Source organism: Lathamus discolor, chromosome 5 (assembly GCF_037157495.1).
Source record: "Lathamus discolor isolate bLatDis1 chromosome 5, bLatDis1.hap1, whole genome shotgun sequence".
Classification (NCBI taxonomy): domain Eukaryota; kingdom Metazoa; phylum Chordata; class Aves; order Psittaciformes; family Psittacidae; genus Lathamus; species Lathamus discolor.
Genome location: NC_088888.1, coordinates 66,114,929 through 66,181,281, shown reverse-complemented (window position 1 = coordinate 66,181,281; position 66,353 = coordinate 66,114,929). Strand labels below are relative to the sequence as shown.

Sequence of the window (66,353 nt, the reverse complement as noted above, 5' to 3'; positions counted from 1 at the left end):
CTCTAGATTTGCTTTGCTTGCTTATCAGTCTGAAGAGTTAGTACTATGCAAAGTTAAAATCTGTTGAGCACAAGGGCATTTGACCCTGACCACAACCTGCTGTTCCTTTAACAAACAATTAAGACATTCCACTTGTGACTAAATTTGAAAGCAAAGCCCAGAATTAATCTGCTTGTTTTACATAGGGATATAAATAAGAACCAGCCCAGCCATTGCCCAAGAGATAAGCCAAAACTTTGTGGTTCAATAAAAGTTCAGTCACTTCCGTAGTTTCTTAGGCAGGATTTGTTGGGTCTTTATTTAGGGAATAGGGTATTAATTTATGGAAAAGGTCTTTATTTAGGGTTTTTAGGGAACACAATGTCCCCCTGAAGCTTGGAGTGTGTGTCTCATTTCTGTCTGAGGAAAGGTTTCCTCTGGGTGTGAATGATACTAAAAGAAAACAGCATATCCAAATCCATTCTTGCCTAGCACAATATTTCTGTGGGATTTCTAGTTCAGGTGTGCAGTAGCAACAAATAAAGTAGTTATAAAGGCACCTGCATATTCTGCACTATATGTATCTATCCCATGTTTTGCGAGAAGATAATGCAGTAAAAAAATCTCAGCATTTGAATTGGGCCAGTATAAAACAGCTTAGCTTTTAAAAAACATAACAAGAAAAAAAAGTGTACCAAATTTTCAAGTAAGTGGCAACTTGCTTGTTGAATTTTGTTAAAATGGTAAGGATCTTATATAAGATGGTATCTTAGATCCTTCAATAAACTAAGGAAAATATATCTTCTAGATGTTCATATATTTCTATGTTACAGTTTTGGATCATGTAATCTAGAAAAGTATAAAAGAGTTTCAGTGCTCTATCTAGGTAAAACTGTTGTAACAAAACTACATATATCAGAACTATTAAAGTAGCTTTTTAGCATGAAAAGTGTGGCGGAGAAGTAAATGGAAGGAGAATTTTGGCTCAGCTTAATACTGTGAAGTTAACAAAATCAGTGATAAAGCTATGAGATCATGGAAAGTGACTATACCCATACATTTTTTGAGGAGGTATGGAGTGCAGAGAGTTCATTTTTCAGTGTTTGTAGATTGAAGATTACATATTAACCACTAACCTAACTGATAAGTCTATGGACAGAGTCCACTTTTCTATGTAATATGGCCTCACTTGTCCCATGCATAATGTTTTATGAGAGCTCTAAAATTTATGCTCACAGTGGGTTTTTTTCAATTTATTTTCCCTGTAGGTCAATAGGGCCTTTCCTAAAGGATTCAGCAAAATATCTGAGGATTTTCATGTAGATAAAATGAAACATTTTGTGAAAACTGCTTTAAAGAGGAGTTTTACTTCAAAATAGCAAAGTGATCGAGTATTCCCATTACTGTTGCAAAATGAGCTTGGAGGAGCACGGCTCTGCCTAAGAGCTGCACACTGCAGCCTATCACTGCACCATAAAGCCAAAATACTTCGAAGTGTTTAAGTACCTAACAAGTATGATTTCAAAAAGACTAGTTGCATGAGTGTTCTCTACGTAAAATCAAGAGCAGTAGCAAGGTCAAGGGAATTTCATGATGTTTCTGGCACTTCTTTTTGAGAGGTACTTCCTCAGAGTAGCAGAGAGATTGTTAATTTCTCTGGAGTTGCTTGTTAGTATTCTATTTTATTAGCAGAAGAAGGTAAACACATTTTTACAGCGATTCTTACAATGGTAAGATTTTTGGAAACGAAGGAAGCTTTCATACAACATATTAAAGCTATGTTTCATGGCAGTATCAGGAATGTCCAATGAAAGTCAGAAGATGCATTTATTCTGTTATAACAGGAAAAAATATAAGTATACAATAGTATGATTTTCTTTCAAGTTAAAATACTTTGTGTCTCATGCTACAAGTGAATGAAAATTGTTTAGCCATTATGGTATTTCTCAAATGAACATAGCAGTATCGATATTGAATTCTATTGCCCTGTAAATCCATTGTGATAGGTTTTTTTGCAACCTTATGTAAATCAAGTAAACACATTCTCTTAATTAACAAGTGTGTAATTTTATTTTTGCATTTGTAGCATTAACAAAACATTAATTTTTCAGCTTCATTTTTTTATGTTTCTTTGTCCACAGACATGCTATGAAAATGTTTCAAACACCATGATGTTGAGATTTGGCATATTTTGATGTTGGCATATTTTATTAACCATACATTTCAAATTTATATGTGCCGACTGTTTCAAACCTATTTCATAACTAATACCATGATATTTCAGCAGTCTTTCCAAAACAAATCAGCTGACTGATTGCTCCCCCCAAATTTCTGGTTTCCCAAGAAATTTCAAATTGACACTTTTTCTACAATGAAAACAAAATATCAAAATGTAAAAATATTTGCCAAAAAAAAAAGTTTTATTTTGCAACTAGAAACAGTAATTTTGTTTTGGAGTAATTTTAAAAATGCATTTCTTTTCTGTAAGACGTGAGGAATATGTTATGTTTTCACTCAACTGAGGCAACAGTTGCCTTTTTGAAGAACTTCAAAACCTTTAGAAGGTTTTAATTAATGTCAGAGAAATCGTATCTTTTTGATTTCCTGAAACTCACTTTAAAAGGCAGATACTATCTTATTTAATTTTTGACTGTTTTGAGGAGGTTCCTAAAGATCAGAAAGTTTAGAGGTCAGCAAAATTATCTGACCCTTAGCAAGTGAACCCCTAATTATTCCAAACGACTGAGGCACCAGGGATCTGGGGTCTTCATTATTCTCTGAAACACTGTGTTCCCACTGAGCTCTGTTGAGAGATCCCTTTCCTCAATCAGCTCTTTGCCTGCCCGTCAATTCTATACTTTATATCCTAGTCTTACAGATAACACAAAATCTGTCAAATGAAATATAAACTTGATATTTGTTATCATATTGTTTTACCACAAATGTCACAGTGCATGTTATACAATTGTAAAATAGCACAAGAAAATATTATAGTCCCCTTCCAAAAACGAGGCTGCCTGAAGCCCTCAGACACTGGCAATGTCTTTTCAAAACCTTCAGGAGCATGATCCAAAGCCATCTCAAGCTAATAAGATGTTTTCCACTGACTTAAAAATGTAATTCATCATAGTACAATACATGTTGCATGTTAGAAAGCAATAGGTGCATTTTACTTTCAGACCTTTTATGGAGTTGTGGTTTTGTTTGGTTTTTTTTTTTTGTTTTGTTTAAACAAGAAGTTTAAAGGCTAGTTCCAAAGTCCACAGGTCTCAGAAGGCTGAATCAAGCTGTAAGTTCTGTTCTGTGCGTATTAAATATTTTACCAAGGTAAAATTAAGCTCAGAAATCCTCCCATTACTTACCTAGCTGACTAGTTTCTCCCTCATCTGCCCTTGCCCCTCTGTTGAATGTAGGATGAATGGTTGCAAAGAAAGATCTTTGTACTGAGATGTGTTGTTTATAGTTAGATTTAGGGACTGTGATCTGTGCTCCTAAACTGTAATGAATAATGTTACAATAATGCAAAAGTTTCAGGCTCTGTCCAGGAGCTCTGCTTGAGTTAAACATGACATTATTCTACTTCTGCAGTGCTGTACACCTCAGTGAAATGGTTTAGCCTTAGTATAAAGAAACAGCTAGGTTTTTGTCTTTCACCCATTTTTATTGCAGGTTCCTGTCTTTTAACTTCAATTTGTATGGCTGTGCTGTCTGCTGTGTGGCAGTATCCCCACAGGACCCTTTGTTTCCTACCTTTGAAAACATTCAAAACAAACAAGACCCTTTCTCTTCCTATAGACAGCATATGTAATATTAATGGCTATCTACCTGCGATAAGCAGACCAGTATCATTTTACATGACTTGAAAGGGTTATCCATATCGTCAAGCACAATTAACTTGTCTTACTCTCACAAAATGGGCTGGGGGAGGTAACTAAGAGGCCATACTTCTTCACATACCTCAGAAAACAGTTCCAGGACAAGGGGATAGCGAAAAGGTACAAAAAGCTTTGAAACAACAAGCACAACAGGCTTTTTATTGAGATCGCAAGAAGCTGTACTGCACCTTCTGCGGTGCCTCTGTATTTATTCAATGGAAATGGTCAATGACATACAAGTTTGAACAAGTCTAGCTGCCAGATTTAACTTGCTATTTATCCCACTTTTAAAGAAAGCAGACTCTCTAAAAATTTTCTGGAAAACAGGGTGAAAGTTGTTTTGAGGATATATTCAGTCTATAATCAAATGTGTCCTGAAATCCCACAGAACTTGCACTGTTTATTTTTTGTTTTGCAGCCTACCTAGATCAGAAGAGCAAACAAAGAATGAATGGTAACTCCAGTTCTCTGAAGGAGGCTTTCTCATTTTATGTACTAGGTCTTCCTCAGTTCTCAAAACTAGTGAGTTTAACAAGGATCATGCTTTGAGGAGAAAATCTCCAGGTAACAGACTGTGTAGAGAAGGATGTTTGTAATTTAGCATGTTAACATGTTAGATGTTTGAGTCAGCACTGAATCAATGTTCCAGCTGATGTTTAGGGTAGTGCTACACTGCTGAAGATGCTGTGATTCAGATGAAATTATGTTGACCAATTGAGCTGTGGAGAATTGCATAACACTTGTGACAATAACACAGCTATTAAATGTGTGACGTGATCAAATGTCGTATCAAAGTATTGGTTTAGCCACATACATTATTTCTGCAATTACATGGAATATATTTCACTTCCTGTCTTAAATAACTGGGTACTATCACTCCCAACAAGGTGCTGAGTTTCAACAAAAGAATGACTGACTGCCAATGGTACACCACTGTATCTTTTAGCGTTTTTTCCAAAAATGCTTTAGGATCCTCGATTAATCCTTAATTTTAGGTATTAATAACATGGCAAGTTTGAATATGCTTAATCTTTTTATGACTGATGTAATAAACTTTATAATGCCAATTATTTTGTTTCTTTTCCCAGTTTAATATAGATATATATGGAGAGATGGCTAGAAGGAAGTTAGTCTTTCTTACTCAGATATAATTTGAAATACAAAAATAATTGAGGAATGCCTTTTTTCCCATATTTCTACAAAACAAAAACTGTAAAATTTCTAGACTTATTCATTAGAAGAAAGGTGGTTTGAAAAGGAAGAGAAAGTTTTCCCGCATAATTTCTGTCCCTTTTAAATTATTTCCTTATGATGGAATCATTTCTATGTGTATTTTCCCCTTGATAAGAAAAGTTGGAAATGGTTCAGACTTCCACTTTGATTTCTATCACAATGATTAAAGATAAACTGGCATATTTTGGTGAAGAAATTGAAATGTCCTTTCCTCTTGCTGTCCTGTGGTGTCAAATTTTTGCCAGCTCCATGCTGCGTGAACACAGCCTGCTTGAATAATGGGGAGGTTCACAGGGGCTTAAAATAGGAAGCTGTGGAAAGCGAATATTGTCCATAAGGAGAGAGGAGTTGCAGTGAGGGCTGTCTCAGAGTCCTGCTGAAGATGGACCAGCTCTGTCGGTGCTTGCAGCCAACGGCTGCTGTAACATGAAGCTCATGAAAGGTCAGCGGCCGCACTCTGTAGTCTGCTCTCTGCCTATCTGTGCCATCTCTTGAAATAACAGTGACTTCCAAGACTCCTCCACCTTCTTCCCTCTCTGGCCCCAGTATCCCCTCCCTCCCTGATCCTTCTCTGGCACACATCCTTCAGCGACACTCTCTCTTCTTCCTTGAGCTTTTCCTGTTGTCATCACAAAGACCTCTATGTCCTTTATTGTATTGTGTTCTCTCCTTGCAAGGCTCAAAGGCTATCTCTGGCTCCGGAGATAAAGTCACCACTAAGAGAAGGATGGAGATTCAATTTAGAAAAAAACAAAAAACAACCCAACAAGGGTTAAGGAAAAGGAATACACTGGTGCCCTGTTTAGGGGACAAGTCCACTGCTGCTGGAACTTAGGTAAATTCAAAATTTGCCTTTAATCATCTACTTTCTCGTTATTGTACCCAAACTTTGTGGATTTCCTGAACAATCTATTTATGACCTGTTCCCTTGAAACTTGGAAGCAGTTCATTTGAGAGAAGCTTCCATATTACTCTGCCAAGAGAATTACCAAAATAGACCTGCGGCATTGTTATTTTTGAGGATTCATTAGTTTGTTTATTTTAGAGGGATTTTTCTGTTTGAAGCCATTTCATCTTGGTGACAATGAAAGCTGAAGGAGGTGTTTTAAGTAATAAAAAGTAACTGTTTCTGTTTGCAGCACAAATTTCAGAAGATATTATTACAACTGCATAGCTGATAGAATGAGAGTTCGCACTGCTGCTATAATATGCTATTATGTGGTATATCAGGTATTAAAAAATTATGTACTGTACTAAGAAATTTCACTAGCCTGGAATTTGGGGAAGAAAAGTAATCTGGTACATGCTCTTAGGACATAAAGTCCTGCTTAAATTCCCTTCTGAAATGAGGAAACTGGCCTGGCAGCAAGAGCTCTACCTGGGGTTGCAGGGCATGCATGGTTCCTTTTCCCAGGGGTTTTCTTACAGATGTGCCAGCAATGGGGTTTTTGCTGCTGAGAGTTTTTGCCACTAGTGAGGCCTCCTTGACCGCCACTCAGGTGGGGCCACAACCCGGTAACTGGCAGATGTGGGGGGGCACCAGCTTTGCTGATCACAGATACCAGTCCTGAGTCCCGTGCAAATTAAACAAATATCTGCAGAGAGACGCACGTGTTGGGGCAAGAAGCCGAGTTCCTTGTCTCGACTGCTTTTAGGAGTGAGAGTGCCATGTGCACTGTCAGACCACCACACTGATGTCATTGAGGTGTAATAACCTCTTCTCTCCCTTGTTTTGCTAAATCCTTTTGCTGCAATATAGCTTAAACACGGAAAAATCTGCAGCACCCAGATCATGTGCTTACCCAAGGAGTATTTTGCATTTGGAAAAAAGCAAGCAAGCAAGCAAACCAGGTAAAGTTTATTAACATAATAGAAATATGATGAGCAGCACACAGAAATTTACAGACTTTATCATTAACTGTTCCCATTGCCTGCTGAAATATTTGGCCAGGATCTCAAAGGGAAGTCAGTTATGATTAGTTAAATAAAGAAGGCAGTAGGGCCTATTTATAAGGAAGGTATTTGTAGTAACATAGATGGAAAATGTTTCTAGGACTGACAGATTATTTCTAAAAACTTCCATGCAATGTGCCACAATGCTGCCAGTGGATCCAAAAAGACATGTCAGCTTAAACAGACAGATCAATTACAGTAAACTCTCAAAAATCTATGCTGAAGCTACGTTACAATTCAGAAGCACCCTTGTATCCACTCTACTGAAGACACCAAGCCTTTCTTCCTCAACCCTGGAGTACCTGCAGCCTACTTTAGGACTAAGCATCTAAGGAGTGCTCTGAACACATACTAAGCACCTTTGTAAAAAATACTGTACATATACAGGTTGCCTTCTCAAACAACCTGGTACCTATTAATCAGCATCTCATTTGCATTGCTTGTTCTTTAGTTTACTTTTGAAGCTCCTAACACCCAAGGCAAATCTCAGCTCAAGACTTAGAGAGGTGATGTGTTCTTCCTCACTTGTGAAAGAAAGTTCCACTGGGGGACCTCCGAAGTGAAATTGCCACAATTTCATTAGGAAAACATGTATTCCTTACTCTTAACAAATGCATAGACATGTGACTATGCTGTAGTCAAACACCATTAGACAAACACACCTCTTGTAAATCTGGAGGAGTTATATGTCATTTACAAGCTCATCTTCTTGAAAATAATACTTTAGATCCAGGACAAGTTACTTTTTCAATAGTAATTTCTCAAAATTGTGGATTATTCCACGATTCCAATGAATAGATGTGCTTATAGGAATATGCAGGCATTTCTATCTCCTAGACCCTTGTTTAGCATTTAAATCTCCACTGACAGAAGTAGTAGGATTTCAGGTAAATTAATTAAACTGATATCTCACTTGAGGAAGTCCTAATTTTTATATCTCTTTCACCTTTCTTTTACACTATTACTACCAGAATAGCCCATTTATTGGACAGGTCAAATTATGAATAAAGAGTGATTGATTTGAAATAAAGCCATGATAGAAATAGTGTGATTGGATGGTGTTGAAGTCACAGTGAATAATTTTCTTGGCTTTAATAGATTGATTTGGTCCTGCTCATCCTAAATGACAACACAGCCACTTTTCTGTCGTCTCTGGCCACTGAAGAGTTTCCATCTAATCACAGTAGATGATGAATTGGCTTTGCTTATTTACATCCTATGGTGTCTGAGAAATATCATAAATTCCACCAACTTTCCTTGCAGGGGCCTGGCACATTGAGGCCCCTTTCTTGGACCTTGCCTGCTCTACAGTATTCACTTATATTTAGAACAGAACTGAGAAAACATTTTTCAGCCATTGAAACAGTGGGTTCTGAAATAGCCTTCCTATAGAATTCTGGAAGAAATAATCCAAAATTACTTCTAAGATAAATTTATGGATAGGATTGTATGGCAAGATACAATGAACCCAGTATACAGATTAATGTTTGAGACATCGGTCTTTGTCTGTTTCATATTTGGACCTGCTGATCAGTAATGAAAGTACATGTGATCTCTGTTGTTCATGAGATGAGTTGTGTCACATTAACATAAGGCTTCATGTTTCTGCTGACCACCTGCAGAGACCAAAGACTTTTTCTCTCTTCTTTGATATTAAACTAGGCTCCCAATCTGTTTTTAAAATAATTTCATCTTGTTCCTTCTGCAGCAATAAAAGTAATCTACAGCAAGACCAAGGATATCATGCAGATGTGCTGGGGCTCCAACCTGCTATCTTAGGTGCATAAAGTATTCACCAGATTTGGGATCAGGAACACATTTTGCCTCATGCCAAACTGGTGAGGCCCACAGCTGTCTGAGAGGCAGTGGGGGCTTCTTTACAGAGGAGCAAATAAATAATTTCCTGTGACCCTGTGAGCAAGCCACACAGCAAACATAAACAGGACGTCGTCAGTGACTGTGATTTCTTTTGCTCCCTTCTTGTGGCACTACATAGTCCCGCAAGAATCTTCACAAATCTTTTTCTTTGGCATGCCGGGAAATATATGGGTTGTGGCAGATGGAGACATATGGAATACATGTGCTCAGCATCCTTTTAGGCCTGTTCTTCGTATCCCGGTCTGTGGGATAGTCTTAGATTCCACATAGCAATGTGTATATTAAAAAAAAACAAATGGAAGGCAAAAAAAGTCCAGAACTATGTACCAAAACCAAACAATTCACAGCATGCCCCTCCTCTTGGGAAGAAGATGAGAAAGCAAACAGCATTTGATAGACACTAACCGTGCTACTTACTGTACTAATGACAATTACTTGTAAACTTCTGATGATTGAGCTCTAAGACTAGAGCACAGACTGGAATAAAGTAAGCCAAAGTGATACGGGCAAGTAGAGATTTCATTGTGTAACACCATAAATACTTCTAGCACGGTAAGCATAAATTTCTTTCAGTTATACAGATAGGGAAACTCAAAGGTAAATGTCATGGTTAATATTCACAGTGTGTGTAGCTAAAATGTGTGATTTATTGAACATTTATACTATGAACAAGTGTACTTAAAGACACTTAGTGTAAAGTGCTACTGTCTGCTAAAGATCACTTAATGTTTGTAGAGTCCTGAGTGGTTTGCAAGTCAATTAAACACTGATGGAACAGAGATAAACACTTCCTATTGAGAAATGTCACATCAGCCTTTCTGCTTCATTTCATTGTGTCATTTAATGTACTGAAAGGCATTCAAGTGACACAGCAGTAGTTATAATATCGTGGCACAGGCTATATAACATGCTGAGCCACGTGCAGATGGGTAAACAGTATTATAGTCATACAAACTGGCACAGAGAGCAGAGAGAAGCTGTCATGTATTTACTTTTAGGGCACAGTAACATGCAACCAGAGTCTTGATAAATGGGTTTTCTCTCATGCATTATTCTCTAAGCAGCAGCATACGAGCATATGCAATTTAACACCCAGTAGCTATCTCTTCCTTGAAAATTAAGAAGTCTGGCAACAGCATTATCAGGATCCTTTTAGGATTAGGTTTCCTCTTGCTTTCTGCAAATGGGAATGTTAGCAAACACTGTCACTGTGCTTTGCATGATACATCACTCACATTGTTCAGGATAATAGATAAAGCACTGGAGTTTCAGGAGTGCTTAAAGTGTTGCACTTCAATTAATGCTTGCAATTTTTCAAACAGCTGAAATATCTACCTATTATCAATTGTCTTTGTGAAGAGCTCAAGAAGCTTTGTTTTCTTAATAGCTATGTAGGTATAATGAAGGTAAAAAGCATGCCTGGCAAGCAGAGAAACTGTATGTCCCTATTTTAATATGAGGCCTCATGAATTTAGTTTCAAAATACTTGAAAAAGCTTCAAGATTTTTATGTCATTGTTGGGATGTTCTGCTATTGTTGCTAGCATTTTACTTGATAACAGCAAAATCTATGTTAGAGATTACTTAGAATTCATTGCTACAGTGAGTACTATGTTTCATTCAAGTATAAATACTGAAGAAGTATACAGTAACATTTAGAAGTACTTTGTGAGATAAACACGGAAAAAGGATACTATAGCTCAATGCATTTGATTTTGTCTTGTACTTTAAGTAGTTGCTGGTATCATATGATTCATACCTTATGATAAATTAATGCAGCACCCTGAAATAGAAATAACTGAGTCTCCAGTTCTCAGAAATGTGCATGCACTACCACTGAATCAGAACTTGGCAATGATATCACTAGCACACATGAAAGAAGTGCCCTTTTGTCTTCCACGGACATATTTTTGGAATTGTGTTTTTGAAATACGGTACAGCTTGTAGCTGTAGCAAACCAAAGAGTGCTAGGTTTTGCTAGATTTTTGGTTTCATTCATGATATAGCCATGAATGAAACCTGATGCATTTCTTAATCAAAGCAGTGACACAGTGTTTCTTCTGTTCCCATTGCCATCTAATGGTGCGAAGCCTCCTTCCTACTGTGACTGAACCACACTTCCTGCATAGGAGCATCAGACAGAAGAGAGACATGGGTCCCTCTTTTCCATCCGTGCCTTTACTCACAGACAGCACCTCAATTAGACCTTGATTATTTTTATACATTTCTGGCCCTTTTTTGTGCTGCTTTTAAAATGGAAAAAATAGAAATTAAACTGCAGTCAGGGAAATGCAGTTGAAAAGAATTGGAGAATTCAGTTCAGTTTATGGCTTTGCGAAAGCAACAAGACATGAAAAGATAAAAAGACAAATATGTACAGAAAACCAAAGGCAGGGGTTTGCGTGTATTTCTTGTCACCCTACTGTAAACAAGCGAAAGTCATTAAGGTTACGAGTCATGACAGTTCTTCTTGATGATAAAATTGCTTTGTCAACAAAAGGGCTGAGTATATAAATGTATCATATATCATCTCCTGCTTTTTCTGTCTATATATTATATGCTTGCTTGTTTAAGTATAATAAACCCCTAAAATTTACAGCTTCTTCCAGGATTTTTATGTAAAGTTAACTTAAAACAGATTTTACTTGGAAAAAGAAAACAAAACCCACTATAGTGTTTGCAACCAAAATGCTTCTGCTTTGGAGTCAAATCTCTGAACAGAGAAGGAAGGTTCTCCATGAAGTGCTGCTGCTGGGACTCTCTGCTGTGAAGCCTATACCCAAGGCTCTTTGGCAGACGTGAAAACCCCATCTCCCCTGCTGCATGTCTTCCTCAGGAGAGCACAGCATCAGGTGTTTTCTTATTTACTCTTTGGCTTACCTGTCATAGTTCACCCTGACTCATCTGCAGCAGGAAGGGTGGAGGTTTATCTGTCCCAGAAGAACCGATCTGCTGGTTACAGGGCTCTTCTGGGATGTGGGAATTCTGGAATCAAGCCCTCTGAGGCTGAGGGTACAAGCCAGATTTCCTGCTTCCTGGATGACGTGACTGCGGCGTCAAGGCACAAGGTGAGCACGGGTACTTTCTTCATCCAGTCTTAGGAATTATGGGTATAACGTTGCTTCCCTGAGCACATTGAGGCTCTGAAGTACAGTTTCACAAGGGTGCCAAATTCAAGCAAGAGAAAAATATTCCTGACTCTCCTGGGGTTTTTTTCAGTGCTTATTATAAGTCTGATTTGAAAGTCCTGTCATACTGAGTAGAGAATTCTTATTCATTCTTGGATGCTCAGCTCTCTCCCTTCAGCCTCCTAGGTACCCCACCCAGCACTGTGAAGTCCCTCTCCACAGCTAGGTGCTTCAGCCTGTGTGTAGGTTGTTGCAAGGCTGAAATTCCTTCTGGCACCTTGGCCTTAACACTGTTCTCCCAGAATAACAGACACTTAGTATTGGTATGAGTCACATGCTTCAATACATTCTTGTTCTGTCATGGACAATAAACGCCATCAAGTGCTGAAGGTCACCAGGAGGTCACCTAGGAAGGCATTTGGGTATGGATGAATCCAGGTATGGATCAACATGGCCACAGAGCTATCTGTGAGACTCTCAGATTTTAGTAACCAGGATCCAATCCAAAGCTTATAGGATTCAAACCAGAAACTGCTGTCTTCCATATGAAGGAGCTACTCCATTAGGTGCATGAGAAAAAATGAGCTCCTCTTTCCAGCACAGGCCAGGCATTATAAAGGAACATTAAGCCAGTACACTGTTAAAACTTTATGACATGCTAACATGAACATTGTTGAGAAATCAGCTGAAAATCCTTTAAAATGGCTTGGGGTGGAGATGCTTCACTACACTAAACATAGAGATAAGATCACATATTAAGGGAAATTACCAGAGAGCTTAGATCATAATATTAAGCACTGAAACATCTTGAAATAGGCAGCATCTCCCAAAAATTTCACCAAGAGCCTGAATTTTGTCTGAAGAAAATGGAAGTGTGAAGTAAAACCAGAGTAAACTAATGCACCTGTAATATATTGCTGCAACAAGCCAGTCCTTGGGTAGCATCTCTGCAGCTAGTGAGGCCAGACTCATTGACTTGCAGAGTGCATGATACATGTGAACAACGCTTGAGATGAGCTGGTATGTCATGCCTTAAATCCTGCCCAGCTTAACCTTCTAAATTATATATATATATATATATAAAATATATATAAATATAAATATATATATAAAATATAAATATAAATACAGTGGTAGTACCACAGCTTAAAATATATTTTTCCCGGTTCCTTGTGTGTGCTGCCCTGAGAGTTATTCTTGAGGCTAATGGAAGGCAGGAAGTTAGGTGCTGTTATTTTTTAACATGTATATGTAAAGTTTAATAGACTAAACTAGCAGGGTCAACAATAGGCAAAAGTAAAACAGTTCTAAAAATGAACTAGACAAGAGGAAACAATTACAGGGCTGCTATTTGGAGGAAACAAGCACTGGGTGGTTCAGTTGCTAACACAATGAAAGAGACAGCACATGATAGTGCTTCTAAACCCTTCCTAGTCTGGTTTTCCCAAACTGTCCAGTGTTGTTTACTTGCCTGGAACGATGCCACAGACATATCCTGATAGGTTAGGAGCGATCCTCAGCGATTGCTGTGAGAAATAGGAAGTGGGCAGAGAGGGCAGCAGCAAGCAGCGACTGCCTCTCCTCTGCTGCTTTGTTTTGAGGAGCAGAGCAGCGAGTACTTTCTTCTCCCTGGGTTGTCTGAGGCAACACCTTTGGTCAAAAAATAACTCAGATTTATCATGGGCTGCAGAAAGCATCATCAGATAACCTTCATGATTTCTCAGGTCTGCTCTTAGGATGTCAAACTGTTCGGTAGTACTCCTGCTGCCATACCCACAGATGACTAAAGCAATAGTAACTGGTGGTGGGGAAAAAAAACCCCATGATCTTAAGCCAGACACACTGACCAGGGACTTAGGGGACCTGTCCTGGTTTTTGTGCTGACACAGACCTACACTGCATCCTTGGATGTCAGCTTCCCGCCTGTGACTAGCACATTGCGTTCTTGCTCCTCATCTTTTGAATGCCAATACATTTCAGCTGCATGGGGTTTGAGGCAGGCAATGTCTCACAAGGGTCTAGATACTGCACATGTAAAAACAATGCCAGGTTTCATGCTGCTATAGCAATAATAAAGACTCCTGAGTTCATCTTACTGCTAGTTAATGAACTTATCAGTCAAACTATAGATCTGTACAATAATCATGGCTCATTTCTAATGTCAGACATTAGTCAGATCTCTGATTTCTAACTAAAGATAATGATTAAAAAAGAAAAAGGCATTTTCCTTTGTTGAAAGCGCAGAGATGTCTGAAATGGAAAGCACAGCGAGCCCAAGAAATACATTATGCAAATATCCATTAATCAAGCAGGACAAAGAAAAGGAAGAATAAGATTTTCTCTGCAGTGTCATTTTTTTCTGCCCTCCCTAAAAGTTTCTAGTAAGTGAAGGTAATTTAAAAACTTTCATTCCAAAGGGTAAATAAAACCTAATGTGTTTTCAAACCTCTGCTCTGAAAAATTGGTGAAAAGCATCGTGTGTAGATACTCTTGTCTGTCAGGTTTGTTTTATCATGTGAGGTGAGAGTGCTGGCTTGTTTGAATCCCGAAAACAATGCAGACCACAAGCATGTCATCAGAAACTTACCACATAATTATTCTTTTTTTTTCTTTGCAAACATTTTAATTGCAGCTGCAAGAGACTGAAAAAATCCTGCCTGATAAGCATGCTTTTCTGCTTTAAAAATACAATTGAAAGCATTCTGCTAGCAAGCCTGCACAAAAGCTCATTAAATGAAATGCTAGGGATTATCTCTGAAGGTAAGTCAATATAGAAAGCAGGTGGAGATAATGAAAGTAGGATATTATTCCATTAGCATTTGTTCTATTACTGCACCCACTTTGCTGTCATTTCTCATTAGCATCCTACCAGAAAGCTACAGACTAGCTGCTGACTATCACACTAGAAGGGTAGCCTGACACTCCTGCGGAGCAAAGGAGGGTGCTGATGGCTCGATTTCAGTCAGGGTAGTCATACATGGAGGAAAAGTGCAAGCTATGGGTATGGCTGCAGAGAGCAACAACGTGCCTGATCCGCCCTTCTCAGCAAAGCCAAATGCTGTCGGTGATGCAAGAGCTGTGCTCAGTGCCTGCCAAAAAAGTGTACACTCTTTCAATGTTTCATTACCTCACACCACCCATTCAGCTGCTAATGGCACTCCTTCTATTGAAAAGTGATCTAGCATGATGCACGTGTCCCACAGCACACACAACACCTCCAACCCCTTCCTTAATAGCTGGGAACTCAATGTACGGGGTGGCGCAGGGCTACGCTGGCCCTGGGGCAGCTCAGGGAAGGGAGGCACGAGAGGTGAAGATCCTCTCGCAGCTCCTGGGCTACAGGAAGGAGCAGAAGGTGACCTGATGGGGTCTGCAGCTATGTCCCTGTGCTCCCGCTGCACCAGGCTTCCCTAGCAGGAATGTCAAAGGGGAAGATGAGAGTAGTGCAGGCTACAGGAAAAAGCCGTGTCACTGCTTTCTAAGGGGTCCCTGCTCCCTGGGGAATCCAGGTCGTGGTGAACAGAGAACAGGAGCTGTTGTGAGCTCCTGTTCAGTGCTTGTTCAGGAGACTGGGTTAGGGCTTTCAATTTTGAGAACTTGAAACCACATTTTTGCAAGCACAAATTGACCTTGTGTGTTTATCTGGTTAAGCACAAGCTTTTGCCACTCCTGTAGAAGATGGGGGTCTAGAGGAAAAAAGCTGCCACAGAAGAGTCCTTATGATGCCCTCAAGCTGGTAATATGTCTTACACGAGAGCAGAATTTGCAGGAGAAATGAGGACACTGTAATGACTGGCTGGCTGTTCACCACAGCTTCTTGCAGCCAGTACCTTCGCTATTTTTACCCCCTTTCCCCCTCTTCTTTCCCTTTCCATTGGAGTTTTTCCTGCAATTCCTCTCCCTTCCTTGTCTTTCCATGTAACTAATCTCTTCCTAATTAAATCCCATTCCAAGGACCAAACTCCCAACTCAATTAATCACTACTCTCCCTGCTCTTATGTTTTTATTTTCCCTTAACCCATCTCTAGTTTGTTTACATACACTAAACCAAAAATATCTGTTGAGGTGGGGAAAGCCCATTATTCCATGTTTCTATAAAATCTTCTTCCCCTTATTGCTTTCCCTCCCTCACCCCCTAAATGCCCCTAAGGCCTGAGACTAATAAACATAAATACAATTGCATTTGGCTTTGAAGCACCCCAGCCCCATGCAAGAAGATGCCCTACAGAGGATACCTATAGTCTATGTTTAATTTTTTTAACTGTTTTCCTTCCTCCTCTTTGCTCCTGTTTTCATTGTCTCACTGTTTTTGTTTGTCTCCTCTGCCCCATTTTTCATCCAGGACCTCTCTCTGCTTCACCCCACCCTTGCAGCCTCACCTTGGAGGAATGCAAACCAAATAACCATTCAAGGCTGATGAACTTTAAAACCCATGACATTCAAGTGGGTTGGAAATTAGACAAAACAATTTCACCCATCCCTTGTTTAGGGCCCTGATGAACAGCTTGCTGCAGCTCCTGGGTTAGTGTGCGGGAGGATGTGCTGCTGCATGTCTCCCTTTCATAAGGGAAACACTGGAATGTGGCTGTGTACCAAAAAAGCCTGTCGTAACATGGTTTGTTAGAAGGACACCCTAGATCCCCCACATGCATTCTCATACACAGGGCTTTTCAGCTCACCTTCTTTGATAGTGAGCACATGGAAATGGCAGGATGAGTCTTGTTGATTGCTTAAGTGGAGTAATTTTTTAGGGTAGTGAATAGACTAGTTGGCAAATCTGCTTGGCCCACGATGATAATCTGTCTCAAACAACCAAACAGAGCTTTGTTTGCTTAAGCAACAAAACAAGATCAAAAGGAGTCCCCAGTTTTCGTTTTCTTGCTTTTTATAAACCATTTCTTAAGGCTGCCTAAGAAAGGCACATGCAATCCGTTTACTTTCTTCAAAAATCACTTCCAAGCTGGGTCAAAAATCTATTTACTTAGCAAGTAATTTTAAGAAGTCAACTAAAGTGCAAGAAAGCACAGAGCTGGGGAACTGGGGTCTGAAACATACAGAGGAGGCACTTTCTCCTGTGCCTGCTGAGTGGCAGGGCTGTAGGCTGCAGTGAGAGACGCTCCATGCTGGGGCTCCCCGGCAGTGGGGAGCAGCAGTGGGTCCTGGGGATAGAAGGGTCCCCTACCTATGGCACAGCAAGCACCCCACAGGGAGGGAGAACACAGGGGGGTCACATGCAGGGAGCCAGAACGACTAGTGCTTTGCCACTGCATGCAAAAGCAGCAAAAGCCGATCTGTGTTATTGTTTACTCAGCTCTCACCCTCTCTCTTCTCACATGCAAAACCAAGCTTGCAATTATCACAATAACAAAGCTGGAACTGAATTTCTTTTCTGGAAAACCATGAATATCAGGTCTGCCACTTGGCTCTTAGAGGATGAAGCTATTCTTTTTACAGGAAGGGGTGGAGTTTATTTCTTGAAAATGAGCTAACAAAATGAAAATGAAATATTTTAAACTACAAAGGGAAGAAAGTGGTTGAATTCAGATTTCATCACATCTCTAGGGGCATAAATCTCATTTTCCATGCAATTAGTTTCAAATTATGATAAGTGACAGATGCTTTCATTTATTCGGCTGAATTGTGACAACATTCTTCTTTTTATTTTTTTCTGTAGCCCTCCAAGCCTTATGCAAAATCTAGTAGAGGCAGTGGAAAGACTCCCACTGTCTTCAAATGGGCTTTGGATCAAGCCCTAATTAGCCCTGGGCAAACCAATAAACTCAAATACTTAAATTGTTGTATGTTGAGTCTCAAACCATACTTTATTTTCATTCTAAGTTTACTAGAAATGCTATGAATAGCTTACATTTCTTCATTTAGGAAAATGTAACTAAATTAGTCTGTATAACCCACCCCCAACAAGTTAAAAACCTACCCTGGAACACTACACCTATATCCTGTTAAGAAAGAATGGGAAAAGTGTGCAATCCTTCCATAAACACAATGCACATATCCAACATTGTGAAAAGCATAAGCAGAAAGCTTCCTCTAGCAAAGTCTTTGTATTCATTAATGGCAGTCTGCTGTATATCTACATATATCACAGCAGCTGATATATACATATGATATCTAAAAGTGTCTGTGCACACAAGGATGCATATTAAATATAGCTATAAGCAAACTATAATTTTTATTGATGTAAATAAACTACACTAACTGAAGGATATTTTTGCTGATATAATTATATCTACATCAGAGGTTTTTTGGCCATGTGACTGTGTGCTTCAGGTGAATTTTTCACACTTCATAGCAAGGCTGGCAAGACTTTTAAGAATTATTAAGTCGTAGGCTGGATAACATTTTAGTTGCCAAGGCATAAGCTTGTTGACTTGCTATGCACTAATGTGATACAGTAGAAGTTACCTAATGAGTGCACTGAAGAAGGCACTTGATTCCAATGCTTAAGTTAAAATCCTGAATTCAGAACAGATCCAGTGCCAATCACAAGTTTTTATAAAGACTAAACAATGCAGAAAAAGGTGCACAAACAAGTGCAGGCGGTTGCATTTTCACTCTTTATAATTACAGCAGGCTGTACCCTACTCCCTTCCAGAAGTCAGGTAGCCACTTTATTATTGCCACATACTCCTCCAGCAATACGGTTTATTAGTCTGGGCTTGCTGCCATGGTAGCACAGCTACATGACTTTCAGAGTCCTGGTATATGTCTGGTTAGCTCTGAATGGAACCATGCAGGAATCTGCTGTGTTGCTATACTGGGTGGGACTTCTGGTCAGAAATTGGATGTCTACATGTAGGCATCTATGTCTGCGTCAGTTCTCAAGGCTCTTTTTAGAAGCATTGAAGAGAAACAGGCAGGTGAAGAGAAACATCTCAGGTTCTGTATATCTCATTCAGAGGTATGTGTCTAAAATAGGCCAGAGGTATTATATGTACAGGTGTGTAAACTTAGGAGGGGTGATTTCCAGCCACCTTCATAAATGGCTGCAACTTGGGTTTGATAACACATGGAAGCTGTGCTGGTTTAAGTAAAAGTGAGATACTACAGCATGTGAATGAAGTGAGTGCCACATGGAGCCACAGCCATGGTATGAAGTGGAGATGTGTGCCTATGGATAGTAAAGCCTAGTATTTTCAAGGACGTTACTACAAAATCTTCTTTTGGAGGCAGATCAAATAATTTATGTTGTCTACTATTTGCTGTATGCCTTTCCTGCATTAATGTATTGGGGGCTGCTGGAAGAACAACCAGAAAGGTAATGCAGCACTGTCCCAGGTAAGAGTATCATCTCCAAACAAACTTGAAAAACAATGAGGGAGATTTAAGTAGGGTAAGTGGTCATTAAATGACTCTGTGAAGCTGGAGAGGTAGATGGATTTTCGTTTTAGAGAAGGGACCATGAGACAGACCAGTAAGCACGCAGATAGTTGTCTTATTTTGAGATAGGCTTGGAGGTTTCTTTCCTATATTGTCTTTGTTCTAAGTAAATCCTTAACTTTATTTTTGTGCTGCTGCCCTTGTGATGAGTGGCAACAGATGAGTCTGTATAGCAGTAGCTGGGTTAGTAAGGGTTTAGGCCTGGTTTGCTGGCTGATTTCAGAGGGTGAAACTACACTACAATCCTGTGTCAAGCCACAGACTCTCAAGGTATGTGCCAGCAAACAGGAACCTCTGCAGGCAGTACAGTGCCATTCTTGCCTCTTAGTGGCACTGGATGAGCCCAGCTGCTGTGCCCTGAGCAAAGCTCTCTACTCCTGGGGAGGTTTCATGTATCACCAACTCAGCAATCACTACCCTGGGGCTGTAAATACAGCTCCGAAGAACTGCAGGGGCTAGGACAGTTACCCAAATGCAGTGGCCTAAGCATTTATTTGCCGTATGTTTATATGGTAAAAGTGGACAGACTAAACCAGCATACACTGATAAGGTATTGAACAAGCCAACAGTGCTCAATTCCTCCTAAATTGCAAAAGCAAAGTATCTCCCTAGTGATGAAGAGGTCCTAGACACTGATGTCTCCTCCTCTCTTGGAGCTCCAGTGAAATGGAGGGTGGCTGTGTCAGTGTCCAAGATGTCTTACTTAATCAGACCATTTTGCCTGCAAACAGCCAGCCCAGCCTTAGGTTAGAAAACTGTTGCAGGCTTTCAGCAGCCACCCAGGATGAGGCTTAAATCTTCCAAATGAATAAACTGATTGTGGTGCGTCAGACACTTCTCACCGAGTCTGAAAGTAAAACATTCAAAAAACCTGTTCACACAGCACAGTTCCATATGTCTGATCTGGTAATTAGCACAACTCTCCTGTGAAACACTCTGCTAACGCATTTGATCTGCAACGGTTTTCCCCAATGATTCAGACAAGTTAACCCGGTGCATTTTTAACAACTAAATCTGCTGAAAGAGGGATTTATTTTATTTTGAAGGAATACTTTTAACAGATCACAGAAATGAACAAATAGGTGGGTTTAGAAGGTGCCGGCAACAGCCACCCAGCTTTCGGTGTGTATTGGATTTTTAGATAAATCTTTACGTTGTCAAGGAACCTCCGATCTCCCTTTACACGGAAAATGGAGCTTTTGTGTTGAATCCTTCATTCTCGCTGGTGACCAGATAATCCTGATATCCAGCATATTTCAAAGTTGCTTTGATTTTCTTTGTCAGTGTTAAAGTCTACTTAACAAATCTCTCTCATTACAAATACATAGAGATCAAATAAAGTTATTCAAATACATTTGAATGAGGTGTATTATTCTACAGTCTCTCATGTCTTCTTTAGCTTCCTGGATTATCACCACCAAGAGTGAGTATGTGCACATAAAAGTAACTGAATCCAAACCAGCAGCCTGCCTCCACCTGTGATTTATCTCATTCACCTGCGGAAGGACTTTTCAAAACTCTCACAAGTTCAGCCTTTCAATGGCAATGACAGATTGTTTTCCTGCTGAAGAGGGATAACATTATTAAACACCCCAGGCTTTTCAGACTGGCAATGCATAGTATGAAGGACTCTGAGCACTAGATGCAACATCTACACCTTCACCAAAGGCTATTTGTCAGACACTATTTCCTCTTGTGTATAGAAGAAGTTTTTTCCCTTGATTGATTCCCCTTCCTAAGGCTACTTTAGGTATGTCTCTGGACATACTACACTTTTTCAATCTGAGCTATATGTCTTGTGGGTTCTGAACAGCTTTTCAGCAAGTCAGGGGGATCACTGAAGATAGGGATATGTAAGTCAAAGGGTGCAATTTGACGTCACTTAAGATGGTGTAACCCTCCACCTGTTCTTTTTCAGACTGTCCAGAACCTCTCAGTTTGGGTCCATATGGGCAATTTCTAGCCTTCACCCTGCTTTGAAAGAACAGTTAACAACATAGTCCTGGGAGCTGAGCTAACAAATCGTTGACCCAGCTACATACAAATAAGCTGGTGTTTACTCTTTTTTGGCAGGTTGGCAACAAATTTCACCCTGATTTCCCCAAATACTTCAGAAAAGGTTGAATTTATTTTGACGCCCATTGTTTAGCCAGGAATAGTATGTCCTGGCAGATCAAACCAAAGTTTAAATGCATGCTGTAAGGTGAGATGCAGGTCAGGGGATGATTAAAGGCTGTATGTCTGGCCCTGGATGCCAAGGTGTGGGTGTCACGCAACCCTTGTTGTTCTCAGGGCAGCTCAGCATCCAGGCGCCCTGCCTTCCCCAGAGGATCTGGTTGCCTATGACATGGGCCTTTTCAGCAAGGATCATGCACCGACTGGCTTGCCCAAGCAGGGCTGTTGGATAGTGCTGTAAGGCACTCTGGGGGTGCTGATGGCAACCCATGCTGAGCCTGCTTGGCTTTGCTTGTGCTGCAACTGCAGTAACTGCGAGTGGGGCACGTGGGGCACAGCCTCCTCTGTTTCCCAGTGCTGGTTCACTCAGGGCTCTCAAGGGAACCCCCTGTTGTCATCAAAATGCTTGGGCACCAAAGTGGACTCAGACTCCTGTACAAAAGGTCTCATAAGGACTCAAATCAGGGTAAGGTCAACACGAAGCATTACCAGCCATTTTTTTTTCATTGTTTTAGCCTTATTTTTTTTGTCCAGAATGCTGGAAATGGTTTGCTCTCCCTTTGGTCAAAGACCAGACTGGTCTCAGTGTTGCCAAGAGGGGTAGGGGGGAGCTCTGGTGAATGCACAGTAGCTTTTCTGACCTCAGTGTATCCACATGAAAATGAAACAGCGCTGCCATTCTTGGATCTAAGGTTTTCTGAACCTGACCTCAGTGAGCAATTAGTCACTGGAGAATGAGATAAATACTTGCCTAGAAAAGGGATCTTGTGAGATGAGTCAGTTGTCCGACTCTGCTCTCTCCCCCAACAGGCAAATCCTTACTCAAATGCTAGTCACCAGAGCAATTAGAGTATTCTATTAGCTGGCAATCCAGGCAGAAATACTGTAATGGTGTGAAGTAAGAAAAAGGGATATTCCTAAATGCTTTACTAATCCACTCATCCCTAGCATGAAGAATTAAATTCCATCCCTTCAATAGATATATGCCAAAGTTCACTTCATTTTATGTTTTTGTTCATCAGTTGTATTCATAAATTAAACTTATAGCACATTTCTGATTAGAATTTAACAGACTGAATGAACTAATTTTGTTCCTCCATTGAAACTTCTTGGCACAAGTTCTTGGGTAGTTTCAAACACGATTTTTGAAATACTTTTTCTAAAAAGCAGAAAGTCAATGCATATTTTTTTGGCCTTAGCTATAGACAGATTTTCAGCCTTTGGCTGAAAACAAAGGAACTACTCCCTTGAGTGAAAGATTTATTTGTTGTGAATTCATGGCCAAGACACTACTGAGCTCGTGCTCACCACTGGTTATTTTAATCTGTACAGACCTTGCCCCTGTTGTTGTGTTACAGGGTCCCTGTCAGCACCCCAGGAACCACTGTCACCCACACACCCCCGTTTACTTCTTGCATGCCCAGTCTCATCCCAAAGGCAATCCGTGTTTAGGGACAGGGCTCTCTTCACACCACTGCCATTCAGTGGGACCTACACAGCTACAAAGCCCACTCCCCTCCCAGACCCTGGTTTGCAAAGACACGCTGCCACCCTTCTGCACTGGTTCCAGGCTTTCCATGTTTGATGAGAAACTGGCCACATCAAGATGACTCCTCACAGAGTGCCTGTGCATTGGTGCAGCTCCACTAGCATGGCCTGCTCAGGCACCATCCTTGATCCCCTGCTCACATGCCTGCTGTTTGGAGTGGACAGAAGCACTGCCCAGAGCCACCATGCACAAACAGGCAGGCAGCAGGAAGCATAAATAGGAGTGGTCTTTCTTCAGGTGCAAAATACTCCCCATGGGGCACAGATTCCAGGACATGCGGTGTTCTGATTTGCTGGTTGCCTTCCCTTCCTCGCACCCCCAGAGAGGCAGCAAGACAGTATGGAGGGGGGTGAGACAATGTGTGGCCACACACACACACTCCAGCCTGACTGTCTGGCTCCTGGGAGGCAACCATTTGTCACAAACACATGCCAGAGCAGCCTGACCTGGCACCATCACTCATTGCCAGACAGCGTGGAACCTTTGTACTCAAGGTCCCACCAAACACTCTTAGGAAACAGTTCCCCCTTCCTGCCTTCTGTGTCCATGAGCCAGCCAAGCTCTGCAGTCTTAGTTCAGAGTCCACTGCTTAGGAAAAAGCAGGCTGCAAAGCTGTCTGCCTTGTGCTGCAGAGAGACAGAGAGCTGGCCAGGAGAACAGCTTCTAGGAAGCAGTGCTGTAGATGGCTCCCTGGCTTGCACTGCTCGCACATGGGTAGGCATAGTGCGTCAGGGTGGGGAGGGTCTAAAACCACTGAGAAATAGGCTCCAGAACTGCTGTGACCTTTGTAGGCAGTTGGTCTGGACCCATTTCTTGCTCCCTCACAGGGCTCACCTCTCTCCTGACTTCTTCCACTTCTTCAAGTTACAGACAAAACACTCCCTAGATGCCTTTTACCAATACCTTCACCTGAACTGCCCTGTCCCCAGGGCCTCTCAGCTCAGCACTGTTCAGGATGCTGTGTTGGCAAGAGAAGGATAGACTCCTCTGTGCTCTCCTGGTTTCTAACAAACACCTCTTGAGAGACACCCTGCCTTGGGAAGTTGTCTTAGAGAGGGAGAGCCTGGGCCCGGGGAATAGCCTGGGAGTTGCATCCCTTCTGCTGCTGCTTCTTCTGTTTGCAACAAGTGTCTCTCAGGGAGTCCTGTGAATAATTTAAATGATTACTGGTTTTGTCCTGGGAATAATTTAAATGATTACTTATTTTGTTCTGCAGCGTGTCTTAGATGTTCCCAGAGCTGCCTCAAACCATCTGCACAGTGAGTTTCTTTGCAAACCAGTTCTTTGATGGGTTAGGAGCTTAAGCTTGTCAGGAGAGCAGGTCTGACAACACAGGCCATAGAGAGGGCAAAGGGACGGTATTGTTTTCAGAGGTTTTCCTATCCAAAGATCCATCACCTAATGATTTTTTCCGGGTCTGTTGGCTAACTTGCCAGCCTGATTGGAAGGCTGGCCTGAGAGGAAAGAGTGAGAGTTCATGCTTGACTAAATGCTATTAATGCAGTTTGTGTGCAATTAATGCACAATGCAGTGTGCCAGAACAGTTTCCCTTACAAATGCCTGTCCTCCGTGGGGCAGGTTGTGGAAGCTGAAGGCAGTTTCCCCATTTCTGGGTATTTTTGTTAGTCTTTAAGGGACAGGCTACAAAGCCAGCTCACCACAGCCCACATGACTGGGAAGAACATGCGTGTCTTATCCCAGGCAGTATTAACAGGCTTTACTTCTGGGTTGTGAGGCTATGCCACATTACTGATTTGTGCCCGACTTGCTCAAGGCGGAAAGGATGAGCCCCAGGTCCTCTCACACCAACATGTGTGCAGTCCCAGGGAGGGCTGCCATGACCACTTGGTGATGACAAGAGAGCTCAAGCTCATTCACTGTGTGTGCTCTGGGTCCTGTCTCCAAAATCCTGGAGGGAAGTTTGGGAGAAGGTTTCTCAGCACATGTAGGCAACCAGATGGGCCAGCTGTGTGTAGGTGGAGTCTGGCTGCTGTGTCCTCCATGGGCTGCTGGGCAGAGGTGCAGACAGCCCTGGGGAAACGGCAGAAGGCGGCTGGCTAAGAGCTTGTCTGGCTTGTGTTTTTCCTTCTCCACTGCTTTTGCTAGAAGATACTGGTGGATAACGTGAGTCAGGCAGTTCTTACTGGTCTGCTGCATGTCTCCCGGGGACCTTAGGTGTTTTGATTTTGTGGTTTGGGACTTTTCTTTTTTCTTTCTTTCTTTTTTTTTTTTTTTTTAATGTTTCCCCACTTTCTAAATAATTGAAATGAAAGGTCAGGAGGAATGGCCAGAAAGAAGCGGAGTAGAAATACTTACAAAGTGAACTAAGCCTCTGGCTGGGAATCTTGGCTAACATCTATGTTTTGCACAAAATGGTCTGTTAGCTTTTACTCTCTGGGAGATGGTCAGGGCAGTGCAAGCTCCAGCAGAAGATCTGCTTCTGACCCTACACTAGACCATGATGTAGATGCAGACAGGAGGGAAGAATGACATAAGAAAAATCTACAATATCCCCAGGTACTCCTTAGAGTTGTCTGTCTCCTGTGACTGACAACTCAAACACCAAAACCAAGGCAGGGCTGAACTATGTTCATTTGCCACATTGAGAGCTGGGATCTGGAGACTATAACGGGAATTGGCAATCTCAACAGGTGTTTTAGTAGATACGTAATCCAAATCTATGCATTGAATTCAGCATACCCAGTGAATAGCTTCTTTGTATTTCAGTTGCATAGTTAAGGCTTAATTGAAATGGTACAAATCTCTCACTAACTGCGGTGGAATCACTGTCCCTGGAAATGTTCAAAAACCATGTAGATGAAGCCCTCAGTGACATGGTTTAGTGGTGGATTTAGCAGTCCTGGGGTAACAGTTGGACTTTATGATCTTAAAGGTCTTTTCCAACCTGGTTGATTCTAAGGTTATATAAAGAAGGTCTCTATAGAAGGCAGTGTCAACCTTAGCCTGTTTCATAAGGAAGGCCAGCATCAGTTCTACCCGCTTTCTATCAGCTTCTTCTCCATCAGCTTTCTAGCACCCTGATAACTCATCTGTCATCTCTCTCGCCAGTCTGATCAGGAAGCAGCCATTTCCAGGTAGTATTAAGAAAACTTTTTGTACTTACAAATTAGCTCTTCTATTCCCTACTTACTTTACGATGTGTACTGTGGATGCATTTTGAGTAATTTGAAACAGGGCAAGGTGAATGTCAGGAAGGTCTGAGAGGAGAGGGCTGCAGAAACTAGGGAGAAAAGTAGCTTGGACTTGTGAAAGGTTTTCTTAGTAAGCATGGAGAATAATAAACTAGTTTTAAAGATCTGGTGTAATAATTACTTCCATGGAGAAAAGGAAGATTCTAGTATAGCTTCTGAACTGAGTCCCTCTGAGTTAGAAGGGGGCAACAACACTATGAATAAATAATTCAACAAGCTTTCTTCCCTTTCTAGCCTTTTTTCTTTTTCAGTTCTCTGGAAAAAAGTCATGAGATGGAAAAGAGAAGAGTTGACAGAAAAAAAATCCTGAACTGAGTCTTTTCTAAAATTCAACCAGCAGAAGGTCCGAAATTAGTCACTGTGTCTTCTCCAAAATGACCATGAAACATCATTACCATTTTTGGCCAGCTTTTATGAACAAAATATTAAACATGATTTTGCAAGAATAGGGTCACAAGAGAGGACCAACACAATATTTGGCTATAGGGCACAACAGATGTCATGGAAATAGCTCCTTTTGCTGATAATAAAAAATGCATCCTGTAGTTGGCTAAAACTATATGAAATATTATGTGGAGTCAGAAAGGATGAATTTATAACAGCAGATTTAGATCAAAGGTATTAAACATATTTTTAAAAGGGGGATCATTTCTAATAATTGAGAACTTTAGGTAGTGCAGATATGTATGTCAAAAACAAAAAACAAACAACAAAAAGGAGTAAACAGCAGGAAAATCTCTTTACAGTAAGGTCCATAATTCCCTGTGGAATTGTTTCCACAGCAGCTGGTGAAAAAACGCAGTCATTTTTGTTAGATCTGACCAAACACCAGACCCCAGGGCAAGCCTGTGTTTTCGTGATATTGACCATCATGATCAACCTGGTTTTTCTCTTTCATGAAATCTCCTCTCTTTAAGAGCTCGTGTTGCTTTCAAACTGAAACAAGGGAACCAGCACTGCAAATCTGACACAGACAGATTAGAAACAGGCGAAAACAAAGGTGTGGGGGGGGTCCTATCAGGGTCTTTCCTAAACTGCTGGTGTAGCAGCCTGACAGGTAGGGTCACCAGTTCAGACACCTCTGCAGGAATTACTGCACTTCATTATGCGAGAGCAGAAAATACTCCGATAACCTGGTTCCTTTTCACTCATCTGCTGCATAGAGGTTAGGCTGCATTGAGCCACCCGATTTTATCAAAGAGTAAAAAGAAATTAGTATGTCTGTGAACAGCAGAGCCAATGGAGCCTGGTCTGCGAGGAATTGTCTTGTGGTTGGGTTCTCTGGCGTCTAATAAGGTGTGAGTTTTGCTTGAAGCTTTACACACAAGAGGAGCATTCATTCACTATTGCTGTCTCCCATGTGAACTCTGATGCTTCATGAGGGTTGAACTCTTAGAATCACAGAACTTATGCCACATTGATTTCTTGTAACTGGTGCAAATAGGGTTTCTTTTCTTTAATCTCTCCTCCATATCCTTTGAGATCTCTCCAGACCTAACAAATTTGGTTTAGGTTGGTTTGGCACATAACCCAATCATTCCTTTCCCCCCCATACTCTCCACTACCTGGAGGCTTTCATGGGACCAGAGCAGAGAACTGAGCTGCCCAGAAAAAAAGGACTAAAAAACCTCTAAAGGGATCTCAGTGGCTTTCTCCAGCAGGAAGGCTGCCTTCTGGCAGCCGGCAGGGAGCCTGCGGTATAAAAAACATGCCTGGAAGAGTTGAACAGTAATCGCCAAACAAAATTCACTGGCTGAATCCAGGTAGTGTGTGTTCACACGTATTCACAGGCAAGCCTGTGGCTACCCATTAGGTATGAGGATTGGGCTGAGGCAGGAGTTATTTCCCTGATAGAAAGCATGTCCTTGCTAGAGCTGGTACACAAGAAGCACAGAGGACTTTTCTTAACGGACACATAAGGCTTTGCTTTCTTCTCAGATAAAGGCACCTTTAACCAAGTGGAAATCTAAATGGCAAGAGTTGCAAAAAGGAGAGTAAGTGTTGAAAGAGATCTGTCAGGTTTTTCACCAGCTGCTGCTCCCACTCCCCATTCAGTTCCATATACTTTGTCCCAAGGGCAGGCTGTAAAGCCCAGCAGTTGCAGCAAACTGGTGGGAACTGGGAGAGTTTCAGGCCATAATCCCACCTAAACTGGTGACTCACTGTGCAATTGCCTAAGTTGCCAGACCTCTTTGTGCTCCAGATCTGGGCAAGACACAAAGGTGAAAAAGAAACAGATGCTGATATATGCCTGTGAGACAGATATAGGTAGCTGGTGGTGAGCATTTCTTTCATGCATTAAAGTTTACTCAGTACGATGCTCTGGTCAGAAATTATACGGCCACCACAGAGAAACTATAAACACAGTAAAATTCTGGCAAGCTAAGGAACCCATAGTAAACCATCTATTTAGAGGAGTATCATTCATATACATAGCAGATGGTTTAGTTCACATGGCTTCTGGTAAACTCAAATACAGTTTTATAGTAAATCCCATTGCTTTTAAACATCGTATTTCCACTGCTGCTTCCTATAGATTTCTCATCAGGCATCAATTTATTTGATTCTCTGATACTGCCCTGGTAGGGCAACTGCATTCGTTTTAACTGCTTTGTGTTTTGATGCCCCGTTTTAAAGCTCCTCCACTCCTCTTCCTTTGCTGTAGTAGATATGTCAAGCATGCCCTGACTGATTTAGCTTTGTCTGCCTGTCTAGTCAGAGAGGACTGGAAAATTTACTCTCATGCAGAAACACTGAGTTAATAATGATGAGGTGCTAAAAAAGTTTTGGGTCACATCCAAGTCTATATTTCCGAAAATGAGACCCAAGGCAAGACCTACAGACTCAGAAAAATACAAAATTCAGATTCACTTTTTAACCTCACAAGCATTTTTGTCTTCATTTCAAAGGAAACTCGGTTCAGTTACACACATGGAACTTCAACAATTTGAGGATGTAATCCTGTAATTCTTTGTCAGGCAAATCTCCCATTGACTCAGTGATTTCAAAGGCACTGGTGCCTGTGTATGAATGGCAGGATATGCTGCAAATTTATGACCTTGGAGAGCTCTGCTGTGTCCTACTTTCACATTTATTTTATTTTTTTTTTTAATTCACATTATGGGAACATCATGGGAAAAAGATCCTGGCCTCGAGTCATACAACTGGAGCTCTGCCACCCATTTCCGTGGAGCTGGGCTTCCACCCATTCTGCTTTTCACTAGACAAACAAGCAGTGGTACCTCTGGAGCCTCGAAACAGCACCCAAATATCACCAGACAGCAGGTGATTGATTTTAAACAAATACACAAAACTGTTTTTCAGAAGGTGGTGAATCATAATGGCACCATGACAAGAAATTTCACTGCAGAAAAGATCTCGCAGCGCAGTGACTAGCTTTTGACTAACAGATTGCTTATGGCTCATGTGCTAACTTCCTTATCCTCCCAGCTTCCTTCTTAATATGAACTGTCTTGATAGAAGGTGAAGGATAAGATGGATTAATAGAATAGAATTTTCTCTACACTTAAATCATGTACAAAGTATGATCTATGGCTCAGTTGGTGTCATAAAATAGTGATGTGATATCATTGCCTTGACATTATCTCTCTTGCTACCCTTGAACTCTAGAGACTTAATGGCCTGCAAATAAATGGTATTTAAACAAACCATTTTTCAAATGATCTTGTGGAACCTATTTAATCATTACCAGGAATAAATGGTCATTCCTAAGAGCTGGATTTTCCTGACTGCACAAGCGATAGTCAGTGTACTCAATCCCTAGAGATCAGAACTTGGTTTAACAACTTTTTTGAGTGCAACTCATCATTTAACCTATTTGAAAAATGATGTTTCAGATTTACCAGCCTCTAATCACAGCTTTATTATCAGGAGCATTCTGCAAACTGCTGAGCTTAAAATCTGAGCTTCTACCAGTTAAATGTACATCTTCTCATATTTTTCTTTTCTTTCTCTCTCTATACATAATATATGGATATATATCTCCATAGCCTTAAATTTCATAATTTATATATAAGGGCCAACAAGAGCATAACTTAATCCAGGATTGGGACTGATTTCAGTGATGGATAATTCACGACACTTCATGTGCTGGCAATAAGATTCCCCATTCTTTATCCAAATATGCAATTAGTCATTGTGGTTACTGTAAAAACAGAGTGACTCTGAGAACATGCATCTGCTTAGACAGAAAGAAAAAAAGTCCCAAGAAACTGAAAATACTTCCTTTCTCGTGTAATTTCACTGGTGTAGCAACACCAAAGTTCTCTGAGCATGAGTTTCTGCCTTTAACTATGTCCATGGAGTGCAGCAGTGAGTGCCACATGTCAGCCCTCTGACGAGTATAACAATAGTTCCCACCTATTCTCATTTTTCCACTTTATGTTTAAGCCTATTTCAGCTTTATGCCTTACGCCATCATTCATCTGAATGGGTATTTGTGGACCTTAAACACTGGCATTGAAGTGTGAGATGTAGCAAACTGGGAAGTTAGATAGATCACTGCAGACAGAAAGAAAAAAAGCTGTTATCTAACAAAATCCAGGGCTCCATATGTTGTCTTGCAGGTGTCCTTTTATGTTCTCAAGCTGAGTACTTAATGGCTCTACTTTCTGCATAAGCACTGTCAGATTTTCTTTGCCTGTTTTTATCGTCATGTCCACCATTCCACAAAAGTATTTTCTGCCAGTGAAGTGCTCCTCATGCCAGTCGGAAGTGAGATTTTGGGCTTGTTCAGCCTGGAGAAGAGAAGGCTCCAGGGAGACCCCAGAGCAGCTTCCAGTGCCTAAAGCAGGCCTACAAGAAATCTGCAGATAGACTTTTACAAGGGCATGTAAGGACAAGGGGGAATGGCTTTAAACTGAAAGATGGGAGATTTAGATTAGATGTAAGGAAGAAGTTCTTCCCTGCGAGGGTGGTGAGACACTGGCACAGGGTGCCCAGAGAAGTTGTGGCTTTCCCATCCCTGATAGTGTTCGAGGCCAGGACGAGGCTTTGAGCAACCTGGTCTAGTGGAAGGTGTCCCTGCCCGTGGCAGGCGGTTGAAACTGGATGAGCTTTAAGGTCCCTTCCAACCCAAACCATTCTGTGATCCTATGATTCTGATTATATGATTCCTCCATCCTGAAACATTTTCCAACAGGCAGAGAGACAAGATACTCATCTTCCTTGGCATCTAGACCCAATGTCACTGCCATTTTAAGGCCAGCGGAACAGCCCCAGTTCAAGCGGTCTGGGTGAGTTTCTTCCCCGCCGAACACGACCTCTCCTGAAGTCAGCAGTGTTCGCTTCAGCCTTCGGCGCTGCTGCAGTTCCGCTGGGCTGTCGCTAGTTGGGGCTCGGGGCAAAGGGACGAGCCCGGCCCCGGTAGCCGGTCCCGAGGAGCCGGAGCCCGGTCGTCGCGCCAGAGAGCAGCCCGTGGCCGGTGCTGCTGCCCCGGCCACGGCCGAGGAAAGGGGCTGCCGCTTCCGGAAAGGCTCCGTGGTCCTCCCGCTAAAACAAAAGCAAACACAGGAGCCATCACCATCCCGGTTTTGCAGGTAAGAAGTAAAATGTCCCTGAATGAAGCATCTTTCACAAGGGCTAGATAGATCATCTGCTCATCCTTTGTTTTAGTACCTACCATCTTTAGAGAGATCCTAAATTCTGCGCGTGATTTCAAGGATGTGTGTGATGTCGTTGGCTTCACTAGGACAGCTCGCATTACAGCACCTCCTAAAATGTGCTGCCCTTGACTTGGTTTTCTGAATGTAGCGGTTGTTTCACATTCAAGGAGATGGCTTTGCCAGCCCTGAAGAGGAAACCTAAAATAGAATAAACTGCAGTATCTAAGGTTCTGGGCAAAGTTTCAGTTTTAATCCTAAATAGCCCTAAATCCATTCTTAGTAAGATGTGAATCATCATGTTTATAGTCAGAGCTACAGAGATAAAACTCGGCACAGTCTGTAAAAACAATTCTGTATTAAAATGTGAAACTGCAGTTCCTCTTTAAGTCCTAAAACCTGATACCTGATACTAAAGCCCTCTTAACACAAGTGCCAACTGTCTGTTCAGACAGGAAAACCTGCCACAGGGCTGGTCTCCCTTTTCCAGACTCTGAAAAAGAAAATAATAGAAGACTTTCCATGGTCAGAAGCATTCAAGCTACAGAACAGATTTTCTTTCCTATTAGTGGTTTGGGGTTTTTGTTGGTTTGCTGGGTTATTTTTTTTCCAGGTTTGTTTGTTCTGTCCCCTCCTCACAGCCCACGTTCCTCTGGTACAACTGATAAACAATGTCTTTTATTGCTATAGGCAGCCAGTCCTGCCTAATACAATAGCAGGCAAGGCTTGGCGGGACTGGAGAGTGCAGGTGTTTGGTGTATTGTGGTCATCCAAACCAGATGCTGAGGAGATGGAGCACCTGTTTCCCTTCTTTTCCGCACTGGAGAATACAGCACTATGCAGGCTACAGAAACAGCCTGAAATTAATAGCGCTGCTGCTGCAGTTTTCCCTTGACAGGGTAACAGAGATGTACCATCTACGGCTTTTGCAAGCACTCCTCTGAGTGCTCAGACACATGTGCTTGATTTTGGGTTTTGTTCCAGACCAACAGAAGGCAGTCAGAGATGGGGCTCTAACTGCATTTCTCCCCAGGTTATTTTATTCATCACTGATTGTGCCCTGGCTTAAAAAAAAAAAAAAAAAAAAAAAAAAGAAAAGAAAAGAAAAAAGAAAAAAATTTAAAAATTAAAAAATTTGTTTTTTAAAGGCTCGACAGCAAAGTTAGACCAGAAAAGTAATGTGTATGTAATATCTTCGGTTTTTTTACAGGTCCTACAAATGTTTCTTTTGGATGTAGGAATGCAATTACAATGCTGTGTTCAGGATAGTTGACTCGTTGCTACTGCCTCTGCAGGCTATGGAAAGCCCTCTACTGATGTGCAAGGAGCACGGATCCTACCTATACTGAAAGGTGGTAGTAATCCTACAAGAAAGGTCCCCCGAATGTCAACCCTAAGAAAGATCTCCTTTCTCTGTCTGACATTCCCCGTGGCTTGCATAGCTGGGTGGCAGGAGCTTAGCTGGGAGCTCAAGGCTCCAGCAATGTGTCATGTAATGAGCCCTCCCTGGCCTCAGTCCACCTCTGTCTGCCCCTTCCCACCTCCCGCTCCCAGAAGCAGCACCCTTCAGAAAGGGAAGAAGAACAAGCGTTGGGCTGCAGCTTTTGTGGGTCCAGGTGGGTGGCAAGTCATGTGGAAAGGACTGATTTTTCGCAGTGTGGAGGACGGTGCCTCACGCAGCAGCTATAACCCCCGTTCGTGCTGTGCACTCTAGTCAGGCTTTAAATGAAGAAAAGGAAGAGGTTTTAGCCAATGGAGAAAGTGCTTTATAGCAATGTCTTAAAAAAAAAAAAAAATCTTTAAGGAAATATGAATGGGTAGCAACATTTTCCAGTTTCGGGCCACAGAAATATTTGTGCTAAGAAAAGGCAAGTATTTGGACACACCCTCCACCCCCCACCCCCCTACCCCTACCCCCCAAACTGCCAGAAAAGTAAAATTTGAGAAACTTTGCAGAATTGTATTTTAGGCCATGTCGTTTTTAGAAATGGAGCTCTAGCTCCTACAACTAAAAAAAGAAACTGAAATCAAATACTGTCTCTTTAGTTTTACCACCTAAATCACACTAAAGAAGATTCCACAGAGAAAAGAGGCTCATGATGCTATGGTAATATGGTAAAATGTAGATGCCTTGCTTGAAGAGGTCCAGCTCTTCAGCAATTCAAGTAACTCTTCCAACACTTTAATTTCACAAGGATTTGACTGAGAGTGTGAAAGGCACAGAGGCAACATCTCAGCTGCATCTCTCCATGTGTGCCCACCTTAGAGCATTGCCGAAATTGCTCCTGGCTTCCTCAGTCCTTAGCCAAAGCCACCTGGGATTTTTTCCTTAACTCCTTGCAATTCACTGTGCAGACAGACTTTAAATGAGAATTTGTCGTTGCAATCACTTGGTGTCATGAAGCTCTTTTTCTTGTTTCTCATGGACATGGTACACTTCTTTGTTTGGGCCATTTAGAGCTACATGATGAATTCCACCACTCCCAGGTACTTTATTTTTATGGCTCCTGATGTAGCCTTAGTTTAGCCCTCAATAGTCCCTGCACTGCAGCAAAGACAAAACTTGCCTGAGGTAAGAGCAGCTATATTCAATTCCCTCTCCTCTTCCTGCTCCTCCTCCCTACCCTAAACAGACAGCATTCATGAGCCAGAAACCATTCTGAATCAGGAAAAAGGGAATTTTGGCAACCAGTGTCATATTTCTGTAAGGAATCAAAAATGAAATCAAGGGGAGAAAAAAATATTACAAAGAAGCTGCTTAATCTGGAATCACTAAAGAGAGGGAAATTACCTGCACTGAGAGACAGGCAAAAAAGAAGGGTAAATTGGAAGACAGATATGCTGGGCAGGCTTCAAGGTCTACAAAAGATTGGTTGTCTCTTTTGGGGTTTACACTCTTTGTCTAATTAGACTAATAGAGGTAGAATAGAACTGGGGGAGATTAAACCCCACGATAAACAAGGCATCTTTTATTTGATATTATTGGAACTGGTTTCACTTATCTTCAGAAATCTTTCTTTTTGTGCTCCTTAATTTGTCCTTGAAGTCCTGTATCTAATCATTAGTTGAGCAACCAATAATCCTCCCCCAGCCCCTCCACCCCTTTTTATGGCCAACTTTAATCTTTCAACTCAGTGAAAAACATGTTTCCCCTATCATAACTAGTTTAACAAAAATTCCCTTTTAAGTTTAGATTGCACAGATACAATGGCTTTCCTGCAGCTTCATGCTGGAGAAAGGAATTTACATTAGAAAAAAAAAGAGAGATTTATGATAGCATTGTATTTCCATTTGAATATGGAGAGTTAATAACATGCATATGGTTTTTTTATTATTATTATTTTAAGGTTTAAGCTATGCCATAGGCAAAAGGAAACCTGGAAACTGTGGGACTGGCAGGGCTCAATGAACAACCTAATCTGGATTTCATTCACAAACAGCAGCTCATACACAGAGAAAGGGCTGGTGTGTTTCACCAAATCGGAACTGGAGTAAGTGCCAGGATTTCCTGATTTGTTTACATTTCTCAAAAAACTTTTTTCCCCTGGATGAGGCTAGAATTAGACTTCCTTTTCCACTTTTGGCCCTTTCCAAACTATTCTTGCTTGACATATTCTCTCCTTTTCCCTGTATTCTCCTTTGTTCCAGTCTCAGCTGGCTCTTTTGTCTTGGAAAACAGAAAAGGCAATGAAAGATGTCAGTCTATGATAATAATGATAATGTAGCCAGGTTTGCATGACAGCAAAACAATGCTGCAGGCTTTTCCAACACCCTTGGATCTACCATTCTTCTTACAATGGTTTAGGGCGGTCGAGTGGGATCTCTCTGGGGCCACAGGCTAGAACAATAGTGTCATAAGGTAAAGGAGATAAAAACATCAAAATGAAACAGGCTAACCCAAACTTTCTCTATGAGGCCTATCACTGAGTTAATCAGAAGGCAGAGGGGGGCAATTACATGTAACTACATCACCTTTTCATCAGCTGACTGGGTTCTCTGAGCCTCTGAAAACATTGTTTTCTCTACCAGTCCTTTTTCACTTTCACTAATTTTACTGTACTTTGCCCATTGTCTGCAACCTCAGTGCAATCACTGCAGAAACCTGTTTGGGAGACCTTCTCTGTGCCTTTGTTTATAGCCTTTGATCATCCCACAGAAAGAAAAACACTGTAGCTTGGACCTAAGCCATTGTTTTCTTAACATGACAAGACCGCCAGCCTGCAATCAGTGTTTGGTGCGCACGTATGAAAGGGCTGATAGGGACTTAAAAAATTATGAGAAGACTAGCAGAAAGATTGAGAGCTTGGTCTTCTTGCTGAGTTGCAGTGAGGATTTACCTGATGTAGCTGCTTTGACACTGCAGAGCAGCAGCCTGAATAATTGTTTTGTAGTAGCAGCCTTACAGCACCACAAAGTTATTCTTGTCGGGATGGCAGGTCCTTTTTGCCCCAGTGCCTTAACTCTTGCCATCAAGTGAGAGCCCTGTGAATGGTTCACACTGAAACTGGATGAGGCAGCAAGGAGGGTCTGCCCCAGGCACGGACATCCAGTGAAGGGGCAAAGCGCTCACAGTGAGGAGAGGCAGAGGTGAAAGACTGCTTTTCTGCATTTCAAACAAGTGTTGTCAGCCAGGTTTTTAGCTGACATTGCTCCCAGTGACATCAATGATCATTTACACCCACTGATGAATATGCGTCTGGGAGAACAGGGAGATAGGGTAAAGGTGCTGAAGAGTTAGTCAAATAGGAAAAGGAAGCGAGGGGGAGAAAAATGGAGGTAAAAGAGGAAGGGAAGGAGAGACGTGATCGTGGGACTCAGGAAACACGAGCTGCAATGTACGGCTGTGAGAAAATGATTAGACGAGATTGCATCAGACTGGACACCAATTTCACAATTTCTGCAGCACCTTTTTAAGATCCCACAGTGAGATACTGAGCAGAATGTGTGTGGCTGGATATCTGGAACAAGTCCAAGCAAGAGGCCAAATGCAATCAGTCATCTGTGTTTTGCTGGTGTTCTGTACTAATGTTTCCTGTGCAGTCATTGCAATATATGTCTGCCTTGGTTGTTCTGAATTCTGGTTTTCCCCTTTCAGTATTTGTATCATATTTAGTTGCTTACACAGTGTATAAGCCTGCATTTCTACCACATTGCTTAGTTTGGGTGCCAGAAATCAGTGTTCCAGCAGTACTCTCTGGGTGGAGGGATGAAAGAGAGTGAGGTGGGGAAAGCCACACGAAGGGGAAAGAACTGACTTCTAAAAGGGGGAGTAAGATGCTATAAGGGCTTATAGTAAACACCTTTGTACATTAAATTACTAGTCTTGCATTAGGAGATTTCTGTAGAGAAGCAAGAGGTCCAGAAGCAGTTTTGATTACATGATTGATTTAGCTGATCTCCTTAGGGCTACTCCTGAGAGTAAGGTGAGCAGGAAATGCGTTGATGTCAGCAGGCAGCCTGCGCTAGAAACTCACACCTACCCTTTCTGCTTCATCAGTCATCTGAGCCCACAGTTTCACTCTTAGGTTTTGGTGGTGCATTTTTAGATTTCCAGTTACAGCCTGCATGAAAACCACTCATAGTCTACACCTGAACAGTTACTGCCATTTAATTTGATGAGAACCATAAAGGAAGCATTCTTCCAGGAGAAAGAGTAGAGGAAGAGACAAATGTATTTCTAGTGCTTTCCAATAATTATGATTCATGACTTGTGCCAGTTACAGTTCTGTTCTTGCTGACGAGTGTCAGTAAGAAAGTCTTACTTTAAAAAAAAAAACACTTCTGCTTTTCTTTTTTTGCATTACTGATAGCTAATACAGATGAAACCACAAACCTGAAAAGTTCAGACTTCACCAAATGTAAGTCATGCATCATTTGGAGTAACGCAGTACTTGATGGTAATTGGCATTTAATTTGGATGTTCCTTTTTCTTTTTCTCACAGTCCCAAGTAAATTTTCATTTTCATTTTTCATACTATTCCTTATGTGGTAAAGACCATGGTATGATTGTTTGAGCGTAAAGTTAAGATACTACTTCCTGAAATAGTAACTCATAAGAGAGGTCATACTAAGGAGCCTGTATAGTTGACCTAACTCACCTCCTTGGCCCACACAGACTTCTGGTGACACTTCATAAAGCCAGTTACATTTGAGTTATTTAGTTTCATTAAAGCAGCTGTTTTCCATGCTCCCACATCATACCTCCAGGAAAAGAGAAGCTGAAAACTACACATGCAGGTTGATGCCACCCTTTTTCTCTCCCTGCCCAAGGATGTGAGCTGATGATCTCCATGCCATTCTGCTGTGGCCCTCTCATGCTGAGAGTATTGTGAGTCCTCCCAGCAGTGTCACACACTGCACCACAGTGAATGATCTAGCTCAGGCAATAGGATGTCTCTGGAAGCTTATGAAGTCCATCCAGTAGAGAAATGGCAGTAGCCAAAGAAACAGTGTAGGATGCTTCCAGAGGTATCTGTCCTCTGTAGGAATGAGCTGCTCGCAAAAAGCAAGATTAAATTTATAGTCAACAGGATGCAGCTGCTAACGCAAGATGTTATTTGCAATTAGCTAACCATATCTGCAGTGCAGCCTGCAAGTCCATGGCACAGATGTGCAATAGGTAAGGGAGATGGACATTCCTGGGTAGGGTGGGAGGGAAGGTGATACTGAGCATTGGCTTGAAACTTTTGGTAGAGATCAGCCAAGAACTCAGACTCTGGATCCAGAAACACCCTCTTAAACTGGAACTAAAACCATACTTGAAAGCACAAGTTAGATTTTACTGTCCTCAGAGTGTGGTATAAGACACATGCTTGACAGGAGAAGTCTCAATGTTCCTCACAGAAATAGGGAATTCCCTTTCTGGTACAGCTGTAAGAAACAACATAACCTTTTCATCTTTACAGTTACAAGAAACAGCATCATTAAAAAGAAAAAAATTGAAGTAAGGAAGAATGCAATAGTTTCAAAGACATTTGTGACAATTCCTGATCAAGGTCCAAGGCATAGTTCTTTTGATTCTCCTGATGGAATTCATATTTCTTTGTGAACATGCAGAGTTTGTATAAAATGACAGTCTTTTTCCAGCAATATTCTCCTCCCCACCCTACACCCTTGAGTTTTTCTTTGTCCTTTTGTGATTACAGTGGAAACAGGACACAACTGATAGAGATGAAAGATGTGGAACTTTCACAAAACCCCACTTTTTTATTAACTTCTTCTTTTTAAAATGGAAAGACCATGATGGGGCAAACCAAATCCATCTAGCCCAGTAGCCTTTCTTTAACACTAGCCAGCTGAGGCTGGCTAAGTAAAGAACAGAAGGAAACAGGCAAACTCAAATGTCCCTTCCATGCCAGCAATCAAGAGTTTGGAGAATTTGTGAGGCAGAGGTCGCATCTGGGCTATTGTTTTTGATGTCCATCAATGGACCTATTCTTTGCAAAACTTTGTATTCCTATTATGAATCCATTTATATCTCTTGGCTTCCACAACATCCTGTGACAGTGAATTAATTATGCATTGGGTGAAAAAATTGCTTGCTTTCTTTTGCAAACACTGTACCTCATAATTTCAACCCAGTGTACCTTCTTGTATGGTAAGAAATAGTGAATAAATGGTGCCTATTCACCTATGGTGCCTATTCACTTTTCTTATATCAGTCAATATAGCAGATTAGCTGTATTAGTAACCTCATTTACCAGCTGAGGAGCTATAATTCTTCTACTGATTTCGTACCTTTCATTGCATTTGTCAACCTTTTGTCTGCATCTTGTCCTCTGTATCTTCTAGCAGTGGGGTGAGCAGAACTGTAGTGGAAACAGTCTTGGAGCATCTGATGTCAAATTACATACACTTTAAGTTTCCCCAGATGCCAGGATCCATTTGTTGAAATGGAGTAGAGAAAATTTTAAAACCTGAAGTTTCTGTATATCTGTTTCTACAGCATACTGCTTTTGGGACCATCTCTGGGTTTTGTTTCTGTTTAGGTGTTTTTATTAGGGAGAGTGATTCACGATTTTGGGGGTCAGCAACAGTTTATGTATGTGCTTCTCAGCACTGCCTTTGTTTTCTGGCTCCTCTCTTTTTCTCACACTTCTGGCAACATGATATCCAAGTGAAATCAATCATAAATGTAACATATCCCAAATTTTGGTGTTATACTGCACTCATCTCTAAGAAAAGCTGTCTCTATTGACAGTTGTGTAGCATGCTTATGTTTTTGATCCGAGCCGACAAAACCCATTCAAAGATAAAGACATCAATTAATTAAGCAGTTGTTGAGATCAGAAATCTGACACCCATATGGTGACAAATTAGTGCCTGAAAGCAGTTTACTGCCAAGAGAAGCACATGCATCTGTTGTAGGAGATTAAAATGAAGTATCTATTAATTACTATGAGTTTCTTGGTTGACTTCAGAATTATATTGCTGAACTGATTCTCTTTGTGTTATTCATCTTTAATGTCATCACTTGTAAATAAAGACTTGCTTCAAAAATATCAAGTTCCAAGCAAATGCTAAGTACTCTCTAAAAAACAAGCAAAGGAAATTCAGCTGTGAAGAGATGCCACAAAGCATGTGCTATGTTTTTTTCCATTGCTAGGAACTACATAAAACCAGATGTATACAGGAGAGAAATGTTGCCTGATATAACAATGAGTAATAAAGAGTATCTCACAATCATAGGATGCATGACACAATAATGAATTGTATATTACACGCTTAAAAAACACAGTTAAAACTGTCGATTTCTTTCCAGTGGAAGTTCATTGGCAGAATTGTGATACAACAGAAATTCCACTTCAGGTCTTTCATGCTATTTTCCTGTTTTCATGCACTCACAAATAAGAAAAAGTGCAGATGTTAGAAGCACACACACTGTCTCTCTCTGTATCCAAGGAAATAATTGTTTCAAAATAGACAGTTATCCGGTTATCACTGGCTTATTTTTAACATCCTAAAGTCAAAACTGCATCTGCTTGGTTAATACTGAATCCCAAGTCAGACGTGTCTGTCTCAGTCAGGCCTCTTTAATGCAGAAGGAAATATTCCTGCTAACTCAAATGGTGACATTCTTTCTTCTGAACCAATGACTATGTATTATTTATATGAGGGTATATATTCTGTTTCTTTAAACACGTAGCAGGAAACCAGGCAGGATGGGGATGGAGAAAGAGTCTACACGAGTGACTCTACAGTGAGGAGAGAGCGAGTGAGCACATGCACATGCGCTTTTTAAGGAAAAACTCTTCTCCTTGTTTTAATATATACACTCGCTGCCAAGACTGGGGAGCACACTTGTATTTTGTGGGTGCAATGCAAGTGGGGAATGCACTTCTGAATATAAAAGTCTTCTCTCACTTACCTAAGACTCAGCCTAAATAACTCTCACCTCACCTTTCTACCTGCTACCAGACAAAATATGTAGAAAAACTTATTTGGAGGTTATCAGCAAAATGACTGCTTTAGAAAGTGTGTCTCCTTGTCACTTGATCTGGTGGAGATCATCTGCACATGCTGTGTAGGAGTGCTAATAAACGGCTGCCTGAAGTACCCTGCCTCTGGGGCAAAACCGTAGCTTTCTGGTCATTTCCTTAGAGAAAACAGGAAGTAAGCTACTTAACACCAACAAAATCCTCCACTTTTAGTGTAGGCAGATCAATAAATCTTCAAAACACTGATATCAAAGACTAGAAAAAATCTAAAGAACTTTGTAGACATTCTGGTCTCTCGCACACAGAGAATGATTGATGACACTTTTTTCTAATAGTCGGCTCATAATCTAAATTAACAGATTTAAAGAAATCAATATTTCATGGGAATAGCTATCACGCTTCCCACTGGCTTTCCTCCAAAAGGGAAACTGAAACAGACAGCAAGATTATCAGGCACATAATTTTAAAAGTCTCTTTTGGGGATGTAAATATTTTGTTAAAGTTTTCTGGTTTATTAATCCTTTTTTTTTTCTTCTGAAGTTTTTCTTATTTAAATCCTTAATGAAAGCCATCCTCTTCTCATGTAGGGAAGCATCCACACAGCACCTATGGAGTCCCCAAGTAAGATAGATATTCTAGGTGCAATGTGGGATGGTACCCTTCTGCTTTGTCTTCTTTATATATTTCCAGGAATATGTCATTTGGGCTGAAGAATAAAAGGAAACACACAAAAATAATGCCCTGATTAAGATATGTGCCAACATCAGGCTGCCGCTGACAAATAAAGTCTTGCAAAAAAATGATTTTATAATTTTCATTCATCAGCTCTTTTCTATCAACACTGGAAACTTACCGTCTCAGTTTAAAAACAAACACCATTACTCTAATCTTACCTTTTCTTGTTATGTGATGCCAATAATAATTATTTTTATGTCAATGTTTAGGCTGATTTTGATCACTGTTCCTGCCTTCTGAAGTGTCATAGATCCCCCACGATCCGTTAGAAGCTGGAGGAAGAAGGCAAGTCCTTAAAACTGTGCCACTGACGTGAAGAAAGCCAGGGGATGAGCTCTTTCATCTGATGGTTCCCCTTGCCCAGACCCAAGCCCAGCCATCTCCCTCCAACACTTCTTGGAAACTCCTCTCCTGCTGATAGATCCTCTGAATACACCAAAAGGCAGATAAATTAAATGGAGTAAAAATGGGCAAATGTCTGAACACTAACTCCCAAGACTGAATTATCTCCTCATCCCAATCCCTTATTCATCCTCTTCTAAGTCCTCCACACCAGCTGGAGTCATGCTGGAGAGCAGTCATACTCTCCCCAAAAAGGATTCTTTCGTTCAGGCTTTGACAGACAGCCCTGTGGCTGCCTCCTGAAGGCTTTATCTCTTACTATGGCATCTGCAGCTGGCCAAGCACAGGCCGTTGGCAGAGGCAGACTCTTTGGGGCTGCAGAGCAGCCTGGCAGTGCCTCGGGGAGCACTGAAGGTTGTCAGATGGCTGGGGGAGGCTCTTGCAGCTTTGGCTGCTCACAGGTCTCTCTCAGTTCTCTGCCAGGATGATTCTATGCCAGGAGGGCCTGGAACAGCTCATGGCTGGGAAGGCAACATGGGGCTTCATATGACAGAAGTATCATCTCCTCCTCAGATGTTCTCATCTGCACTTCTTAAAAGGTGCAGTGTGGAGTTTCTCCCTAACTCTGATTGTCTTTGAAGACTCATATACATTTTTGTTTATTTGAGAGCTGATTTACTTTGACCAGAACAGGGAAGAAAGCAAAATTTTCACAACACAGTGGGAAAAGTTCAGGAAATGCTGCAGGCTTTGGTGTACGTAGGTGGTATGACAAAACAATCCACGTTATAGAGTCATTTGGGTAATAAATACCTGTTCTATCCAGATACTTATAGATAAATGATACGTGATGCAAATACTCATCATCCTCGTCGGCATCTAGTAGCATCAGATGCTCCAGTCAGAGTTGTCGAGCTGCATCCATGTGATTTTATGAACATGCAAATGACCATCTTGCACAGTCTTCTAACATTTTTATCTGTAAAGAGCACAATGGCTTGTCCTGATGCAGACTTTGCCCTTCTAAAATGTCCCACTTACTCCCTTATGCCTGGTTTTAATATAACTGTTCTTTACAAGGGTCAGCATCTGTACTATGGTAGAAATACATTTTGAAAGAGCACTTGCCTGCAGATTTAGGGGGATAGTAAATGTCTATTACTTTATTAACATGAATATGGTCTAAACGGCACATACTTTTTTCTTGACAATGTTAGAAATGCTGCTCAAGAGTCTCAACTGGATTGACCATATGGTTTAAGATCCATATTTGTATACATATTTGTATACATATCCTGCAAATGCATGGATAGCCTGCAGAAAAAGAGACAAGCTGTTTTTAATGGTTGGAGAATTATTTACAAACACAAGCATTAACTGCACAAAAATCACCAAAAGAAAGCACCAGAAATTCCCAGAATCACAGATTATCTTTGCTGGACTCAATCATCTTCTGGATTCACAGAAGATGAGGACATTTATTGACACCTACCCCTAAAGCATCCTGTGCTGGAGTTCACTGAGATTCAGTAAGGTTATAAACAAGTAATTTTAGCAAGAAAACAAGTCATTTTAACCCTGTCATTATCAGTTTGAGTAGCTGTATGTCCCTTTTCTATGCTGAAGCTGGGATGAGCATCACATCCCCAGAGCTATGCACAGCTTTTAGCAGCCTCAGTGCGGCTCTTGCGCACAGCCTGTTGCCGGCCTGGGGTGAAGCAATTCTGATACAAAAAAATGTTGCCTGCTGCATGCAGAAATGTGCAACAACTGGAATTTCTTTCTGCACCTGTGCAATGAACCGAAGTCAGGCGTGCCTTGCATTCTCCTGGAAACTATGAAATTTTGTCAGCTTTATTTAAACACTAAGTCTCTGGGAAGACATAACAGTATGTTTAATCAGTTCTAAAAGAGTAGGTTGTTCTGAATATGCATGAGATATTACATTCACACACAAAGAAAGAGGATTAATTATGTTTCCCCTTTATATAAGACCACAAACACTGAGGAAAGGAATAGGAAAAGCCTCTATTTCTTTGCCACCACCCTAGGTTATAGCTAACACAATCCAAGAAGCATCCATTCACCTCTCTGAAGAGAGACTACTGAAAATCAGAGCATATTTCGGTATCATCTAGCTTGTTTGAACACTCAAAAATCTCAACAGAGACTAAAACCGTCTTGAATCTGTAGATCCTGGCATTCAAATTCTAAAGTTAGTTACAAAGTTATTTGGCCTTACCATTGCCTTTATGAGGTTCCAACTAAAAGCAGGCTTTATAGAGCAGGACCTTGTACAAAGAAAAGGAAAGTTCCCAGTAGACAAAGATGAAAAATTCAAATTGAATGAAAGAAGGAATGATAATTCCCGATTTATTCCCATTTTACAGTATTAGCAGATGCCCACTGTCCACTGGAGGGGCTTAATATGCACACCACATCTTTCTACACTGATTCCAGAAAAAAAGCTGGTGTCCAATATCCTTGTGGTTGTGGGCAAATGGATTTCTCATCCACCTTTTTTTCCAACTTGCCAAAGCAACAGCAGCAGCTTAGGTTCAACACCCGCAGCCAGGAACCCTAGCAAAGTAACAACCAGTCCAATTTTGACTTAGGAAACAAAACAAAAGCAGGAGCATTTTCAGAGCCAGGGCTGATTTTGTCTGACCTCCACTCCTTTGTGGCTTTGGACATTTCTCCTTTGTTTGCATTCCAATTTCTGATATTCAGATAAGTTGAAAAACTTGTGTGTCAATATCCTCTGTAGTAGGATGAGGCGAGGACATTTACTGAGATTCTTTTAATCATTTTCCGTGTGTTTCTTAATTGGCTTGGATTCTTTTTTTCTTTTCTTTTTTTTTTTTTTTTTCTGGCTTTGTTCTCCAGCACTGGTTCGTTCATTTCCTGAAGTTTCACTTCACCTTGTCTGGTTTTTCCGTCTGCAGCATGTTGTTGTATGCATTTGGTGATGAGAATTAGCTTAAAATAATCTGTACCATAATTACTGACTTCAGACTTGTTTGTGTCTATAGGGAGATGTCCATGACAAAACAAAATAACAACAAAGAGGGAAAACTACCATGTTCTTCCATATTTGGACAGCCAGATGTTATTTACAGCATTGTTTATGAAGCTTTTTCTTTGCCTTGCTGGCTTTGATCCACACACGTTGTCAGTTTTGAGCACACACGTCCTGTCACATGGTGACTGTGTGCCCCTGACAAGTAAACATGCGGGAATGCAATTTATAAAGACAGGCTAGAGCAGCAATTAAGGAGAAAAAGAACTACAAACAAGACAAAGGAAATTAGGCAGGAAGATGAGCTAAATCTGGTCAGAATACAGGATATCAAGGCAACTGCGCTGCATGTCATTTATCCTTTAGTCACTAACAAGTGTCAACATCAGTACGTGATGTCTGTGCTAGTGAAACTTTTATCATTAGCCTGCAAGAGGATTGCTCAGAGGGACTTGTTGCTACAGAATCCCCTGCGTGTGCATCTTTGAAGGGTGAAGAAGTTCATTATCACGTTTGGCATTTACTCAGAGTGATGGAGTTCTTCAAGCACATTTGGCACAATGAACAAACAGAAGACTGTAAAATCTCCTTTTCCTATAAAGTTGAAAAGGGAACTGTTGCCAGCAAGGGTCCACAGAATATTTAGGAAGAGGGACATAACTGACATGCATTACATTTTCATGCTAAAGCAAAGTAATGCCATAAAAAAACATTCAACATATGTTTCAGGCAATAAAATTCAGTCACAAGAATATTCGGGTGACAGCAGCAAAAGGTTATGTACCAGGACTTATGGGGCCTGGGAAGAGAGCATGGAGTATGGCTTATTTCCCCATTTACAAACAAATCAACCCCAGGCAAATGCTGGGATTTGGCAAGCTCATTTAAGAGACTGTAGGTTGAGCAACTTGATCGTGGGTCTGTTATATGAAGAGGTCTCTGCTCTGTAAAAGGTGTGACTTATCATAAATATCATCACATCAGATAGGGAAATTGCTAGTTCATTATCCCTGTGTCTGGTAGGACAGTACTCTGATAGGAATCCTTCTTTCAGCTTTACCTCTCCAAGTCTATAACACGCTAGGAAAGGACATCTGAGGAGGCTTCTTCTCTCTGGGATTAATTTACCTCCTTAATTGCTCCTTCCCTTTCAGCCATCTGCTGTCTACTTCTCAATCATTGTCCTAACAGTTACTGTCCTAATAAGGCTGACCTTCATTTTTCAATGCTTTTTTGGCAAGCCTTATCACAGTACATGAGAGGGTACTTTGCTATCAATCTCATTTAGGGAGGGAAAGGGCTGACTTAACTCACGTGGGAACAGTGTGTAGCTTTAAACCTTCATTTTTTGCCACCCAGGTCTTGGATGTCAAAGCACTTGTACTTTCTATAATCATGGTTTCTATACATGCACAATCAAGAAAATAATACAGCACCTGATGTATATGATCACTTTGAAATACCTGTCCAAAGGGTTTCCTGTTTTATGTTGAGCTCATCCACCAGCAACACTTTCCACTAATGATTCTTTGCTAAGAATGCCATGTCCTGTGTTTATATTTGCCTATGGAAAGGTACCCAACTGTTCAAGTAAAATGTTAAGGTAATCTGAAATTACGGATACATCTGAAGTGTTAGATGCAGACCTGGGCTCCCCATTACAAGAAAGAATTGGAGCAAATGCAGCGATGGACCACAAAGATAATTATGGGATTGGAAGGCTCAAGGGGAATCTGATCAATGTGTATAAGTACTTGACTGAGGGAATTAAAGAAGAAGGGACCCAGGCTCTTTTTTGTCATATCCAGTGACAGGACTAGAAAAAAAAGGGCACAAATTAAAATACAGGGAATACCATTCAAATACAAGGAAAAGCATTTTTTACCATCAGGATGGTCTAATGCTGGAACAAGTTGCCTAGAGAGGTTTTGGTATCTCCATTCTTGGATTTAGAAACCAAATGGAAGCGAAAAATGAGAATGACAGGAGAGCTGCATACACCTGGAGCCAGTGAGAAAAATAGTTTTGACTAATTTTCTCTAGCAAACACTGAAGGGCATTTGTGGTAGGTTAAAGAGAGTTCTTATTTGTGTGCTAATGCGCCTATCCACATACAGGAGTAAAAAGGATAGCTAAGCCAGCAATGCAAAGCACAGTTCAGTCAGATTGCAGAAGCAGGTAAAGTTACATCTAGCACAAAAGTGGCTAACCTAGGGTTGTTGTAAAATAGGGCAAAAAATGCCCACTTTTTCTTTCCTGAGACTTCAATATTGTCAGACGCTTGAGGATGCCACAGAAGCAACTGCTAGTACAGCTAAGAAGAAAGGCTGAAATTAGCTATCTTAAAAGAAAAAATTAAAAGCCCCAATCAGGATGAGGATAAACAGCTGCTAAGGAATGTGTGACCTGAATGCCTTCGTTCAGATACACCGGTGAGAGCTGCAGGTGGCAAAGGCTCTGTGACCTTACCCAGCCCATCCATCTTCTCACTAATGAAGCGGACAGAGAGAGTTTCACTCTTTTCCAAGTTTTCTCCAGAATTCTGTTTGCTGGAAGGAACCAGGAATCTGAGAACTAATTTGAAGATGCAAGTAGAACTAGCTTACACTTCTTTTCAGCTTATTTATAATCGACAGCAGAGTGGTCCCAAGGATGAGGTGAGCTCCACCTTCCCACTAGTAGTAACTGTCTTCAGATCAGAGTCCTCCCAAAAGTGATGTCAGCACTTGCTCTGGTAGAGATCTGCAGGGCTATGGCAAAGGCAAAATAAAACCTCAAGCCATGACAGTTTTACCGCCTCAAGCAAGTCCAGAACCAAGTCTGGGCTCTCACATAGCTGACAATAGGATTGAGAGTCTTAGGACCAGCACACTCTGAGGAAGGTCATGGTATACAGATTTCATATTGCTAGAGAGATGTATATTAAGACAGTGTTGAAATATATATAACTTAATTTCTTTAGACTGTTCACCTTCCCCGTCACTTTCCATACCTTTTTTTTTGTTTGCCCTTTCCACTTAAAATAGAAGAAAATACCTACTGATCACATGGTCAGCAAAGTTTTTTTCCACCAGTCTTCAGAGAACTGATTTATTTGTATGTTAATATTCTTATCCATATACAAAAATGTGCACCATAAATAGTTTTATAAGGGAAAACCAGCCAACTGGAAATCCTTCCTTTATTTTAAAGATAATAGCTGCAGTTGTTTATTGCTTCTGCTGTTGATTTTTTCCAAGCAGAACAGCAAATCTGCTTTCAGTTAGGGGAGCACAACCCTTCTGTGGCCAGAGTTCAGTACATATCTCAGGGTATCTTTCTATGGCGAAACACCCTGCCTACTTCAATGAAGCTGCTCACAATTAACTCTTCTGGATGTGGAGATCAAAGTAACATAGCCTTTTATTGATCGCCTTGGGGCTACATTCAGACTGCCTGAATTCCACCAAACTCCCCAGCACTGGCTCCACAGGGAGAGTTGCTGCCGATGGAGGGGAGCTTCGGGCAGGCAGCCGGTGGGAAACACTGTCCACAGGGGCTCTGGTGGAACTGCAAGGATCCCACAGAGACAAAGGCCAGCTACTACTGTGTGCTGCAGCCTGGGTTTGAGTCAGCTGGACAATCAGGAGAGGATTTCTTTTTTCCAGTGAGTGATATGTGTAAAATTTACTTCCTTAAACCTATATATAGAAATATATTCTTTTTCTTTTTAGAAATGTCTTACTTTTTCCACATGTTTGTGAACCAGGATGGAGCAGATGTCCAGAGAGATCAGCATCAGCAATTTTTTTCCTGTAATGAGTATGTTTTACAACTGTTAAAACATGGAGTGTAGTGAAATCATCGCTACCCATTTATTATGGTAAACTACTCCATTTTTTTTCAGTGGTTTGAGGGAAACACTCCAAACGTCCATAAAAATTGGTTACAACAGGACACTCGCTAAAACCAACATAATGAGCACACTCAGTGCAGCATGCTTCTGCAGGGGAAATGAATGCAAAAGAACCCTGGCACTAATGACTTGATTATTGCCTTGGCTGTTGTCAGGATGACACCAAAGCATCAGACAAACAGAATCTTTCTCTCCAGATGGGTTAAGTTCTCTTTCAGTTTCCTGAGCAGGTCATCATTTTTCTCACAGAAGTTTTTCATGTATGTTTTTACAGATTTACACCAGAGAATTACCTCATGGGCTAAGCTGTTGTTCCCAAGGTGTCCCACATTGGAGTGTAACAGCCTGAATCCTTTTTCCACGTGTTTTTTGTTTCGAGTATAAAACTCACAGAGAATCAGCTCCTGTATCTCAGCAAGGAAACTAAGGGATGCATTCAGGGCTGTGGGCCTGGAAGAAGTAAGGATGCCAGAGAGGTCTTATCCCTCTGCTACCACCAAGAAAGGGAACACAGCCTTGCAAATTTTCTGAACAGGAGAGTTTAGTTGAAAAAGTGTGACTGACTTAGTCAGCAAAACCAGCACTTCAGTAAAGCAGGCCTTGACACAAGCCCAGTTCTTGCCAGTCTTTCTCCTGAGCCCTCATACTGTCAAGCCCCTCTCTATTGCCACGTGCCACAGGCATCATCAGGACCTAAGTCTCAAGTATCAAAGACTCAGACTTTTCCAGAAAAATACTGCTTAGCTGGAGCCAGTCCTTCCAGCTTCCTCCTCGTTATGCAGCTTACAGGAATGAGATCAAGCAAACACAGTCAAAAGCATGACTGCTGAAATACAAGATCTGGGAGCATGTTTAACTAATGTGCAGCCAGAAAGCAATCGTCAAGGGTTTAATGTGATTCGGCATGTTCTTGGTTATCCTGTAAAACAGTCTCCCTAAACAATGGAGTTGTTTAAGCAGGATTTTTGTTTCTCTGCATGTGGACATAAGGAGAAAGTGCCAGGTGATTACAGCAAGTTTTTCATTCAGTTGATCTGGGGAAGGACATTCATTCTTTTCTTCATAGCTTATTTGATGTAACTTTCACATGTTTTAAAGCTGATCTAAAATACCAAAGCAAGTTATTTCATGTACTTTCCAAACTGTTTTTGTCTGAGAAGTGATTGATCAGAGGTACACGCATATCAAAAAGCAGAGTGGTTCCATCAGGATAAGTCCCCTTCTCCAAAGGTCAGATGCTTATCCAGACCTGAGCCACATAAGCCAGACTGTTAGGCTTAAGAGCATTATAGCTTTAGGGTTAGAAAACAAATGAAAGTTAACGCAGAACTGGCCAAAAGGGGACAGTAAATCAATTATTAATACATCCCTAATACAAAGCTTTAGGCTTTCCTGAAGTCTGGGTTTTTCCTCATTTCCTCTGGGGATTTTTTAGCAGCTGGGTGAGCGGGAAAACTTGGCTTAAGGATGTTCTTCCTGTGCTGGCTCCTATGTTTGCAATCAAAAATGATTCAAGATCACAAAGAGTGCTCCAGTCCAAAGAACAATGATCTCCCCCAGGTATCAAGAAATACGGTATAATCAGTGAGCCACATTCACCAGTATTCTTGGGATGCTTTGCATCGTCTTTGTGATGCAAAGCAGTCATAAACCTGGACTGCCTGTGGAGCTGTATAAAGCTGCCAGAACAGGTCAGATCCACAGTCATCAGCATTATACATCACATGCACTGGAAGCCCCCAAAGAACTATTCATTTATATAGCTCTCTGGACCTTAGTGAAACACTGCTCGATACCACAACTTTTGTCACTGTAATCACAGAAATCAGTACAAAATGGAGCTTCTTTGAGCCAAGTTATTCAGCTGATCCAGCTGTTGTGAAATTCCCCGGAGGAAATGAAGGAAGACTCAGAACATTAAAAAAAAAATAAATTAAAAAATAATAAACCTCCGTGCTCTACAGGCAAGGCTGCAGCAGGCTGAGGGATGCTGTACTGCCAGGACAGGACGAGGCTGCAGAAACTGGCGCAGAACCAAAGCCAGAGACTGCTGCTTCCTGACGGCTGGTTCAGGCAGAAGTCACCAAGCGGGTGAGCAGAGCAGTCAGCAGAGGCACAACAGCTTCTCTATCAGCCTTCTAGATCTTCACCACTAGCTGGGCTAGGTCAGAAGAGAGCCTTGCAAATGTGCTACCTATTCTCCAGAGACTCTTGTGGTTCAGGCTCTAGTCCAGTGTACTACTGTCTGCCAAAGAAACTTCCCTAGATTATGTTAGGTATTGGAAGAGATTACATGCACACAGACCCCGGGGTTTAAACCCCTAAACCACATCACGCAGCTTAGTGCAGGAGCACTTAGGCTCCGCCTATGCGAACAAATAAAGCTGGAAATGTTCCCAGGCACTGAAAATAGAGCCTCTCTTAAATTGTTTGTACAGCCTCTGCTGCATGGTGTTGGCTCATGCCAAACCATTCCTGGGCACACTTGAAAGTTAGCACGGCCAAAGAGCACAACAGCACAGCTGATGGGCAGTTTGTATGCAGCTGTCCCACTTTGGAGACAGACTTAGGCCTCATTGTGCTGGCAGACAGCAGTCCAGGTCATGCTTAACTTGCTGGGAATGACTTACCTGCTGGGACTACTTCAGCTGTACAGGGCTCACAAGAGACAGCCCATAATTCAGTTTTTAAAGATTACTGTGTCCATATGAAGGAAATGTGTTGCTTGTAAGCTTATTCAGAATCATCTTTAGCAGGGTATTTATGTATGGAAAAATGGGTTTGCTTGTAGCATATACTTTCGTATTAATGAATTAAAGTCTCAAAACTAAACCAAAACCACATTATTAAAACTAAATAGTAAGAAGGTCCCACAGCTTTTCCAGTCCCTAAGTAACTTGCTAGGGAGGCCTGGCAGCTGCTATGACCAGCCTTGCCTAGGTTGCAAGCATCCTTTCTTGCTTTAACAGTTCAGAACATCTCCTGAAGCCACCCTGATCCCTTACAGTGCTCCTTTCCCATTCCAGTGGGGAATGACCTACTTCTTCTTCTCCTTTCCTGTTTACCTGCCTTGTTCCCTGTGATTGGATGCTGAGACATTGCATGGCAACGTGTGGCATGAAGTCATTTCCTCTTTCAATTCCTTCAGTTTCTGAAGTCATTTCCTTCCCCCACCCACTCAGCATTTCTCAATATTTCTGTAGTGTGTGCTACTTACCCCTTGCTTGGCTCCGCTCTGCTTTCTCCTCTTACAGCCAAAGAAAGACAGATTAGTAAAAGAGTACTTATCAGATCATGAGAAGTATGACTCCAGTAAGAATGCTGTATATGTAAAAATTATTCTTTCTCTGAGACTAAAGAGAAAACACAGCATAACAGTGGGTACCTGCATTACTAATGCATCCCCTCCACCTCTACTGGTAGAAAGGGGACAAGGATGAGTGGAGCAGCATGGTAAAGTACCCTAAGTGTTTTACAGCTGTAATTGAAAGCTGGCCACCTAAGAGTTTTAAAAGCCATATCTGTATGAAATCACCATCGCCATACTTCTTTCCTCCATGGCAGGAGTCAATCAAGAGCAAAGATTAGCTGGAAAACTACATCAGATAAACATTCCTTACCTACTGTCAGGAACCCCATCCCACAGAAACCAGGGCAGGTTTCCAATGGGAGCAAATTTCAGAGCTAGGGAACCTGGGGTACAGCAGTCCTGGCACCAGCATTCACGCCTAAGGGCAGATAGTCAGAGATTTCTATTTGGTCCGTGCTATCTCAAGAGCCTACAGGTAAACTGTGGTGATCTATCCTGCTGTGAGAACCCACAGCACCGAGGCACCCTACAGCTGTGACTGTTTGCAAGCAGAAACCATTTAAAATGCAGCTCAGGTGTATTTGAATCACAGTGGACTGTTTCAGGTATTATGTTCCCCACAGCCGTATCATTGATTTACATTTCAATTTTGGGGCATACTTGAAAAATTATAAATAGGGCCAAGAATTCACACAGTGTCTGTGCCCAGGACCAGTAGTGCAAGATATGCCTGAGAGTACAACTTGCTGCCTGATTGGTTTTCACTTGGGAATTTAGGAATTCCATTTCAAACAAAAATACATAGCTGGAACTAATTCAAACCACAAGCAGATAAAGCAAAGAAATCAAATCAAACTAATAAATCAAGATTACAGCTTTCTCGAAAAGATATGTTCTGATTCAGCCACAGGTTATGAGACTTAATGCAGGAATTTCTGGAGGCAACCCTACAGCCTGTAATTGCTGTTGATCATATGAAATGATCCTGTTAGTCTCTTTTCCCTTTAGCGCCTGTAAGCTGTGCAAATATAGGTGTGTGAATGATGACAAGGTCTCTTTCTGCCCCACAGTGACTGCCAGTTATCAATTATACTTGGGGCGCAGGCAGTGAAACAGCTCAGGAGTTTCCACAGGTAGAGAGAGGATCACCCCACTTGAAGAAAGCACCTTCTTGAGCCACAGCTGGAGTCCATATCTCAAGAGTCACACTCCATAAGTGTACGTCCATTTCCAGTTGTAAACTGTCTCTTATTGATAAAGAATTTAATGAATAATGAGCACTGGAGAATTCACTCTTTAAATAGCTTGAAAAAATAAATTCTTATTAAAATTTAGGTTATAATGTTAAGAGAAGACATTGGTGGAGAGGGGTAAAGTGTGTTCTTCAGTTCCCTTTGTAACCCCTAACTCAGTGATACAGTATTTGTCCCTAGCACATAATGACGGTATTTTTCCAGAGGAAAGTGTTTGGAAATTTCAGTAAAACATTGCATCTGATGTTCTGTCATTGCTACATTTTAGAAACAGCAAAAGACCTCTGAGAGAGTGATGCCTTTTTTAGCCAATGACAAACAAATATATAGTCCAGAGAAAAATCCATTCTTCTTCTTTTTGCAGTCAGTGTGACTTTTCATGGGAGCGTGTATTTTGAGTATGTTCACAGCTTTGCTAGCGACAAAGATAACGGCAGTTTCTAATGACTCCAACCAAAGCAGCGTGGAGAAAACATTATATGATTTTGAACTATCATAACAGAATTCAAGTTGAAAACATGATACATTTTCTGTTCATATATGAATACTTTGTTGAGAAAACAAGTCAGACCCATGTCTCAACCCACAGTAACTGCCTGTAATTCAAAACAATGATTCAGCACTGGGTATGTGAAGTTGTGAACATTTTAACGATGTTTTTTCCACAGAACTATTGACACTTCTGCCTCAGACACTTTTTGCACAAAGGGAAAGTTCAAGCAAGTTTTTCAAACTAAAAAAAAAATCAAAACCCTGAGGGTTTTAATTCACACGTAAATGTTTAAAGAGCAGTTTAAAAGCTATCAACTAAAAGGCTTTGCATTTCAAGCCCATTTGTATTTTTCTGAGGATGTTTTCCAGAACAATGTGTGCAAATGCAATGTGAGAGGGAAGCTCCAAAGGCTGCTTCCTATTTCTTCGTCGGATGGGTGGCCATTGCTCCTATACCTCCCCTCTCATCCTCTTGGCAGGCTTACTTTTCTGTGTACAGTCCTTCCAGATTTATTGCAAAGGATTTTCCCATCCATATCTGATGCCTGCCTCAGGTCTGTGTCAGTTTGGGACAGGCTAGCTTCCCCCAGGGTGATAGTACAGTTGCAACAGGCTGGGTTATACAAGCTGGGTTGTAGTATGCTTGTAGACAGACAGCTGGTCTGAAAGGATCTGACCCCAGCTGTAGGATCCCATGACTCACCCCTGCCCATGGGGAAGGCTGCAGGGAGTTTCCTCACATCACCTTCCTGGAAAACCAGCAGGAGGGAGCACGGTGCCAGCTGCTCCTGAGCTGCCAGGTAAAAATTACCCTGCTTCCAGACAAGTGGTGAGCCGGTCTCACAATGGAAACTCCATCTCTCTTCCCGGAGGGTTTCATGCACGTGGGTTTGTGTCACCCGCCAAAGGCAGGAATGGGGGACACCCCCCAGGAACAGCCTGGCCTGGCATCTTCACAACCTCCACAGATGGAATGTCCCGGCTAGCCAGCTGGCTCTCCACACTTAACTTCCAAAAAAGGGGAAAAGGGAGAATGTCAGCATTTGTTCTGACGCCAGGTTCCTGCTTGCGCGTCTCAGACTGGCATTGACTCTTTTAGCCCTGAAGTGGAGGGTAATGGCAGCTGCCCATGGCTACAGATCAGTGGCTTTCAAGCTTCATCAGTATGGTCACCTCCAAATCTCTGAGTGGAAGCACAGACCCTTGGGTGGACAACTTAAACCGGGTATCTTTTCTTAGTATCTTGGTTGTCCAAAAAAATGCAAAAAAGAACCGTGGATCAGAGATTTAAAAATCTGGGAGATGGAGGACACACAGACTAAGCCCTTAGGAGGTATTACAGCTCCATTTTCAAATAGAAATATTTCATTTGGTAGTTTTATGCTAGCCCCTTTTGCCTTTCGGAGTGATAACTTAAATCCAAATGTTCTCTGCGAAGTGTGCCGGGAAAAAAAAGTCCAGATTTTGTGCATTTGTTTTGGTTTTGTTTTGTGTTGTCCTTTTCCAAAAGAAAACACCCATTTTTCGTCCAGATTGGCAGAGCATTGTAAGAGAGGGAATCAGGAGTTTCTGCACTGATTTGTGGGTTAACACAAAACAGGAAGTTTTCCTTAGGAAGAATTTTAACTGTTGTGATACCCGTTAGCATCTAATATGTGCAAGGTGTAAGATGAACAGGAAAAGTCTGAAGTCACTAAGCAGGTAGTGGCAATACTAAAAGAAGTAATGCTAAATATAAAAGAAGCTAATTCTTCACTAATAAACAAAGCTAAACTGAGATGTGGTAACTGCTGACATCCTTGTTCCTCATTATGAAAGGGCCATGCAGGCTTACAAAGTACAGAGCTTACAAGACTAAATGAGGTATTTTTAAGCAAATTTGGAAAATCTAGGATTGAATGTTAAATTATAAATGTGTGGATTGATTAAGTACACCGACTCCAAATGTGTGTCATTGCAACACTGCATTTTTTAAATGAAGTTATTTCAAATTGAAATAATGCTGTAATAGTATACAATAGTATATGGGTTTTAAAAAAGCATTTCAAAACATAGCATGGAGTCTAGTACTCTACAGCCTGCTTGTTTGGCACGAAAGGAAAACATTAAGGATCAAGGTTAATTTTATCTTTTCATAAACTAGTTTTATTCCTGGAAAAAAAAAAAAAAGAAAAAGAAAATGTTTTCCTCTTTGAAATAAGTCAGTTAAAATTTTCATGTAAAAATGGAATATTGAGATTCAGTGCTCGGCAGAACAATGTTTCTGAGAACAATTGCAAACTCCAGTTCAATGCTTTGGAAAACAAATAATTTTTTACACTTCTTTCTCATTAGATAGATACCTTAGATTTATTTTAATCCTTGAAATACTTGAAGCAAAAACTAGCTGTTGTAAGCACTACATTTCCTTCCCTGCAATACTGATCAAGGAACACAGCAAAAAGCTTATTACATATGAACAAGAATATAACTTTAGGAATATTAACTATGAAAGATCCTCCTTCCCCTTTCAGATTCTTGCTCTTAATCTGACTAATTATGCTTCTAAGAAGACATGTTACAGATAAACCTTTTGATTAGGATTCTGTTCAAAAAAATGTAATCTGGGAATTGTGGAAGGAAAGATGATCTCAGACAGACTTGGATTAATTTTCTCTTACATTGTTAGCCAAATTTCTCTTCACTTTTTTTTAAACACTGTTTTGGGAAGTACTTCTGGGTTGGATTTGGTTTTCGGTTTTTGTTTTTTTTCTAAATTTTGAATCAGAAGTTTAATCAGAGGCTGAAAGATTATTTCCATCCAAATCCTGTTCCGTATGAGGCATTTGCATTTATTTCCTGTGAGCAAGTATGGATTTTCCACTTATATCTACTCAGACCCTGAACATAACGGCACTGTGTTAGCAGCTTTGCAAGAGATCACATGTTTTTTTTCCAAGATCTGGTGATGGAAAATCTGGAAAGCAATATTTCATGTCTCTCAGAAGGCTGTTTACCTCAAAAAGTATTTCTCAAAAATACTCAGTTATTTAGCCTCATAGCAATTACCCATTCCTAATATGAAGAACATTCATCCAGGAGGTAAAGCATTGAACTGTAATGAATCATTTGTTTCTTTTGTGGAGATTAAGTGCATTACTAAGCAAAGAATAAGTTGCATAATGTTTTGTGTGTGGCTTTGTTTGGGGTTTTTTTTATGCAAAAGGAGAAAAGTGACAAAGGAATGAGGAATATATATTTATTTGCAATTTGTTTGGGTTTGGATTGCCTTTTGTAGAGATTCCATTTCAGGCACTGCCAATACTACCAGCAGAGCCCGCTATGGGACCACTCAAATTTGGAGGAGAAAGGTGGACATTCACAGCCAGGTTCTAAAGTTTCACTGTTTTCATAAAGCACCAGAACTAGAGTCCACAGAGCCACCACCCATCAGGCCTAGGCAACTACTTAACCATGGAAGAGGAGACACTGAGTTTTACCCAGCGGATCTTACCCTGAGCTGATCAGCAATAACCCCAGTTAGCACTAGGTCCACCTAAGCTCATCCTTCCTGACTTTTTGCAATGACATTTGCCTAAGTATAGAGTTAATTAAACTTCCCAGCTGGTCCAGGAGACAAGGCGTCAGACGCGTGTGATGTATTCAGCAGCTAAGGGACAAGGAGTATTTAGGTTGATTGTTAAGCAACAACACTACGTGCTGTGGGCAAGAGGGACACAATGCCAGCTCTGGAAATTTCGCAACTGTTGTTTTTTTTCCTCAAGACTTTGTAATTAAGGCTTGCGGGGTTAATAAACAACCACCACCATCAAAAGTAACACGACAGGATTGAAGAAAAAGACAAGAACATTTTGGACTGCTTATGATTGTTATTCTGTTAATACTTCAGTAAGAAAGTGAGAGGTCTTCTGTGTCTTTTTTAGTCCAACAGCACGTCTCCAGATAAATCCCAGAGGGGACATGTTTTTGAATGCCAAGATGAAAGTGGAGGCTAAAGCAGGCAGGGGAAAAGGTGGTTTTGGTTAAACCTGAGCAGCTGCATTTTGCACGTCCAAAACCAAAACCACACTTTGCCTTTGTACGTTCAGTCTTGCTGCGCTAGGAGTGGTGGTGTGCAGGATGGGGCTATGCACAGAATGGTGCAGCCCTGTGCAAGTGGCCTGAGCAAGGGCACAACTCTCCCATGTATCAGAGAGGAGAGTAAGGGAAAGCACGAGTCAGAGCTGAGAGCTATCCTGTCCAGGAAAGAGATGTCCTGCTACTCCTGATGAGCAGCTCCCAGAGCGCTCCTGGGGTGATGTAGGTTAAAGCTGAGTTAGCAATCAGCTCAAACTCTGGTCTACAGCTGTGGACCTCTTCTCCTAGCTGAGGGTGCACAGTGCTACCTCAGGAGATTTATCTCTGAGGTAGATGGACATTTTAATTACCTGAAGCGGAGTCCTGGAATGAACTATATGACGAGTCTCAAGACTGAAGGGAAAACAAGAGAAAGTCTTCTATGCTCACTTCTAGCCGTGGCAGCTGCAGCAATAAATACGTGCTGAGACAAACCTAGCCCAGCCAGGCTCACACACGCACAAATAGTAGTCTAGGCTGTGGTTGCTTTATATCCCAAATGAGTGGCTAATTACTTCATGAGCTAATTCAGAATACCTATGCAGCCTGGTAAAAATAGGTCTCGTGCGTTTAAAACCAGGTCAAACACAAAGCAATGCAAAACAAATAGTCTGTAGAAGGGTGAGTGACACGTGTCTCAGGTTCTGCCATTTGCCCACAGGTAGCCACTGTCACGAGAGAACAGCTAAAATCGGACACTCAAGGAATGGGAAAACTGGGTATTAGTGTTAAAGAAGCTGAATTTAAAAATCAGTGCCAACTTGGATACTGTCCCATGATTCTGACAAATCCCCCTTTAAATAACACTGACAGTCCAGCCAGACTTGGCTTTTGTGTAGGTGAAATGTTTCTCACCGCTATACAGAAAGTACAAACCACAGCCAGACAGTAAAATGATGCTTTCCTGTGTCCAAAAGCTACAGTCATGGCCACAGGAGGGATCTGTCTGCTGAAGTTCAGTGTGCAGAAGTCAACTGCTGAAATAAAAACAAATCTTTTGAGACACTGGAGAGTCAAGTATTCGTTCCCCATAGAATTAACCACTTCTTCCAGGGGCTACTCCAGGCTGCTTCTGGAAGTATGGCACAACTGCAGAGAGGCTACAGAAAATAAGAGGAGAGGCAGGAGGGAAATGGAGGAAGAGGCATTATTTGAAGGGAGCAACTCAGATTATATTTTTCTTAATGTGCCCAGTTCACTGTTGCTGAGTGACCAGGGGGGAATGGTTTGTTGGGGTTTTTTAAGATAAATTGCTGTGTTAGCCTGTATGCATAAAAATATAATATATTGGAATATTACTACTATAATACAACTTTAATATGCTTCATATGCTGTGTCTGTCGAATATTTTCTGGACTGTTCAAGTCTCTGCAAAATAGCTGTAAGACACAAAACACTTCTGTGGCTGCAAATTGAAATTTTTGGAATTTTTGCTTTGCAGGAAATGTGACTTTTGATTCCACCCAGGACCCAAAAAAAATCCAATTCTGAAATATATCTCTCCCACAAATCCTCGGGGATTTCAGTTTAACACAGAAGCTATGGGGAAGATTCACCACCGTAAGATTTTGCAATTATTTGGAGCTTGAAGCTGTCCCAAAATAGCAGGTTGTCTGAGAGCTGAATTATGTCCTGGATTTAGATACACTTCCACTGATTCAATTGTCTTTTATCAGCTTTTGGATTCTTGCTTTTTACTTTCCTGGTAGTAGATTGTCTCAGGTTTATTTTAAACAAGGACTTGACCAGCACCATAAATGGATCTTGGGAGCTACAATTCTGAAAGTAGTAAAATTATACGGCATAGTGCAAGAGATAGGAAGGCAGTATGTTATTAGGTAAACACTTGTTTAAGGTGACGTAGTGTACAAATGCATGCTATAATTTGAGATTATAATTCACTGCTTTTACTTCTATCTGATGAGCATAAGGGTGAATGCTTTTGTTGTTTAATCCCACAACTTTTTTATCTAAGCCTCTGCATCTTTCCGAAGTAATTTCTGTTTCTGGTTAAAGCTTGCTTCCCTTCCCTACTCTTCTGATCAGAAGCTAGATAAACACCACTTGCCTATGGTCTGGAGGTGAATCCACAGCTTCGATAATTAGGGTAAAGTGCCTCCTGCAGCAAGACCTGCTCATTCCCCAGTGGCTCGCTCCTCCTTATGCACACACGTATGCTTTTTTTGGGTGGAGAGGACTGGTGCAGGGCAGGGGGAGGAGGGTAGGAAGGGAAAGCAAGCAGCATGGCTGCAGTGGCTCACACACTGCAACACAAGTGTAGGGGAAGGCTAAAGCTCACAGCTAGCTGTCCTTTCTTTCTCTCCAGATGAATGGACACTCGGTTGTTGGAACTATTTTCTGGCAACAAGTCCCCGCTACTTTTACTACACAGAAGACAATATTACCACCAGTCTCTATACTTCCACTTTTCCATGCACGTTTTTTATAATGGCTGGTGGGTTGCTTGCCAGCTGTGGGAGTCCCTCTGGCACCAGTGGGTTCCCTTGACATGCTCTGTGGAGTCCGTGTGACTCCCTGGCCGCTGAGCACACTGCCAATATGTGCACCCTGGGGCAGGGGAAAAGAATGGAAAAGTCTCCAGAGCAACTGCACAGGGTGGCTGCAAACAGGAGACGGTTTTGTTTCCTCTTTCCCTCTGAATGCTGCTCCAGGAAGGCCATGTTCCTTTCTGGAGTGTGGCCCTTACTTGCCAGAACAGATACTCATTCGGCACTGCAAAGCTCAGAAGAGGTTATCTGGTCAAGGTGGCTCTGTCTGGAGCAGTCTAAGCAAATGCTGTATTTCTGGGAATTATCACTCTGTTGGTCAGAGTCTTGGTCGTGTGGCTGCTGGCATTCCAGCTCTACAAACAGAGAAAAAAGTGTCAGGACTATTTTAATAAAGGATTCCAATGGGAGTCAAAAGCATGTTGATGATTTCTTTCATGTGTTAATGCCATTAGCTACCTCAGGCATTAAGCGTGGGGAGTACCAGTAACTGACAGTGCACTAAGTGGGGAATGAATCATTTTATTTTTTTTAAGTAACTTTGTTGTTCTCATGAAAATTGGCCTCAGCAGCACTGTCAGGTTTCAATTAGTGCTGGTAACTCTGGTTCAGAAAAAAAGTAAAATAAACTTGATCCATGATGTGTTACTAGAAATTTGACAAAGAGTGCCTTCCAGCCCCCTTTAAAGTGGTCTGCGTCATGAAGGGCACTAAGAAAAAACAGGCCCATGGCAGAGGGAGTGCTGTTGTGTCCTGCTTGCTCATGGAGGATGTAAGCAGAGAAAGTTTCCTTAAGTTTCTGCATGGCTAGCCCATCCAACCGGTAGGCATCTCTTAGGTCAAAATGCATAAGTTTTGTACAAGTGAAGCTTTTGTGCTACTTCCTTAACAAAGACCAGTGAGAATAGTCAAATTCATAGCATAAAGCACATCACAGCTGGAGATAGGTACTTTTGAAAGCAAGAGGAACAAATACAGGAACAGCTTTGCAACCAGAGCAAGATTTTCTTTTGTGCTGAACCTGGCTGGCCGCATGCTACTTTTCTATTCAAAATGTAGAGCAGAAACAAGAGTCAAGGAGTCTGGAGAATGAAGGGTAGAATCCCAAAGGTTACACTCTGTTCTCAAAGGAAGATCTTCAAAACCCTGCTTAACGGTATCCTCCCCTCCCCAGACTTTCATGTTGAAAGTCCACATCCAGAGAGAGGTCAGTCCTAGTGAGGACCTACAGCTCTCCTACCCTAGCTGCATGTTTGTGCTCCCTCCCTATCACAAGCCCAGCCAGGGAGCTGAGCTAGGTGGAAATGCAGTTTTGCTCTGTAGGGCTAGTCTTTACCTAGTGCAGCCCTGAGAGCTGGCTGCCTGCCCAGATGAGCTGGGGAAGGGTAAAACGGCAGCAGCGCTGACTAAGCTTAGTTTGGCTTCCAGGGAACTGATCTTTCCACCAGAAACGCGGTGGCTGTCACGGCCTTGAGCTCTGCCTTGCCTAATTCATTTTGCTGAGCAGACCTAGAAGTATCAGTCAGCTCCATGGAGAGTAAAAAACTTTTCAAGAGTAATATAAAATCTTCTTAGATAAATCTTAACGGGCAGGCGCCTGTCCCTTGGCACAGACCTAATTACTGAGCCACTTGGTAAACAAAGGAGTAATGCTACTATTTAGGCATGCGGAGCTGACCCTCTTTAATCCCTATAGAGTCTGGGGACTTGCATCAGAGTTTTAGAAACAGCAGGGCAGCACACACCTAAAAATGAGTGAAAACCAGAGCTTTTAAAGGCCAACCCTGAAGTCTTCAAGCTGTATATGAGGTGAAGAAAAACAACAGTACCACAGATGTGCTCAAGCAGAGCAGTCCATGTGCTTAAGTCAGTCAAGCCTAGAGGAAACTTCCCAGGAAGTTAGAGGATATCTTATTATTACTGCTGGACTTTGCTGAGGCTGCCAGTGGGTGTGCCAATTAATTTCAGCGCTGAGTGAGTTTTAGCAAGTGGCCACCTAAGCAGTTAGGCAATGACTTCCAAATAACTGTGTATGTTTCCTCCTCCGCAGATATAAATGTTCAAGCTGTCAATTACATGAAACTTTTATTTTACTACACATCTCTGAAGGATTTAAGAACACTTCGTGTGACCGACAGCCACAAATTCACCTTTCTTGTGTATTAAGTCATCACTTCACTACTGAGTTCTCAGCTGATGTAGAAAGGAGAGGTGATCAGAAGCGTTAAAGAGGTCTTAACATGCAGGAGGAGAAGGGGCAAAATGGACTACTGAGCCTGTTTGACCTAGTATGACAGTGCACTGTGCCTTAAAATGACTAAATCTTGTTCCCACTCCTCCTCACTTCTCACTCATGTCTAGACCAAACACTGAATTTGTGACACTTTTACCACAGCATCTGATTGCTTGGGAACTTCACTGGCCATCTTGATCACCCTGACTTTTATGTCTGAAATGTGGTCACCGGATCAGCTGCTGCAGCTCAGTTGCTTTACTTGTCTGCATTGTGCTTTCTCTTGACTCATAAAAATCCTGGCTCATTAAGGAAGCTTGTGATGGTTCATCTATGGTGTCTACCCATTGCATATATATATTTAAATCTATTTTCATCTACATTCACATCCAGCTAGTGCACAGTGTTCGCTTTGTAGTTCTGGCATAATAGCCACAAACCCTCTGATGCATTATGAAGTCATATGTTTGTAGCCATTTCTTTTTCTTAATGAATTACAATGTAATCAGACCTCTCCCAGCCTCAAAAAAAAAAAAAAAAAAAAAAAGGCTAAAAAAGGCAAAAACCACCCAAAAAAAGCCAAACAAAAAGCAAAGACATGAAGTACTAAGAAGTCAGGACACATTTAATCTGAAAAAAAAAATCCCATGAGTGTCAGTGTTGGCATAAGTGGTTTGTGGTTATCTGTTTCACACACACAAATTGATATGATATATTTTAAACACTTGGCCTTTTTGTTCTTGCACAAAACAATTCCATTTGACTTCAGATTGATGAATGAAGGAACTGATCTATTGAAAGGACAAGGAATGAAAAACTAATCAGGTTAGAAACATCAGGATTTTTAAATCATAATTTAACTAATGGTCAGTAACCAGTAGAGCAGGAAAAGATGAAAAAAAAAAGGGTTTACTGTTGCCTTGAAGCAATCAATATGTACCGACTTTTAAAACTGATTATACAAAGGTACTTTTGAATATTGTCACTTTTCTCTCTGCCTCTATTCATAACCATGCTGGTACAGAGAAGAGCTTGGGACTCCCAGGAGCAGAAGTTGTCTGCTTGCTGCCAGATAGCTGAGGGCACAGGGGGAAACAAAAGGAGGCCTCACTGTACCAGACAGGTCTCTTCTCAAGAAAATAACTCAGACAGGATAAGCCATCAAAGGTTTCTTCTTATCTAGAGAGAAGATCGTTGGGAAATCCATGAGACCAGGTTGGTCAGAGAGAGCCTGCCAGCTCACACAGTTCTGTGGAATTCTTAGGAAGGAACTGAATATGAAATTTGAGTATTTGTCTTCCACAAACTCCAGCAAAGTGAGCGGTTAACAAAATTTCATGTGAAGTCATATTACCTGAGTAAAACATTTCACTTTTATTTAGGTGGGTTTTTTTCCCTGTTCTGGTAGGTAGAAGAAGGAATCCCTGCAATTTTTGTACTCTCCATTTCTAAACAGTGGGGAAGGAGAGCTGGTTATTTCTGGAAGGATCAGTGTTTGCGGTGGTTTCACTCTAAATATTTCCCTTCTGCAAAATCAGCTGTTCTTTGCCAGAGTTCAGAAAACACAACCACCTCACCTAGAAGAGGACAGACCCACTTCTGAGAACTACTGGGTTTTCTCTACAAGCCACTGTTTAGCCTGCTGGGACCAAGAGAACAAAATCCAGCCTACTTTCTATGCTACTTCCCAGCAGATAATAAAGTCCGCCTCTCAGACCACATCTGCAGTGAAAAACAAGAACTCTACATGCTTGTCTTTGAGTTCTCCAGAAAAACCACTCAGCTTGGGCTTGGATTTTACCACCAATACCACTGACTTGAGTGAAAAGCCAACCTTTGGCATGCAGAATATCATTGTGGTTGGTATAGCTTTTCCTAATAACATGTTCCGGTGCTTAAGCAGTATGAATTGCCTCTATTTTTTATGGTTTTGACAAGGCAACAGAGGGGTGGTTTTGTGTCAGAGATTAAATAAAAAACTTTTCAAAGTACTGGTTAACAGCACACAACTTTGCTTGAGATATGATCCAAGACTGAAGCAAAGGACAGTCTGCTGCCTGATTGCAGTGCCTTCAAATCAAACCCTGGCTTTTTCTTCTTATTCTGTTCCCTGGCAACATGTAGAAATAGAGTAGAATCTGAAGAAATGAAAAGAAAATAGAAACGTAAAATAAATACAATACAATAAAAAACTAAAATCACTATAAGAGTATTCTGTTAATGTCAAGCTGTTTATATTGCAACAGTGAAGGCCAAAAATAAGGGCATGGTAAACTACTCTGCCATATTGAGCGTAACAGGAGTGTACTTTATTCTTAAAGTAATGGTGAAATGAGGTCCATGGGACTACTGGCTACTTGCAAAGTCTAAATGTTCAAACATAATTTTGTGTTGCCCTGCTTAAAATGATCTTGAAATCAAAGATCTCACTGCAATTAGCCCTAGGGATACTGATTTGAGACGGCTTTTCAGATGTTCAGAGCAAATATTTTGGGGGTCTGTGTCTCCAAATTGACAAGGCTTTCTGTATGCTGAAAACAGACAGTCAAGATCTCAGGAGCCTCTGAGGTGAGACTGCAGAATAGCACTCTCAGTACAGAGAGATTTGCTGTCAACCATGCACCATGGCTCTAGCAGACCAGAACTGATGTGGAAAATATGCCACCGTCATGAAGGTGGGATGACAGTTTAGCTCCTAGGAAGATCCATAGGTCTAAAAGATAATAAAAAATGTAATATTTTTTGATGGAGCCATGTGTATCCTCTGAAAGACCAAGCATAAAAACTACAGCAAAAGCTCGGTGTTAAAACAGTTGTCCCACAGGGGCTGTATAAGGGTTTTTCACGTAATCATCCTGTGACTGTGTAAGATTTTGCCAGTAACAGGAATTTTCCCCTCTTTCTACAGATTACACATTTTGTCAAATGCAGCAGGAACTTACCTGGGAAGGCAGGGCCAGATGAGGTTCACTTACACAGAAGCTGACACAAACCCCACTTTACCACTACCAAAG

General features: G+C 41.3%; 1 long non-coding RNA gene across 1 annotated transcript; it reads left to right on the top strand.

Moving 5' to 3' along the window:
• The first annotated feature begins 31,774 nt into the window (after positions 1–31,774).
• On the top strand, positions 31,775–43,094 carry LOC136014362 (uncharacterized). Its single transcript, XR_010612658.1, has 4 exons — positions 31,775–31,937; positions 33,211–33,352; positions 35,348–35,491; positions 42,382–43,094. It is a non-coding gene; the product is annotated as an uncharacterized LOC136014362 (long non-coding RNA).
• The last annotated feature ends 23,259 nt before the right edge of the window (positions 43,095–66,353 follow it).